Source organism: Eumetopias jubatus, unplaced genomic scaffold (genome assembly GCF_037043125.1).
Source record: "Eumetopias jubatus isolate StellerSeaLion01/CBP00866 unplaced genomic scaffold, mEumJub1_p1.0 scaffold_4, whole genome shotgun sequence".
Lineage (NCBI taxonomy): Eukaryota > Metazoa > Chordata > Mammalia > Carnivora > Otariidae > Eumetopias > Eumetopias jubatus.
In genome coordinates this window covers 89,895,072-89,967,160 of record NW_028274810.1, presented here as the reverse complement: position 1 = coordinate 89,967,160, position 72,089 = coordinate 89,895,072, and the positions used below count along the sequence as shown (strand labels likewise).

Here is a 72,089-nt window from a genome sequence, read left to right as displayed (position 1 = left end):
CTGAGTGCCAGGGAGGGCAGTGAAAGTATTGGTTTCTATTTCCTTGAGAGTATTGGTCATACCTGATTAAATAAGCATCATTCTCAAATATGACAAACCAATGTTTCCAATTATAGAATGGTAAAAACGAGGATATATTCTTTAAAAATCCATGCAAATAACTACCATGCCATGAAAAATAAGGACACTCAAGAGGAGTTTTATGGGAGGGGGAGAAAGGGGTGGGCCGGTGAGAATAGGATATCATTCTTAAAGATTTTGTTGTTGTTGTTTTGTTTTTTAAAGTATTTTAACACTTTTTTAAAGATATTATTTATTTGACACAAAGAGAGAGAGAGAGAGATCACAAGTAGGCAGACCGATAGAACATTAAAAAACATCAATAATGGGGCGCCTGGGTGGCTCAGTCGTTAAGCGTCTGCCTTCGGCTCGGGTCATGATCCCGGGGTCCTGGGATCGAGCCCCGCATCGGGCTCCCTGCTCGGCGGGAAGCCTGCTTCTCCCTCTCCCACTCCCCCTGCTTGTGTTCCCTCTCTCACTGTGTCTCTGTCAAATAAATAAATAAAATCTTTTAAAAAAATCAATAATATTTCAAATGATAATCATCTCCCATCAGTTCATTCAGTCCTATGTCATCTAGATCTCAGGTTAGCGGTCTCATGAAGCTGTCTGCTTCTTATCTCAAGAGTTCTAGAAACCCTAACTTGGCCCACTGGTATAGTGTGAAGGTTGTTTAAGTGGGGACGCCAGAAGCTTGTACCGAAGAGACTATTATCTAAAGTGTCAACAGTCTGAAGTGCCCTAGTACCATTCTTTTCCACTGGGTGGAAAGAGGAGACTCTGAGACACATGATCCTTCTTTGCTGAAGACATAAACTCTTGGCTGGTACCTGACTGTTGAGCCTTCAGAGAAGCATCAGAGTAAAATAAAATCTCTCTGTAGAGGACCTCATGGTGAAACAGATCATACTTCTATGTGTTCTAAGAATGGGAAAATCACACTCTTCTTTGATTACAAGGTTATGGGGGGAAAATGGAGTTGAGTAGACCTCAGATCCATGGATAAGTTTCTGGACCCTTGGAATTTTTCCCTAATATTGTAAGTGCATTTTGAAGAGTAATGGTTCACAGCTTTCATCAGACCCTCACAGGTGGCTGGCTATGTCCTCAAAGAGGGTAAGAACAGCTGAACCAGATGGGTTTTAAGGTTCTTGCCAGCGCAGCTTCTGATTTAATGAGTGGCCATCACTCCTCCTGCGGCATCTGCGCATTGCCTCCACAGCTCCAGGGCTGGAGTCTCCCACTCAAGCACCACTTTTGCCTCTCTTCTCTCTAACGGGGACACACCCATCCTCACCCCCTAGACTACGAATGCTCTGAACAGTGTTGAGTGGCTAGGCTATTTTTCTTTAAAACACTCCAGCATAGCGGGTGTTTTTGTGGCTCTGAATTGCCCAAGGTGATTTTAGCTTACCCAATTATTTCTACCTTCCAGTAACCTAAATTCTACCTTTTCTATTTGGACTACCACTTCCTCTTTAAAAATCCTAACTAGAGACTATGGTTTATGTAAAATTGTTTTCAAGGCAAATGGCTGGCCAGAAATCTGGGACCATTTGAACAATAAAATAATTAATGATAGTAATGGATTATAAACCATCAAATAAAGTAAGAATCAGAGTCCACACTAACATAAATGAATAGAGAAGGGAAAGTTCTTCCTTATAGTAGATTAATAAGTAATAAACACAAAAGGAATATGCTAAAACCAGTGGATGAAAGTTTGATGAGGAACATACTCTCAAAGGATATTCCCACAAATTACTTATTAGTAACTCTACAATAGACAAATCTGCAGACACCATCTTAACCAAATGATTAAAGCTAACATCAGCAATATTGGCACAAACCAGCAAATGTGCTTCCTGATATGATGCACAGAGGATATGAGATCACTCATGTGGTATTTCTGCTAAATATGCATGAATAACCTAAATCTAATTGTAAGGAAACATCAAGACCATCCCAAATTGAGAGATAATCTATAAAATAACTGGCTTTGGGGCGCCCAGGTGGTGCAGTCAGTTAACCACCTGACTCTTGATTTCAGCTCGGGTCGTGATCTCAGGGTCATGAGATAGAGCCCCACACCAGGCTCCCCGCTCAGCGAGAAGTCTGCTTAAGACTTTCTCTCCCTCTCCCTTTGCCCCTCCCCTCCCCGTGCCCATACTCTCTCTCTCTCTCTCAAATAAAAATATATTTTTTAAAGATTTTATTTATTTATTTGACAGAGAGAGACACAGCGAGAGGGAACACAAGCAGGGGGAGTGGGAGAGGGAGAAGCTGGCTTCCCGCGGAGCAGGGAGCCCAATGTGGGGCTCGATCCCAGGACCCTGGGATCATGACCTGAGCCGAAGGCAGACGCTTAACCGACTGAGCCACCCAGGCGCCCCTCAAATAAAAATCTTAAAAAACAAACAAACAAAAACAACAACAAAATAGCTGGCTTGGACCCTTCAAAAACACCACACAAAAAAGGCTAAAGGACATTTTCAAATTAAAGGGGACTAATAACTAAATGTAATGTGTGATCCTGGCTCAGATTCAAGACTGGGGGGGGGGGGAGGATAGCTGTAATGGGCATTTTGGAGACTGTTGATGAAATCTGAAAATGTGCTGTGGGTTAGACAATAGTATTCTATCTACGTTCAATTTCCTGATTTCAATAACTGTGCTGTGGTTAAGTTAAGCAAGATGTCTTTGCTCTTGAAAGATGCACATGAGATATTTATGAGTATAGGGACACAAGTGTCTCCAATTAACTCTCAGGTTGCGGAAACACACACAGAGGGAATGGTAAAGCCAATAGGGCAAAAGCAATTGATGAATGTGGATGAATGTTATAGGGAGTTCCTTGTACTATTTTTGCAACTTTTTGATGTTAGAAATTATGTAAAAGTAAATAATAGGGGCACCTGGGTGGCTCAGTCAGTTAAGCGTCTGCCTTTGGCTCAGGTCATGATCCCAGGGTCCTGGGATCGAGCCCCACATCAAGCTCTCTGCTCAGCAGGAAGTCTGCTTCTCCCTCTCCCTCTGCCACTCCCCCTGCTTGTGATCTCTCTTTCTCTGTCAAATAAATAAAATCTTTTTTTTAAAGTAAATAATAAAAAGTTAGCCCCAAGTCTTTTATTTCACCCTACAGCACTAAAAATATCCCTAAAACAGAAGTGTACCTTCTTGGTGTGGTAAACACCTTTATAGAACATAACTGAATCTCTCTGAAATAATTCAGAGGTTCTTCACTGTCCTAAATGTTCAATCACCAGTCATTGTTGATGAGGGGGAAAAAAAATAAATTTAGCTAAATTTCCCACATAATCAAAACTTACTCCTTTAAGTCATTCTTTCAGCAAATAAATGGGAGCCTCCTTATGTGCCAGACACATTCTAGGTGTTTGGCGAACCAAAGAGACAAAACTCCCTGCCCTTAGGGAGTTCATGTTCCAGCAGAGGGACACAGACAATGAACAGTGGACATAACTCCTAAGTAAACCATGTGTTATGGGTTAAAAGGTGATAAAGTGCTGGAGCAGGGGTAGGGCAGCGTAAGGGGGATCAGACATGCAGGTGCAGGGGAAGGTAGGCCAGGCTGCCGTTTTAAATGGGGCAGTCAGGAAAGGCTTATTGTGGAGAAGCACAGACTTGAAAGAGGTGAGTAGTGAGCTTTCCAGATCTCTGTGGAGCGGGTGATCCAGACAGAAGGCACAGCCACTGTAAAGGCTCGAAGGTAGAAGCCCCCCCGTTTCAAGGAGCAGCATGGAAGCCACTGCGGCTGCAGCGAACCAAGGAACTCTGATTTCTGTTCAAAATCCTCTAATGGCTTCCCATTTCTCTCAAAAACCCTCGCAGCAGCCTCAAAGACCTTATCCTTGTTCGCTTCTTGATTTCATCTCCTACCTGTACCTTTAAGTTCAGGAACATTTTTAACTACACTGGAACAAATATATCTTCCGAAAAATGCATTATCTTCTCAAATGCAAGCATCACATTTTTCGGACTGCAGGTTATTAGTAATCACACCATAGTGTAATGGCATTAGTCACAGGCTATCCTGAGTACTGCATATAGATTAAGATGTTAAGGACCGCCGAAGTGTAGTATGTGAATGTGTGAGCTGTATGAAAGGAAGGCACGGTAAAGTCCAGGATTGTGTGTACAGACTTTCCCCCTCACTGCTGAGTTCTCATTTATAGGGTTTTCCCCACCAAAATGTGCAGGCATCGTCTGTTTCAGAGAATCACACATCAGATTATCTCCAAGGTCCTTTTCAGCTCTAGACTGACACCCCATTTTCCAGAACAGACCATTGCTGCTCAGTAAGAATAAATGACTTGTATAAGGGACACAATCCAGGCACAACTAGGTATCTATCTTAGCCACCAGAAGCCACATTCTCCCAACCCCCAGCTTTCCTACTCAGCAACTCATCTTAGTCTCCCAGAAGCTCCCGAGAGGACAAAAGTATAGAAGTTCCCTCACCTAAGAATAAAACATTTTACCCTATTATTCTCCAGGGACAATTATGGAGTGTTTCAGGTTGTGTCACTGATTACTCGCCATCATTTTGCAACTCCAAATAACTTTTATGTTCCCATAGCAACACTCTCTCTTCTGGAAACCGACATTGTTCTCTAATCCACGTGGGAAGAAATAAGTTCTCCCAGAAAACTCACAGCAGGTGGGAGAAGACACATCCTGGAGTGTTAAGGGTGGGGATGGTTATTAAGGACTTTGTCCTGCCAAAGACAATGAGCCTAACAGCAGTCACCACTGAATGACTAACCAATCCTTGACCATCTTGAATAGGCTCCAAGGAGAGATCTCTGCCAAGGAAGAGTCTTCAAGTTGCAAGAAGCATTATGATGGTCGCCAAACCAAGGCAAGAAATTAAGATCTTAAGCTCCATCAAGTGAAAGAAACTTCCACTAAACTTCACGAAAAGCACAGAGTACATTGCAAACCCATAAAATTTATGTTGGCAGATGGACTGGAAGGCCTATCCTATGCCGAATTATTTGGGAGGTCGTGTACGGACGTCTGCAACTTACTTTGAAAGGGATCACAGAAATAAAATTGACTGATGGCAGGATGCATAGACATGGATAAAACAAGTATAGTCAAATAATTGTAGAATCCAGGTAGTTGGTCTAGGGGCAGTCACTGTAAATTCTCTCTTTTCCCAAAGCTTGAAATTTTCATAATATGATGTTGGGAATAAACTTATAGGCATATCTATCACATTATGAGAGAACAGGGAAGGAAACAATTGAGAAAAAAGGTGGCAGGAAAAAGGATAAAAAGGGAGAAGAAAGAAGAGAGACAGATCTTTAGTGTCGTCCTGAAGTTGATTCCTTTTCTTTCTCACCTCTGTCCTTGAGAACGGTTTAAAGCAGATGATTTTGACTGAACTCGGTTGAAATTATTGAAATATATCTTGTTGTCAAAAGGAACCCAAAGGAACTTTTTAAAAAAAAACACCTGTTACTGATGCCACTTGATATTCTGGAATTGGCTACGGTTGTCCTAACAGATGCGTGGTTAAATTAGCATCTATAAAGGACAGGGTAGAATTAAACAAGGGTCTTTTCGCCAGGAAGTCCAAAATGGAAGCTAGACTGGAGAGATTTTGAACGTTAGTGCCTCTCATTCCCGTCTTGGCACTAGTGGAATACATAGTTGTAAAACTTCGAGGCTGATGCTCATTCTTTTACGCACAAAGTTCAAAACGGTGTCAAGGTAAAAACAAAATAACACAAATCTTTGAAATCTGAAGGCAAGAATTTTCTGTGAGCCACTGACAGTTTCAAAGCATACCCTACACACACCGGGAAGTAGCTCTAATCTAGAAAGCAACCAAGACCTGGTAGCTGTGACAACAGTGCCACCAGGTGGCCAGAGCCTGGAACAGCCTGGCAATGCCTTCGAATGTCTACCAGCCCTTTATTTTTTCGTTTTTAGTTATTCGACAAAAATGTATAAGGAACCTCTGGAATACTAGAAAGCAGGACTTGCAGACAGAAGAACTTGTCTCCATATCCCTTGTGTTCCTAGTAGTATTTTTGAACATAAGTTCTCACAGGGACTTGCTCATTATAAGAAGGCCCACAGAATGTTAATTATGTGATGTGATGGAGGTGTTCGCTAACCCTATGTTATGGTAACCATTTTGCAATATATGTGTGTATCAATTCAACACATTGTATACCTTAAATCTACACATTATATGTTAATTATATCTCAATAAAGCCAATGGTTGGGGGTGAGGGGGGAGAGGGTCAGAGACCCAACTACCTTCCATTCATGCCTTCATAGATGATTGTAGTTGACTCTTGGACCAACATGGGTTTGAACTTCATGGGCCCCCTTCTATGTGGATTTTTTTCCGATAAATATAGTACAGGGCGCCTGGGTGGCTCAGTTGGTTAGGCGACTGCCTTCGGCTCAGGTCATGATCCTGGAGTCCCGGGATCGAGTCCCGCATCGGGCTCCCTGCTCAGCGAGGAGACTGCTTCTCCCTCTAACCCTCCCCCCCTCATGTACTCTCTCTCTGTCTCTCTCTCAAAATAAATAAATCTTAAAAAAAAAAATATATATATATATATATATATATAGTACAGGGCTGCCTGGCTGGCTCCGTCAGGAGAGCATGCGACTCATTCTCAGGTTGTGAATTCGAGCCCCACGTTGGACGCAGAACTTGCTTGCTTGCTTGAATAAATGTATTTCAAGGGGCGCCTGGGTGGCTCAGTTGGTTAAGCGACTGCCTTCGGCTCAGGTCATGATCCCAGGGTCCTGGGATTGAGCCCCGCATCGGGCTCCCTGCTCCAAGGGAGGCCTGCTTCTCCCTCTCCCACTCCCCCTGCTTGTGTTCCCTCTCTTGCTGTCTCTGTCAATTATTTTAAAAAATAAATGTATTTTAAAAATAAAGTATTGCAAATGTATTTTCTTTATGATTTTAGTAACTTTTTTTCTCTAGCTTACTTTATGGCAAAGATATAGTATATAATATACAAAATGTGTTTTTTATATTTTCAATAAGGCTTCTGGTCAACAGGAGGCTATTAGTTGTTCAGTTTTCGGTGAGTCAAACATTATACACAGATTTTCAACTGTGCCAGGGTCAGCACCGCTAACCCCCCATTGTTCAAGCTTCAACTGTAGTCCTCTTGGTTAGGTCATGGGAAATCCCACCTTTAAACAATTCCTTTCTTAGGGTAAGATTCTGCATTCTCACAGTTTTCTGATTAAAATAGGAATGCCCAGAGAGGAGTGGTATCTGAAATGAAAAGACCTGGGTTCTTAAACCTGTCCGTTTACTAAGTGAGTGATTGGGAAATCAGTCCCTTTGAGTTAGCTTTGTTTAGAGGTCACCTGCCCATCCTACTTCATAGAGTTGTTGATCCTAAATCTTTCATGTCTTCTAGTTAACACCCATCTGTGGGGTCAGCAGCCTTGGCCTAGCTTGACTCTCCTCCTTTCTTCCCTGGGCAGAGGAGTCTCTGCTTCAGTTCCCTTCGGGGTACAGCAGCAGGAGAACAGCAGGGAGTTAGGGAAGAAACACATGGAACACGCCTTCAAAAGCTATTTGAATAAAGATAAAAATGAAGGCAGTTCAAGTAAAACTCGTCAAAGTTATTAAAACTGTTGAATTCAAGTGAGTTATAAATTTTATAAAGAAAAATGGGGGGGGAAAAGTAAATTTGGTGAGTTGGCCAGTAAGTGAATAGGCCTGTTTGCTGAAAATCTCTCTGAGCCTTTTATTTCTTTATAAAAAAAAATAGAAAAATAATAGCATCAATTTCAGAGGGATGTTTAAGGATTAAGTTCAATTATTTAAAGTGCTTAGCACAATGCCTGGTACATGAAAAGATGCTGCTATCCTACTATTATTAGCACTGTTAGGCACTAGGATAGGTTGGCTCAATAACCCAGTACTGCAAGGACATTAATTAGTTTGCTCAAGATCACATAGGAAGTTTAGACACAGATCTGGCTCCAAAACCCTTATGTGTATTTTTTAAATCCATACATTTTTCGAAAAAAACTTCGTAAAATATAACACCAGTACAAACAAGTACATTAAAAATAGATTAATAATTATAAAGCAAACCACCATGAACGCACCACAGACCAAGAAACAGAATCTTCTGTAACACTGTTGTACCTGTATTCTGATATGTATGTGCGTGAGCCTCTCTAGGCTGTAAATTTAAGGAGTGGCAATACTGGAAAATGGGGTATATGCGTATGTGTCTTCAAATTTACGGTAAAGCAAACTTTAAAAAAAATTCAATTAACATAGTGTATTCTTAGTTTCAGAGGTAGTTTAGTGATTCATCAGTTGCATAGAACACCCAGTGCTCATTCCATCACGTGCCCTCTTTCATGCTCATCCCCCATCCACCTCCCCTCCAGCCACCCTCCGTGTGTTCCCTACAGTTCAGTGTCTCCTATTGTCTCCCTGTTTTCGATAGACAAACTGTTTTATAATGTGGTTGTTCTAATTTGCTCTGCCACGAGCTGGGTGAGTTCACGTTGCTCCATCACCAATACTTGCCATCATCAGACTTCTCTCCCCAGCAGGGTGGCATTTCATTGTGGTTTTGATATGTATTTCCCTGATTAAATGAAATTGATTTGAGCCCTTTCCTACGTTCAGTAATCACTGCAACAGCTTCTTTTATGATGTGCTGACTCATGATTCAAGTCTTTTACCCAGTTTTCTATTGAGTTACCCCGTTCTACTCTGCGCCTGCGAGGTGCTCTAGATACGGTCTAAACAGCACAGAGGAGAGGGAGGCCAGGTACCAAGGCTTACTCTGTTTATAATACTCACAGTACTAGACAGAGCTGGCCACAGAGTAGGGCTTAACCTGTCGATTGATTGGCGCAGGTCCATAATCCTCATTGGCAATCCCCAAACCCAAAAGGTTAAGAAAGCCAAGAGAACTTTTTTAAGTTTGGTATACAATTCACTTGTAGGCAAAACCTAAACTAACCTGAGGCTACTCATAGTTTTTATCATATGTTTCCCTGCAGAAATAGTAATGTGTTCGACTATGGGATGCTATGGTTTAGGACTATGGCCTGGTATGCTGCCCAGACCCAAATGGGAGATAACACACAATATGAAGTACCTATGCCCCAGGGTAGCTTCCTAAAATCAGAAAATTCCTAAACTGCTGGAACACATCTGGCCACAAGGATACTGAATATGGGATTCTGGACCTATTGTTTATTGAATTCTTGCAGTGTTTCTAGCACTAGGAGGGTTTTACATATACAATAGACCTGTGGTCAAAATTAAATAAGGTAGGTATCAGCCCTTTCACATTTTACGTATGAGACACCAGAGGCTCAGACAAGTTAAATAACTTGCCTAGTCACAACAGCACTGCTGAGATTCATATTTCTGGAAGAGTCTGTCTTGCAAATCACAAACATGGCACATTAGAGCATGTGTGACCCTGCAGAGTAATCTAAAGGTTATCACTGAAACACACTTACGAGCAGTTAAGTGAGCCAAGCTGGATGTCTGCACCATATTCACAGAAAAAGGCGATCAAGCTGCATTAGTCACAGTAACAAGGAGCACAGAGTGCACTCTTGTTTCTAGGGACGGACAGCACGGAGGTCCAGAGAGGGCAAGGGGCATGCCCCAGGCCTCACAGCCAGTCTGACGAGCTTGCAGACATTAATTTTAATTGTAACAGGGCTTTCTGACACAAAATCCCAACAATCAATAGTGCGTTCCTCTTTCTATGGACTTGTAAAACAAGGTGGAATCCTTATTTCTGAAAATTTCATTATTTAAAGCAAACAAGTTTCAAATAAGGCAGTCTCAAATCTCCCCTTATCTTGCAAACTTACATATTCTTACCTCCAGTGTCAGAGGATGTGAGGTCTTTTTGTCCAAGGTCCACGGTTTCACAAGGGCCTCCCATTCCATGCACTCCTGTCGTCTCTGGGGCCTTGGTGCAGTAGTCATCACCCCCTCCCACACCTAACCCTTCCTATTCTCAACAGGCCCTTCTCATCTTAGAAACAAAAACCCCAAAACCAAACCCACACAAAACCACATCCCTCCATCCCTTTCTAGCTACCCTGTTTCCTCTCTTCCCTTTTTCAACAAGCTTAAGAATACCCCTCACTACTCCACTCCCTCACCTCCCACTTCCCAACGCACCACTTGCCCTTCCCCACTGTCCTGGCATCCTATTGCCCATTTCCATGGATGCATTTCATTCATCTTTCCCACACTCCCTGCTGTGTTGGGCCCTGTCAGCCTTCTTCTCCCTTTGAAACTCCTCTTGGGCTGAGTGTTGCTCCTGTTTCCTAATTCTCCTGGAGGTTTATTTGAAGCCTTCAACTCTCACTTGAGCTTCAGATTACATGTAGACAAATTTTCAGATTTGTTTCTGGTATCTCCAAACACCCATCAGACTAACTGTGATCAAAGTCCTAAGTCACTCCCTCTTGAGCCTAGGCATGCTCCTGCATTTCCTATCTCAGTAGAGCTATGACCTATCAGATCAGATCACTAGACACCTAGTAGTCACACCTGAGCCCCCCTCACCTCAAATTCCTGCCTTTACCTAATCAAATAAGCCCAAAGGGGAAAGAAAATTCTCATTCTTCTTGTCAGTTCAGATGAGCAAACTTAAGAGGGCCTGAGGTACACTTAGAACGCATCTCAGTGTAGATATTAAGCAGCCTCTAGATCTTAGAAAAATGTCTGCCAACCCAGTTGGTCAAAAATGTTATACACATATTAAACATTTACCTTTAGGTCAAAATACTTTTGGAGAACTCACTGTAGAATATAAAGATGTACTGGGGGCATCATTAACAGACATTTCTAAATTTGCATGTCAAGGGCCAACTTTAGAAACTTGTTTTAATAGAACAGCAAATATCCTCAAATGCATCTCAAGTTGTGGCAACCAGCCCCCAAGATGGCCCCAGTGATTCTCACCTCCTGGTACTCTTGCCTTTCTGTAGTCCCTTCCCACACTGAATGGGGTTGACCTGTGCGATCAATGGGATATTATGAAAGTGAAGGAGGCTTGCTTGGTACATTCTTCACTCCAGCAGGGGTGGGGGGTGGGGTGCTAGCTCTGCAGGTCATGAGAACACTCAATCAGTCCAGTGAAGAGGTCCACTTGACTGGGAACTGAGATCTTATGCCAATAACCAGCACTAACTGCCAGGCATGTGTGAGCAAGCCACACTGGAAGCAAAATCTTCAACCCATCAAGCCTTCAGGTGATTGCAACCTCCTGAGACCCAGAGCCAGATCACTCAGCTAAGCCACTCTTGGATTCTTGACCCAGTGTAACTGTATGAAATAGTAAAGTTTGTTTTGAACTAAGTTTGGCACTTATATAAGGAATGGAGAAAACCCTACAGCACAAGCGTTATTACTTGAGCAAATGATGGTAAAATACTCTGAATGTAATAACTGTGGGAAAGTCTTGAATGTTTTCTCAATTTTTAAGAAACATGAGAATTCATTCTGGAGAGCCAGTCCTACTGAATGTCATCAGTATTAGAAAGTCTTCCATTTTCCCACATCCCTTAAACTTGTCAGAGCTCCTGCTGCAAGTTAACTTATGAATATAAAGAATGAGGAAATGCTTTTAATGGTGTCTCTTACATTAGGAAAATTCTCCCTGGATGCAAAACCAACGAGGACACTAATTCTGAAAAATTTTTCAGTGATTCCTGTCTTTACTGACGAGCAGGAACTCATACTGGAGGGAAATCCTAGGAATGTAATAAATAGGAGGATGCGTCAGCTTCAGCTCTGCACTGCATGGCCACAAAATCATTTATATACTGGCATCAAAAAGCATAAATGTTAGGAATATGGGATTACCTTTATCAATACCTCTTCCTTAGGTCAGGCCACTAGCTCGTTAATTTTAGGTTTAAGTATAAACAAACATTGATGTCTATGGCTATTCCCTAAAACTAACCTGAAATTACATTTCAAGAAACAAACAAGCTGCTAAATTTTGGGGGTAGTCTGCAATGCAGCAATACACAAAGAGCCCCCAAGACATAAGAAAACCTATTCAATATAATTCATGATCTACTGGAACGGAGAGAGCAATCAGACTCTTGGTTGTGAACAGCCAAGAGGTTGAAGTATCTGCCAAAGGAACTTTTTTAAGGACCCCATTAATCAATCTTTGTGGGACAATCTCCAACTATGGGGTGTAGAAGTTGGACCCTAGGTAATTTATTTATTTTTTCTTAAAAAGTGAGGACCAGACCAAGTTACCCTGCATCTCCACTGAAGCCATCAATTTATGATCATAGTTGAGAGCCACACAGCCACTAAAGGAAAAGAACCCCAGACCCAGACTGCTACTGTCTCCCCTTACTACTAGCCACATACTCAAACTTTTAGACCACTTCTTCAAAGCAGAAGGCAGTAAATAATGTTTTTTTTTTTTTTTTACATCTGTATTTCCTACTCCTTCCACTTCGGGCACCAAGAGTCAAGCTAAACAGAACTAGTGGCCAATCTCAAGAATTATACCTTTTCTACAACTACTACTGAAATCTTAACATGATATTTTTATACAGATCACATTGCATTACACCTGAAACCTCCTACTTGATCAATAATTATGAGAGCAGAGGTGTTGTTTTGTCCCTTTATAGTATACCCAAGGCTTAGCACAGCACATGGTTGGGCACATGGCAGATGTTCAGTAAGACAGCTGGGACACGGGCCACTACTGATGACCTCAATAGTTTAGTACCTTCTGCTGTAGCATCTTAGGACACACCTTTCTCACACACCTCTTTCTAAAATCCTGGCTTACTTCAAGTGTCATCTCCAAGAAATCTTTTCTAATTTCTACCATCTCCAGCATCACTCTACTCCATCTGCACTCCTACAGATCTTCAAACTATCCGTGCCTCCCTTTCTGGCATTGTACTTGCCTTTTTTTCCCATCTAGTCCTACCTATCAAAGTGCAAACCGAAGCCCAGAATCCAGATTTCCCACAATATGTCAAATCTTAGTTGTGTGAATAAAGGTACTGCATTTGGGGAGCTCAACTGGAAGGGAATGTACACACCCTCGCATTCTGTTCATTCATCTCTTTTCCCCCAAATGAAGAGCCACCCAGAAATTTTGTAGATCATCATCAAAGATCTTTATAAATATTCTGGCAACTGTATGGCCATTTTCAACTTAGAGCTGTCTTTAAACTAAAAATGAATATTCTCTTCCCTCTTAAGAGATCAGATGTACCAATTTACATGAAGAGTTCAAAGGCTAGACGAGTAAGCCCAGGTGCAGTGAGACTGATGTCCGAAGAAACGAGGCAGTGAGGCACCAAGGCGTCGTGAAAGCCAAAACGCCTTCTTTGCTGCTGGCCAGACATTACCATTACAACTGAGTTCATGTCCCTAACTGTTTACTTGATAATAGATGCCCAAACGTGACCTAGAGCTTGCAATTCAGCATCACCTGGAAGCTTACCAGAAATAGACTCTCCAATGGTACAGTCACTTTAGAAAACAGTTTAGCACTTCCTCAAAATTTTAAAGTTAACTTATGACTGAGATCTGTACAACACCGTGCTGAAGTTAACAATACTGCAGTGTGCACTTAAAAATGAAGAGAGTTGGAGCACCTGGTTAGCTGGGTCAGTAAAGTATGCGACTCTTGATCTCAGGCTTGTGAGTTAAGCCCCATGCTGGGAGTGGAGATTACTTGAAAAAAAAAAAAAAATCTTAAAAAAATTTAAGAGGGTAAATCTCGTAAGTGTCCTTACCATAATTCTTTTTTAAGTTACCATATGACCCAACAATTCCACTCCTAAGGTCTATTCCTTATAGAAACAAAAACACATGTCCACACAAAATCTTACACACAAATGTTCACAGCAGCAGGGTTCATGATAGCCAAAAGGTAGGAACAACCCAAATGTCCATCAACTGATGAATACACAAAATGTGGTATGCCCATGCAATGGAAAATTATTCAGCCATAAAAGGAATTAAAGACCTGATACGTTGTTACTGGGATGAACCCTAAACATATACTCAACGAAAGAAGCCAGTTACAGAAGTCCACGTTAACATATGATTCCTTTTATGTGAAATGTAAATAGAGACAGAAAGTAGATCAGTGGTTGCCAGAGATTTTGGCAGCAGATGTGGTGAACGGGGGTAGCTGCTAATGGGTATAGGATCTCTATTTTGGCATGAAGAAAATGTCCTGAAATTAAGACAGTGGTGATGGTTTGCATAACTGCATGCTTTAAGAAAAACAGAAACAAAAAACCCCACCAAATTGTACATTTTTTAAGGAGTGAATTTTGTATGAATTTTATTTCAATAAAACTGGTTTTTGAAAAAAGAAATGCACATTCTCAGGCCGACCCCAGACCTACCGAATCAAAATCTGCATATTAACAGTATTTACAGGTGATTCACAAACACATTGGGATCGAGAAGCACTGATTTAGAATACGATCAAATTTGTTTCTCCGACTAATCATGGAATAGTTAACTTGATTTCACCAGGATAGATTTTTCTTGTCAAATTGCTTCAGATATTCAACCACTGTTCACATTCATTTTATAACATCTGGTTTCTCCTCTATAAATTTGCCAAGTTTAAGTACTGGGTGGCACTTGCATTGAGCTAAGAGCAAAACCTTGGCATATAGATTTCTTAACTCTCATCAGGACTGGGTATATAGTAGCTCTTACTTTAATTAAACCACCGATTTTGAAATGGGTGGCAATAACATACAGCAGGTGACCAAAGGAGATACACAGCCAAATGGGAAATGAGACCAAAAAAACACTCACTTCAGAAAACACTTTATTCAAGGTCAAATCAGGTTTACAGGAGTATAAAAACAACAGGGGGTAGAGGTGCAGAAGCTTCAAATAAACTGTGCATACAACAGGACGTAAATTACCTACCTGGGGTTCTCAGAGCAGTTTTCTACTTCTGCACTGGAGCCTAATCTCTTTTTTAAAGAATCCTAGGAAAAGTCTCAGCAGTCGTATTTTCTCATGATTTAGCAGCTAGAGAAAATGTCCACATTCCAAAAAGAAAGGGGTAAACCCGAGGGACAACAGGTATTGAATATAAAATAAAACTGAGATAAGCTCTGCTTCTCTGTTCCAGTTCTTTCAATTTTGTGTGTGCACACACTCTGTTGAGGGAGGGGGAAATGCTATTAGAACTTTCCTTTTCAAAAGTTTCATGAAGAATTTGGAATGTCTTGGGGTACCTGCCTGCCTCAGTTGGTAGAGCATGCGACTTTTGATCTCAAGGTCATGAGTCTGAGCCCCATGTTGGGTGTAGAGATTACTTAAAAAACAAACAAAAAACAACAAAAACCCTGGAATGTTCTATGGGTACTCACAGCCAGCTACTGCATATAAATATCACACCCCAATTAAGAGTGCAAGTTCTGCAATCTGCCAGTATGGGTTCAAATATTGGGTCCTAGATCATAGTTGTGCCAACTTAGACAAGTTAATTAACTTCTCTGCCTTAATGATTTAGAAAATGGGCTTTAGCAGCATTTATCTCATAGGATAGTTGTGAGGATTTAAAAAAATGTATGTGAAGAGCTTAAGAGCAGTCCTTAACACATATGAAGTGTTTTTGCAAATCTCTCTCATACATACATACACACACACACACACACACACACACACACACTCAAGTGCAGGCATGCATAGGATCTTTCAAATACAATCTGTCATATCCAGATTCACAAGCTAGAGTGGACTGTTGATGGGGAAATGAAATTAGCCTCATTCTGTTAGATTTTTATTTCCTAAACTAGAATTCCATCTCTATCGTATCAGTAAAAAATGAGCTTCTAAAGACATGAACTGTGTAGTCCCTTTTGTATGAACTAGTCCCTTTTGTATTCCAGGGTCTGGCACAATGCCAGACACATAGGTGTGTAATGAATGTGAAATAATTTAATCCTAGTAATTTAAAAAATTACCTACAAAACCAATATAGGCGAATGTTAATGGAGACCTATAAAAACCCATAATTTCACTCTTACTTCACTGCATACGATGCAAATGTAGTTCTCGTAGTAACTCTGAAGTACTTAAAATGTTTTCTATAGATACAGTGAGGGATAAAATTAAAACTATGGTACAACAATTCAAGAAGGAATGTGAGCACAGAACAACAAAAAGCACTCTGTACATTTCAATGCCAAGTTCCAGCTTCACTGCTGAGAAGCAGGGGAAAAGCTCCATGTTGGCTGAACAACCCCTCCATCTCCACAATACTGAGAACCAAACCAAGCGGGAGCAAGACTTTCTGAAGCTCGGAATTAAGAAGCTGTCTGTGTTCACTAATATGAAACAATTAGTTTAATACCTAAAGGAGTCTTTCTTCAAAACAGACATCTCACTTACCTTTTCAGAATATTTCCTAAAAACATTAAAGGAGATGTAAGGCTTAGCTGGTAATTTCCATGAACTCAGTTCTTTCCTCTGACTGCAGTGGCGTTGACACGACAAAGCAGGTTTGGGAATGCTAGAAATGAATTCCTACTTCCCTTTGCATTCTTCAGGTTCATTTTCCCCCACATTTCTGCACTGGTTGGCTTCCATTTCAGCATCAGCCACGAAATCTTGAAGGTCAGACACAGTAAACAGGGAAGGACATAAAATTAAGTGATTCGGGCGTAGTTTTGAGTCTCACAACTTCAACAGGGATGAGTCATACCTTATAGTATGTAGAAATGAATTACATGTTCTATTTCTTAATGAAATTCAGCTTAGTCAAGCTAAAAGGAATTAGTTTTCAACAGCCTAAAATTTTGTTTGTTCCTTTAATAAATGTTGAGTGAAAAAAGATGTAACTCCCAAGAAGGGGTGCCTGGCTGGCTCAGTCAGTAAAGCATGTGAGTCTTGATCTCGGGGTCATGGGTTCAAGTACATGTTGGGCACAGAGCATACTTCAAAAACATGAATAAAAAAACCCTAATTCCCATGCAGACCAAATACAAGTTGATCATTTTAGTACGAGTCCGTGTCCTTGATTTATTTTGTAGTATAAATGTAAAGGAAAAACAGTTCTAACAATAGGAATAAAACATAATGCCAAATTGTTCTAAGTGATTTTCTAATTTGCCAGTCAAATTTGAAATTGATATTTACATGCCACTTAAATCAGAAAAAAGGTGAACTTTTTCTATCATTAGTACAAGCTTTAAATTAAAAGGCTTATTCCATTCAATTGCTTTCTTAGTTATAGGAAATTAGCATTAAAATCAACTAGGTAAGAGGAGAAGTTCTGAATAATTCATGTGGAATTAACTAACAACCAAGAAATATCTTTATGCTTTGCAAATCATAAACTGAAAATTAAAACTTTCTACGCAAGTAGTTCGCAATCAATTTTATTTGCTTCCTATAAATCATTAAATATGTTTGCTTTACTCACACACTGACACTTCAACCCCAGAATGACAGAACTAGGTCACTACTTTGGAAATGGAAACGAGAATAGCTAGATTAGGGGAACTCAGGCCAACAAAACTTGCTTTTAGGGGAATGGAAGAGAAAGCCATCAATATGCCATAGGAGTTTGAGCATTCTGACCATATATCAGGCAGTTATTCTTGCTGAATGGTCCTGGATTCCATATGACACATTCTTCCTCAATGTACTCATTCCATCACTGGCTCAGCAGTCGACACTGGAGACCATTTAAAAATGTGCACTTTGCAATAACCATTATCTATCTTAGCAGCTAGAAAGGTAAAACAAAAGTTAGCATATAAAACTACCTTTGGGGACTAGGGCAGAATACTAATTCACGAATGATAAATATAATAAGCAATTTTTTAAAAAAGAAGTATAATGAACACATCTGGTCCTGAAGAGTCAGGTTTGTTTTTAAGGAAACAAACCTCAAAATGTCTGTTTATCAGACATGATCAAAGTGCCCTCCTTTCCTGACCACAACTTCCACTTTTGGACTGGCATTCCAGAAGCGTAAGGAATATAAAATGGTTAGGGGTTCACTAGACAGGAAGGAAAGCCAGTGAATTTGCTCATGCTGTCCTATTAAACATTGGATTTGATAGGCTTTCCATCCCAGAAAAATCCATGCATGAAAATCAGACATGGCAACAGGTGCTCCTGATGTCAGATTCTGGTAGAAAAGCACAAGAGGGACTCATGTTTTCACTTTATAAAGAGAAACAAAAAGCAAAAATTAGTTTCAGAAAAAAAAAAAAGGAATCACCATTTCAAATAACCTGAGAAATTAAGTAAAAACAGTTTGAGAACAAGCTATGTTAATGCTTGGCTTAATGCTCCTTAGTTTGCAGTTAAAAAAATAAAAGGGAAGACATTCACATGTTAAAAGTTTCTGAAGCAAGACTGTTCAAAGCTATTCAACAGTGGCAAAGCACCAGTGTTAAACTCCTCTCTGGAAATAAGAAAAAATAAAATACTGCTGTTTGCTATAGGGCTAATAAGATGCACACTGGATTAGATCAGCTAAACCAACAGACGGGAGTCAACAATAGACCTCTGCTCTTAGATATCCTGGTTTCTAGTATTTTGTTATTGTTGTAATAGCCAACCATTCTTAAGTTTCAAGGTTTGTATTTTGAAATTGATCATTCTTCAGTCTTTACGAATTTTCATGGTAAATCTTACCTTCAAGGTCAGTCGTAAATCCTACCCTACTAAACACTTCTGTATTTAAAATCCTCTACTATAACCTAATATACTTAATCAGAGCCTGACTGACCTCTCAACTGTCCCTACAGACTCAAAAGGTGGTTGGGGGTGGGGAGGGAAGACTCTTGAGAAATTTAATTATACCTGTACCTGTTTCATTCTACTGGTTTTACAGAATAAACCTCGTGATCTGCAGGAGTATTTTTTATTTCTCTTCATGCCTGGTTTATAGAAGTTGACACTGGATAGGAGAAAAAACATAAGTCCTCGTGCCAAGTTTTCACAGGTATTATCATCATTCATTTGAAGTTAAGTGCAAGAATATCAGCTAGCCCTCATAAAAAGGTGCATATAATGTCACTCCAAATTACCTTGAGCTATTCGTATTTGTGTTGTCCTCTATCATGTAAATAATCAAGAATCACGTAACAGCCTTATTTCTCTGGCCTGCCACAAATCTAGCTACACTTTTAAAGTGTTTGCTTTGAATGGTTCTTTGAAATATTAATTTCAAAATATAAAATGAATAACATTATTTATTTAAACCCAACATTCAGTGTCCCTACCTGAGGTGGGCTCAATAACCTTTCAAAAAAATAAATAAATAACACTTGACTTACATGTATTTTAAGTACAGCTGCTGGCTTTGTCCCAACACTTCCACTTATTTCTCTTGACTTGGTTCTCAATTCAGGCTCACCGCCAAAGAGAAAAATGTAATCTGCAGGCTAAGTTTTGTTGACACTGAGGCAAAACAGCCACCCAGTCTAAAAGAGCCAATCTCTCCCAGTTTGGGGATGCTCTGACCTTAACAGTAAACAAAGTATCACGTAAAACTGTGCCCACAAAATGGGAGATCTCTGTAGCCTTAGCTCATGAAAATGCATTTTAAAAGATTATGCTCAAGTGTTAAGATTATTTTAGTTGTGAGATGTTAACTGTATCAGGAGAATAAGGAGCCAGAAAAAAGGAATCTTGAGCATAATTTCTTTTTCTGTATATACTTTCCTGACAATCTAAAAACCATCAGAATATCCTTCATGAAGCCTTATCCGATCTGTTAGCGGATGATGGTGAAGGTGATCAGACTCATTATGGATGTTTTCCTTTGGAGAGGCTGTTGCCCTTGGACTGAATGCCACTAGAAGCATTTCTGCTACCTGGGTACAGATTATCTGCTGCAAATCTGTGCCTCCAGGCTGGCTTCCCATTCTTCCCCAACTGCACACTTAGGGAAGGAAACACTCATTTCATGTTAGTTCTAAGTAAACCATACAGAAAGCAAAATCAGACTACAAATTATTTGATACTTATTTGCATCACCCCCTACCTCCCTAATGCTGACCTCACTCCATTCCCTGCAACCTCTTTGGTTGTTTTTTTTTTGAGAAAAATATTTTCCTTGCATAATTATCTTCTAACATCTGTGGGCTTTTCCCCTCCACTTTCTTTGAAAGACATTGAGCTAAGCTCCTGGAAATTTCAGGGAAAAAAAATCAGTGTTGGAACTAGAGGCCTATCTATAGTAAAAGCAAACATTGCTTTTCACGTACATCATCCAAAGAGTTAAATTAGAGGCTGCAGTTTATGGGATTAGCACTCTTCCCTTTCTTCTTGCCTTTGGTTCTGAGAATCTTAGAAATCAAGGTCACTGGCAGATTGTAAGGGACAAGGTGAATAGAGGCTACTTTTGGGAGTGACCCTTCCCCCTAAGGTGGAAATGTAGAAGCAGGGACAGAAGCTGCTGCAGTTTCATGAGCCAAAGGCTATAGACTTCTAGCCCAAACTTCAAAGGAAAAGAAATCCTAAATGTATGACTATCTTAATCGTTGACAAGTCAGTTATTGCACTGCCTCTTTCATGGAAACACTAATATACTAACACATAGCTCCATTTTTCAAGCCCTCATTTTCCAATTAAATTGAATCTTCAGGTAACTTCAAAAAACAGTGCTAAAGCAAAGATGCAGTTAGAAAATCTGGATTCGAATGAATTTTGCCAACAATTGTTATGTAACCTGGAATGTCACTTTTAGAAATAAAAGGACATAATATTTCCAAATGTCAATAGCCACACTTGCATTATGAACACTGTTTCTCCTTGCTTTATGAAATAGGCTAATTCTGAAAAATCCACTGAACATAAAATTTTTACATACCAGGTGGATTTCATACTGATGACAAACTACCTTCAAAGATGCCTTAACAATCTTTGATTGCTCTCCACTAGTTTTTGTCTTGTTTTGAAGTAAATTCTTCAATGGACTAATGGTTCTACCAGATACTATCAGGTGAATTTCCCAATTTGACTTCGCTAAATCAGATTACTATAAATGAGATGTAGAACATGGTGTATTTTTTATGCATAGTCTTATTCTAAATTTTTTCTAGATTGCCATCAGCCTTGTTCCTAAAAGATTTGATTATCAAGACAAAGTAGGAAAAGAGAGAATATATATTATGCATACGCGGAAACTCATTTTCTCTCTGACTCTGCAGAAGAACCTAGTCCTTTTCAGTCATTCACTACAAAGTTCTACAAATAAACGGAGTTTAAGCAAACCTCAGGTAACTCCAAGTGAAAAAAACACTGCAGGTATCTAGTTTTCAAAGAACATCTGACAGAAAAATTAGTGTGTTAAAATTTTTGGTGTCACTAAATTAACTTTAAAATTTTTAAATGTGGCATATCTTGGTATTAAAACAAAGGATGCTTTAAAACAACTTTATGAAGCCACTTCCAAGGCTTTTTTGGTCTTCTACAACTTCTAGTCCTAGAAAAGAACTTACAAGGATATGCAGGACTCACCTTGGCATAGCTGGCTCAGAAATGTGAGATACGGTATGGGATTTATAATCCAATGAGGGTTCTGGGGATGTAAGAGAGCATTTGGGACAAAGCAGCAGTAAGGCCTGATTCCGATAAATCTAAAATGTGTTTTAATGTTTGCTATTCATTTTGTAAGTAACTGAAGTCCTGCAAAAAATTTCACACAAAGGGGAAATACTTCCAAGTGGTAACTATTTCCTAATGTAACACGAGACCACCTTTCTTGACCTTAAGGATTAAGAAAATTGATGTTATGTTTATAAAAACGAATCAAAATACCCATAATCATTTTGGCAAAATCTATACCATTTAAATTGTTTTGTAAATAATTTTCATATTGAATATGGCAGGTATGCAACTAAAGGAGATTTCAAAACCCTAATTTGTAGAAAATGTTCCATATTATACTTTTTACCTATGTCCTTCTTCAAGTCTGAGTGCTCCAATACATGCTAGTGAAAAAAAAGATCAAAATTAGCATTAGCACAAGGATTTTCAGGTAACACTACAAATAGAATCACCAGGGGAAAAAAGGCCAAAATAATGGAAACTCAAGTATGTGACTAAATGAGAAATCCTTGAGACATACAAAATCAAACTGTATTACTTACCAAACCTCTACACCATCTCCTGATAAATATCCAGGAAAAAATGTGGGAGATCTAAAATGTATCATACACGGGCAAAGAGAACACTTTAATAGCCCTCCCCCTAAATAACATAATTCAAAATGAAAAACTTTAAGACAAGACCAAGTCAATTAAGCATAATTACTTTGAAGTCTTTTATAAAATCTCTAAACTTATAAATTCCCAGTTTTCTGAGGATGCTAAAATCCTTTGAAAAAGAATAAAAGCAAAACAAAACAAAAATCACTTAAATAATGGGGGGGGGAATCCAACACAGAACATGGGGTAGAGGGAAGTTGAGGTGAAGAAAGAGAGAAACACCAAACTTAAAATAGAAATAAAACAAAACAGGAGCTCTCTACAATACTCTGGCATTCTAGTTTTGAACAAACCAGTTACTGGGTATCTGAATCATGGCTCTACTACAAAATGTTCAGGCATCCCGGTGTCCTCATCTCTGAAGTTGTGAAGATTAAAGCAGACCACCCAAAAACACTTGGCACAAGTACTTGACATGCAGTAGACACTCAATAAATGCTATTAGCACTAAGCACATATTCATACCTAAGTATTTTTTATTGGCTATTATTTTTAATTTTGCAAGAGCAAAAGCAGGGATCTCCCTGACTGGCTGGAATTTGAGTCCAGATTTTAAGAATTTATCTAATGATACCTAACTTTCAGAACTGCTTTAGGTAAATTCTTTAAAATGCTGTCTTGACATAGAAGTAACAGACCTACATAGACGGTATCACTCCTCTTCTTGCTTGACACCAATTACTGCTATTGATATCAGAAGAAGATGGTAGACAGTGTGCCCTTACATATACAGTGTGTCTGCATGCTAAATGATGAACTGAATGTTCAAGATTGCTCTAGGGATAATCAAAGCGACCAGGCTATACTTGCAAGTACAGAATCAACTTCTTTCCTCTGAAGCTTCTGTATATATACAGAAGCATACATGAATCAATCACAAAATGTGGAAAAGGAAATATTCTATGATGCTGAGGGCAGGGTAAGAGAAGCACACAACAGCAAATTAATTTCTACAAATTTAAACCTTATATTCTAGAATAAACCTTTTGCTCTTTTAAGCCTGTCATTCAACCTCCCCCCACAATAAATCTAACATAAGAAAAGCTTTTGTCTCTAGCTCTAAAAAGCTAAATAAATATGTAGAGAAAGATAAAAATGAAAGGAAGTGTAATTCTCCTACTTGCTTTATCACAAACTAGCTGCACAACCCTGGCTAAGCCTGTTTTCCCATTGGTAAAATAGGGATACTACTGATACTAACTTAGGAGTTACTGCAAATATTAAATGGAAAGCACCTAGGTTCGTGTGTCTGGTACACAGGAACTCAATGAATGGGAGCTATTCCTTGACTAATGTGAGGGGTGTTGGATTAGGTATCAAGTTGTTGGAATATCAAGAAGCCTTTCTTTTGCACTTTCCCCAGGAAGAGACAGCTGGAGCACAGATGTCATAAGGAGGCAAGTCTAACGGATTTTATCTAAAGTAGTTTATCACCATGACTAGAGAAAAAAACTCTTATAAAAACAATCTCACCTGTAGTTTGGATGACTACTGCAATAACATCACAGTACGTTTACTTTCAGAAAACACAAAAACATGTGAAAATCTGCGTACTCACCTGTGCAATTTTTAGGCCAGGACTGGCCAACTAGGTTGTTTTTCTGTTTGGTCTATGTACTCTACCAGAGCAGGCAATCCCCTTTGACTCACTAGGGTCACTTCAAAACCTGACAGCAAACTCTCATATCCAAATGATTAATTCTGACCCTTCTGCATTTTCTTGCATATTGTTACCCACAGCACCTAGATAACAAGGTTCAATACAATGTTGTCAAACTGTCATTTAATTAATTCTTAAATGCTCCTTGGAGTTCTGGTTGGAGTCTAGAAATCATTTAGTATATGGCAATTTTGATAGTTCTACCATGTATTCCTGTTATTTCATGAATGATACCCATTTCAATCCAAGTCTCTTAAAATGGAATAATCTCCAAAATGATTGCTAGGACTAAATTTAAGTGAGGTGGACAAAGGCAGCATAACTTTCCTTAAGCTAACAGTAAAGGTTTAAGTAGAATCACAGTCAGATTAGGAAAGGAATAAAAGGTCTGAAAGGGAAGACAAGAAGTATATGAAAGGCCTCAAATTTCAAGATTTTAGATTTGTTACCATGATGTAATGGGGATGCTGGCATTTGTGAAAATTATGGCAATTGTACAGGACAAAGAGAGAAGTGGGAGAGACTGAGTAGGACAATTAGAAAGACGTGAAACAATATAGGCCCTGACTTTTAAATCACAGAGCAATGCTTCCTCACCTTTACGTCTTGGACTTGGGGGTCTGTCAAGCAGACTCAACATGAATTTTTCTTCCCTTAATAGAACAGTAGCTCCAAAAGGGGAGAAGACTATCTTACACCCACTGCTATATTTTTAGAACCTAGAATATTATCTAACATAAAGGTGGCTCTCCCAAATTACCATCTAGATCTGAATGTAAATGCTGTTGTAATTAGTAAAACATAATTCATTTATGAGGTACTGCTGAATTCCTAGAATGTTTTAACTCAAGTTTTCCAATTACCTGAAATATTACAGTATAACTGTTAGTTGTTAGTATTGGTCTGACACCTTTTCCTACATTGGTTCCAAGTCATTCTCTTAGAAGATTAAGAACTGCCACCCTAGGATAGTAGATTAATGACTAGAGAAATTAAGGAAAAAACATCATAGAAGAATAAGCATGACTTGATTAACAGAAAATCTAATATAAGGAACCATTATGATTGCAACCTGTAAGATCAAGAGGTGCTGCCCGAACACATTAATTCTTCTATGGCTAGGTCTATAAAGCTTTGCTCCCTATGCCGATGCTCCACCTTTATCCCCAGTGCCAGTACAGGGCAGGAACATATGTACTCATTAAGCATCTATTGAATGAACACAAACTGGTAATTATTTTTCAACATTATCAAGTTCCATGTGATTTGGAGGGACATATGAGAGTGAAAGATTGGGGTGAGAGATATAAAAATCCAGTAGTCCTAACAGTGGTTCAAGTTCCTAAAGATGGACAAAAGACACAGGAAGGGGACATTACAGGGGACAAGGAAATTCACGGAAGTGTGGATCCAAACCAAGCCAGCAAAAGCCAGAGAAGTTTTGAGGTCTGTCACAAAAATAACAAGATCAAGGACAGTGATGGCAAGAAAAAAGGCAACTGAAATGACATGAAGGTCACTACTGCCATCCTGGTTTGTACTGAAAAGCAACGAAAATGATCTGTGATTACAAATCTTCTAGGCAGAACATAGGTGGATGGAGCCCCAAAGCAACCAAGGGCGCTTTAGTTCATTAGATGTCTATTTGGAAAGAAGTTGGTCTTGGTGCTAAGTTTAACTAGAGCCAGCATGACTTTGATGACTACCTTCCATGTCATTAAATAAATCCCAGTTCTGAGATATTGCTACACATACATACTACACATATATACTACACATACATATGTAGGCTGTTACTATTAGAGAACAGATTTTTCCAAAGTTAACAGGCAATCAATCAGGATGCCACTGAACTTTGCTTAGGTATACTAACAGGCTTCTTTCTCCAGGAATCAAAGTGAGAGGAAAACTATCAGGACATAAGTTCTGGTTCTGCTCTAGCTTTATTCTATAACCCTAGCGTAGGCAAATCCTGTGAGTTATGAAGTGAAATGGAAACAACAATGCCCCAGTTCTAAAACATACACACACAAATGGAAGGAGAACAACTGCAAGTAATCAGAAAGGTGTTAAAAAAAAAAAAAGGATAATCAACACTACACAAAGCCATGGTTATGTATGCACCCAGCATACTTCATGACCTTCTGGTAGCCACTTCAAAGACATAAAAGAAAGCCAGGGAAGGTACAAAACAGGGCAACTAAGAAGTGTTTACAAAAATAAAGTGGCTTTTACCTTCAAAGAGTAAGAACTCCAATCTGGAAAGAAAGTTAAGACAATAAAATTGAATTCCATGTAAAATCATAATGATTGCAGATAAAAAAACCAACAAGACTGGCTCCATTTTATTAAAAGTAATTTAAAACAAATCCTGAACACTCTAACTAGGAGATGTTTAAAACTGGTAAAAGGAAATTTCAAATCACAAGATGTTTGTGGCTTTTGTCACAAGAAAAAAGAGCAGTTTGAAAAATCATACACAGGTTTAAGAAGCATTGTTCGATTAACGGATGCTACACAGTTAGCATTTATTTCCAAAGGGAAGTTTCACAGCTATTCAGTGGCAATCAGTAGTTTTACTATCACAATACAAAGTAGTTCTTATGCTCTTATTCCTAAAACTAGTTTTTGGCCCCATCTTTAGTTCTGAGCTGGGGAAACCACCAGTCTAACAAACTAGTTAGCAGTATCCCATTTATTCTATATTCCAAAGAAGCCTAATGACATTTACCTGTAAGACAACAAACAGCAAGTAAAATCCAGAAGGTAGTACAGAGTGGTGGTTAAAATATAAGCTCTGCTATCAGCCCCATCTGGGTCCAATACCAGATTGACTACTTCTGCTTAGGCGGTCTTAGACCGAACTATCTCTGGACCTCCGTTTCCACACTTACACTTTAAGTTCAAATAACTTAAAACAATGACAGCCCACTGGAAATATTCAGTATTAGCTCTTCTGTCAAGTTTCTTTTTGACTGAAATTATGAAACATGTTAACTTCAGTTCTCTTTTGCTGAAGTTCCAGCTGGCAGCTACAGGTCTTAGAGAACTGTGTGAAAAGGAAAAGGTTCATGAGTGAAAAATAAGAGGCTGAAAGCTATAAAGGCTGGTAAGCCGGTGGGTTAAACCATATAGTCTTACGAGACATGGAGTCCGGAGTCTTTTTTGAAAAGGAGCCATCATATCTTTTCTCAAGCACCTCAGCAGTCGCTCCTGTCAAGTGTATTGAAGTATAATACTGTGACAAAAATGTATTATCAGACACTAGATTAATCAGTTTCAAAAGACAATAATGAAGTATGAAAACAGCTTGACCTCCTAAGGAACTTTATGAGTTACAGGAAATGGAGAAAAGTTATTTTTAGTAAATCTATTCCATTTGCACGAAGCAGTATCTGTATGTCTGTTTATCTTCAGGGAGGGAAGAAATGTTTCAAAGAACTGCTCATTAGTTCAACCGTGAGATTTCTCATTTAAAGGTTTAAAGTTTTCAGTGATGGAAAAATAAAAATATAAGGAAACCTACCTTCACATTTGTTCTTTCAAATTCAGAAACAGTCACCTCATCTTTATATATTTATATGTTCTTTAATTAAAAATTGACTGTATAGGTTAAAATTCTTAAAATCAAGTTACTTTGACCATATCCAGTGGGCACTGTATTTTTAGTTAGCTAAACAAACAAACAAAAAAAATGATGACACAATTTACAAACTTTTCTGCTCTCCAGGAGTAACAAATCATACACACTATTCACGTATTCCAGTTATGAGCTGAAATAGGAGCACAAAATAGCTTTTAAGTTTCCAGTGGTGTTTCTGGAAGATTTGTTTTGATGACTGTCACTACGATTTATAAATCTACTATTGCCTTCTGTAATCTAATCTGAATTCTTGGAAGATAATGATCACGGATTACTAATACTATAGTCCTAACTCTGAACACACAGAACACTCAATGGTTGTGAAATGAATGGATCATGAATCAACTATCAATGTATAAACTAAACATTTTTAATAAATGGCTGACTTTTAGCCAATTGTCTAGATCTGGTCAATGATGTACAAGATTGATCCATTTACTATCCCTTCTTAAGCATTAACAGCTTGATGGAGATGTTACTGTATATTCTGAAAAGAAAAACAAGTTAATTACTTTTATATCATCTTTCAAGGGCAAAATCCAGAATGGAAAATTCTGGTAGTTCCCACTATTATTGAGAGCTCACACTATGGAGAAATAAACTAGCAGCTATTGTACAAATTTTTGCAATCTTCCTTTTAAGGTGAAAAACATATTACATTAGTAAGATTAAAGTTAATTTTCAACACCAGAAGACATAATGACGCCTTAATTTGGGTTTGCTATCTCATTAGAATTATTTTAAGTTTTTTTCAAATGTTTATTGATTGAACAAGATCACATAAATTATATACTGAGAATTTATGTTCCGTGTTCATCTGGTAGACTACAGTTACTCAAACTTCTTTCTTCAAGGCTACTACATCCATCTACAGACACTTAAATATATTCTGCCCTAGACAAAATCTTTGGGTAAATTTTAAGAAGCACATAATTATCGTTGCTTTGACCTATTGTCCAGATTAAAATAAAAACACTAAAATTAATACATAAATGTTTTTAAAAAGCAATTAACACTGACTTTTCAGACATTGGTCAGATTATTAACGTAATATAAGGAAACCTACCTTCACATTTGTTCTTTCAAATTCAGAAAGTCACCTCATCTTATATATTTATATGTTCTTTAATTAAAAATTGACTGTATAGGTTAAAATTCTTTCCTTTAAATTTTTTATTATGTTAATCACCATACATTAGTTTTTGATGTGTATAGGTTAAAATTCTTAAAATCAAGTTACTTTGACCATATCCAGTGGGCACTATATTTTTAGTTAGCTAAACAAACAAAAAAACGATGACACAATTTACAAACTTTTCTGCTCTCCAGGAATAACTGAAATCATACACACTATTCATGTATTCCAGTTATGAGCTGAAATAGGAGACAAAATAGCTTTTAACTTTCCAGTGGTGTTTCTGGAAGATTTGTTTTGATGACTGTCACTACGATTTATAAATCTATTATTGCCTCCTGTAATCTAATCTGAATTCTTGGAAGATAATGATCACGGATTACTAATATTACTAATATTACTAATAACCTCCCTCTGGCAGACATTTAGTCTACACCAAACAAAACTAACCTTGTAAAAATTTTGAGAACTAGTTTTCTTAGAACCAGGCCAACTGATCAGTTATAAACTCAAAGAAATGACTTGAGAACTTAGGCATAGTAAATGAGCTTTTAGGCTCCCCCCCAATATAGTGTCACATGACTATCATGGTGACCCTTAAATTCAGGACTGATGAATAGAGAATCCCTGATTCTATTCTGAAATACCCATTACTTTAAGCAATGGCTCAAATTACACAGAATTCTACAAGCAAGATATTAAAGATTAAGAATTAATAGGCTTAACAAAACTACCAGTATCTACGGACCTATGTATTTTCTATATGGCTCAGATTTTCATGAAAGAGAACAGCAGAAAAGAAAATACCTGGAATAATCTAAAGCCATTATTAATTTACCGAGAAAAATGTTCTAAGGCCACTTTTCTTTCTGTATCCAGGGAGAGAACATTTTCGTTAAAGAGTGTACAAGTAGATTCTTCATACCACCATACTATTTTTATGCATAATTTTGTATTCTTGTGCATGCATGCACACACACACAGGTCAGGTAAGTGAAGTTGTTTAACCAACTCTTTCACTAAGTCCTTGAAAAATGGAGAAGGGCTGAAATCAAATATTAGATGATGGCTTAATATACCAATACTTTAAAAATGCTTAAATGCTAGTACAGATATGGGGGCGTCTGGCTGGCTCAGTCAGTAGAGCATGTGACTCTTGATCTCAGGGTCGTGAGTTCAAGCCCCACACTGGGCGTGGAGCCTATGAAAGAAAGGAAAAGGGAAAAGGAAAGGAAAGGAAAGGAAAGGAAGGAAAAAGAAAGGAAGAAAGAAGGAAAGAAATAGTGCAGACAGAACTCAAGAATAAAACTAAATTTGGATTTTGTGAATAAAATATGTTGAAGTGAAATTTAAAAATTTTAAGTCATTTGGAAAGTGGCACCCCTTTCTAAATCAAGTATAATCTTGCCTACTGAAAACTGGCTTTCTCAGGGAGCAACATTCAATGATATTTTGGCCTAAATTTTTATATATGAATGAAGGATGAGAAAACAAATGATGACTGAACTATCAACGTAACACATACATAAAAAGACACTTCAACAATCCACTTTAATCTAGGACAAAATCATTTTAAATTCAAACCAGGGTGCCTTTATTTTAGGCTTAAAGGGCTTTAAACATAAACTTTCTTGTAAAAGTAAAAAGTTTAAAGTAAACATAAAATTTAACATTTAATTCTGAACTCACATTATCAGGCCTATTTCTAACCCAGTAGTTAAGTGTACACTTGGAGTCAGGAAGAAAAGGGTTTGAATCCTGGCTTTGCCACTTCACAGATAGGTGAACCACCTGCTATATATAAGAAATTATATAATCTCGATCTCTGAATTCCTCATAAGTAAAGCAGGGACAATACCACCTACCTTAAAGGGCTGTTGCTTACATAATAATACACAATGTAAGGCAATTCTTTAGCACACTGCCTGGTACATAATACACCATAGTATTACTAACCTACCATTAAAAAAAGCTTGGCTAAGGAAAGGAAACAGCAGAGTATTTGTTTTCCATACTTCATCTGTTTTTATTTTTCAAAATAAAGTTTTAGAGTTGAAAATCAGATATTCTGCTACATTTATCAGGGACTACCTATATCCTCTAGCCCCTCTATATAAAAATTTATACATATACCTGCCACTTCTATTCTCCATGGAGCATTTCCCATTTGTTGATCTTAATCCATAGAAGTTGTTTTTAAAGTCACCTTTAGTGATTTTCTTCCTTAATCTGCTTTAGCTTTTCACCACCCACTCAAGGTTTACTTTGATCTAATTAGTGAATGTTAACCATGGTTTTTCTTTCAGAGTTCGAGATTTCAAGAAAAATAAAACCACACAGGTATTTTTTAGTAACCTATCAACTTTCCTTTTCTGAGCTTTCAGAAGTTATTTTATCTTCCATGACTCTTGTAACCTGCTTTCTGATCTAATTCTTAAATAAACATGCCATGACATTTCCTCAGCAACTTGATCTTTTTTGCTTTTTCCTTCCTGTTGCTATTTTCCACCGATTTCCTAAAACTTTAATATTAAAGCCTCTTTTTCTAAACTCATTTCATTTTCTTGAAGATGATACTCCTAACCTTTCTTTTGGATCCTGAAAACTATTAGTATTTGTGGTTGCCTTTGCCTAAGTTTTTAATCTCCAACTAGACCAACCAGATCCCGCAAACCACTGCACACATCTATTGCTGATACCTTTTCTACTAAGGTCTACTCTGAATTCCCCAGGGAGTGTGAGACAATCTATCACTCAAAGTATAGTCAGGGACACTGGCATCACCTAGAAGCATATTAGAAATGCAAATTTTTGCCCCACCTCAAATCCACTGAATTATAATCTGCATTTTTAAAAAATCCCCAAGGATTTCTACCAACACTGAAGTTTGAAAAATACTGTCAAATGATGAATTATGACCTAAACAGGTTTTAACTAGAAAATTAAAATAATCATCAGAAGTTCTTTCAAAATTATTTTGACAAATGCAACTAATGGTCTCATTTACCTTTTTTTTCACATTTTGGAAAGTCAAACAGAAATGACATTACAACTAACAAACTTGTATTACTCTTCATTATTTAAAAAGAATTTTTAATAACAATATTAATTACTGGTTGTATTTAGACAGATCAAATTTCTCCACACCAACTCTACATAAATACAATTACTCTGGTAAGGTTCTACTTCTTAACAGGAAGCACGGAAAGTTTCAATATGACCAGCCAATGCTAAACATGGACCACCTAACCAAAAATATTTATTGCCAAAAGTATACCGAAGTTGCTCTGACCATACCAATTCAGCAAAAATTATAAACCTCTTTATAATAGGTTCAAATGAAAACAATATTTTGATCAATATAAAGCACAAAAATTTCAATAGTGATTTAGCGGCTAAAAACAGTAATGGCTTTTTTAAAACATATGAACTGCTGTTTGATCTACTTAAAAACCTAGACAACCGATACTTGAGTTTTAAAGGATTCTTAGCTGAAGTACTGAAAGTATAGGCATGCCTTTGTCTCCAAATTCTATTAAAAAGTGCTTGATACAGTATATAAGTTCTTCAATAATGTAGTATTTTCATATTTAAGGAAATATTTTCCCTTTTACATTATCTGAAAACGGAGGTTGAGCTCCTGCCCCCACTCCCAATGTTACTATCCTTGCCAATACTGATCCTCACCCTTTACCCTTGTGGAAAATAATTTTGAAGTGATCAAACCTCATGTTATTTTAAAGGCATGACTTGAGATGTACAATTTTATGACTAATTTAACCTCCTGCTCTCTTAATAAATGGATAGCTGGGCCTAAAAATCACCCTTTGGGAATTTTAAGTAAATAGCTGAATAAAACACTACTCTTGCTTATTAATCTTTTTTGCATATTAGTTTTTGAGGAAATGCCTATACATGATCTTGAGTTCAGCCTCAAATTTCAAGTCTCAGTAAAAAGAAATGTGATTTTTTTTCATAGCTATAGGCAGAAAATATTCTATGTGAATATAATACACTCCACTGAAAATATCTAATAAAATCTAATTGTTTCTAAAAACAAACTAAATAAATTCAGAGCTTCAGGTAGAGCCAAAAGATACCAACAGAGCCTAAGCTTAAAACGATCATCAAAAGCAACCTTCTCTTATTTTCGGAAAAAACACACCATAAATCAGTAAGCTGCCCCACCCCATCCCCAGCTCTGTCAACACCTAAGGGGCCCAAGTTCAGATATTTTTTCGGTTAGAACATTCCTTCTTGTCTCTGTGAATGATCTGTTGATTTTGGACAAAAGGAAAACAACAAATAAAAATCTTTCTGGAAAATACTAACCCAGAGGAATTATTTTGTCTACTCCTTATCTTAAAACAGTAGGGGAAAAAAAACCCCAAAATAGTAGGGTAATCCCTTTTTCTTCCCAATAAGCTCACATTTATTTAATAGTCTTCATTCAAAAGAGACAAGGCAGACTATATTGCTATTCCTTCTGAAGAGTTTCTTACTCAATTTGTTTATAGATCATTAGGTCCCTATCACGTTCCTCCTAGATCTTTTTTGCTATTAATGGTACAGTTTACAGACAAATGAGCAAATTTCCTCAGGTAAATTTCCATTCTGAGTTGCAGAACTTCTACCTCTTTGATAAAGAACTAAGTACACCCTCAAGGGAAAGAACTCACAAGAGAAAGTATTGTATTAGGGCTCTCCTCAGGAGAATGGGATCAATAATGAAAACAGAAACGCTTACAGTTTTAAGAAATCACTCTCAATATGGTACTTCTTGTATACTGGAGACATTTCCCAATGATACATCTAAACCCTCCAACACAGCCTTCCTCAAATATTCCCCTCACCACTTCTTCACTTGCTGGCATTTATGTCAAGGAGTCAAGAACACGGGGAATAAAATGCCTACTGAAAGCACTGTACAAGTGTTTCCCTTTGCCCACCTCTGCATGTTTTCTAGCATCATTTCCAAATGGATATGCCACAATTTCATCAGAAAAACTTTACTGGCAACCTTTTATGCCAAAAGCCAACATTCCCATCTTAAACCTGAAGACCCAGCTTTAACCCCCAGTAAAGCTACTTCCTGACACTTTAATAAACCCCCTCAAGTTCAGCTATTTTTACTCCTTCCCACTCCTTCACTGTCTTCCTTCAAATCGGTACCCGATACCTAGTACTGAATTTGAAGACAGGAACTCCATTTGACCACAAAAGTCTCAATTACAGAACTACTGAATCTGTTTTGCACAATCGAAACCATCACACCCCACCCAAAATCACCAACACAACATTTTGAACATGTTAGATTTTATTAAAAATATTTAACATTGTACAAATATTCCAATACAGTTATGGTACCTGAACACTGTACCAAAAGCACGATTTTTATTAAACTGCCGATTAAGTGGTCTTGCAAATGTACCTACTTTAATATTCTCATATTACTGTATGCATATAGCAATGTTAATGTTCACAGGAGCTTTCAGCTCAATTATAGAAATAGTCTTACAACATAGTACTAAAAATCTAGGTAGGATTTGTTAAAGTACAATTCTACCTATGTTCCTGAACAGGCTAGAGAAGTTCCTTTTGTCCAACCATTATAAATGAGAAATCAAGAAAAGCAATGTTCATGGGATCCTGACAAAATTACCACACAAAATGAAAGCCCCTGTTTGTATTTGAGGAATTTAAGCTGTCCCCCCACCCCGCAATGTCTCCCTTCCTGATCCCATGAAATGCATTTTGTTGTTAGTATATCAAAGCCAGTAACTAGACTTCGTGCTGCAAAGATGAACCCGTAAGAATTACTTGAGTGTTCCTACTGCTTACTATCAAGCTTTCCAAAGAGCACATTATTAGTGCAATCTTTATAATCTTTTCTATCACTGGTACAGCATAAAATGTGTCAGAAGAGAAACAAGTACCTCAACAAAATGATGCAATCACTGCAATTCTTAAAGTATAATTTCATTGTAACGACTTACAAGTAGTCTACAACAAGCTTACAGACAAGATTTCAGGATACTATGACTAGCACGTTTAACACCTAAGAGATTCTTCCTAGACTGATACGTTCAACCAACAAAGGAGGTATAAGAATATTTAGGAGGTTCTTCAGGCATGAATACTCACAATTACTTTTAATCAGTGATTAGATCATATTACAATTATTTTTTTATATGTTATGGTCAGAAATGCTTAGTTATTAAATTTAATTTCCTTGATTTATACTTTACTATTACGGAATCCTCTACTGTGAGAGATTTTCTTTTAAAATATCATCTAAAAATTGACTGATTCAACCAATACCCACTAATCCCAACAGCTGTCCTGGGTTTCAAACAAAACACAAGTTGTTGATAGATTTATGGTTTTGCTATGTTCAAGGTTCTAATATCAAACGTATTTTTAAAACAAGCCCTGTTTGTGAAATTGCTCTTTTAAGTTCCATTTTACAATGTTAAAATTTTTTGGAAGATTTAAAAAATAATTTCTCCTAGTGTTTAAATCCTCCATCCTATCAACACCTTCTAGTTTTACTATCAGCGTGCAATAAACATCTCTTAAGATGCATTATGTGCTAATCTACCCAATAAAAATGCAAACATAAAGATGTTAGAGGGATTGAAACCACAGTAAAATAAAGCAAATTTATTGTCTAAAAGACTTTAGAATCTATCTTGTAAAGTGTCTTCGATCACCTAAAATATACCGAGTATTTTATTACTTCATACTTGCAGACCTTTCCTGCTAAACTATAATTTGAGAATAAAAAGTATGAAGTAGTTATTATATGTTCCTATTAAGAACTAAGTTATTTAATATTAAAGTTTTGTCTACAAGGCCAACATAAATGCCCACTTATAAAATATGGGCATTCTCCCACACTTAATGCCCCACTACTGATAAAAAAAAAAATAGGAAAAAAAAATTTCTTACCAACAATTCCACTGGTTATCGTCCCCAGCGAACCCCACCTAGCAAGTCGACATCATGACATGTCAGGTCAGGGCAGCCTCAACCTCGCTTCCCTGATAGTCAGGTGATAAAAGGAAGGAGTTAAAACAGGAAAAGTACACTTGCAGATTTCTGGATAACATCTGAAAATGGTTAAAAAACAAAAACAAAACAAAACAAAAAACCCAGAGCTTCTGGTAACCTCTAAATAAAAAATACGTAAGTATATATATTTAAAAAGAAAAAAACTATTCTAGAAAGATTAACAGTAACTATTTCCAATTAAGTATTTATTATTAATTACTGACCAATACATTAAATATGCAGTATTTTTAAGGCTTGGTGTTTGCATTTCAAAATTCAGAACTAATTCACAAACTTCTAGTGCAAAAGTAAACATGCTTGGTTAGTGGATTTGTCATTCTGAATTCTCTAATCAGTCACCCAATCCACGGGCTTACTGAGAACTAAGTTAACAGAAGCTCCCATTCTTAGAGAAACATAAACACACTTATAAATCCAGTGCACTCTTTCTATAAGGCTTTTTCTTAGCTGCTCACTTAAGAGATGCTACACAATAAGGGACAACACTAACATTATCATTTCTTCCACATACTTCGCTGGTTTTAAGAATACCAGATAATTCAGTGTAACAAAATTCTCTTTGGAAAAATCGAAACTGCAAATTTTAACATATGTAGAAGTCTTTGTAACTGACAAATAAATAGCCTTATAGCAAGTATTTACTGGAAGGGTTTTGGATTTTACAAATAATACACAATTAATAAAACGTAGGTATGATTATCCAAATGGGCAGGAGGCAAATGATGTAATGAGTTTCCAGAATATTATGTGGCTTTATGCTAGGAATGGAATTTTATGTCCCTTCTTTTGGAATTTAAAATAGAATTTATTTTGATGCATGCTGATCTTTTTAAAAAGAGGGTTCACCTCCTAAGTCAGATTCCAAATGAGAGAAAAATTGTCTACTAACAGAAAGCATTGGGCTTTCTTATGCAGAATAACCCTAGTAACTAAGAAAACTGAAAAACAATTACGCTGAACTCTGCTTAAAAAAACTAACTACAGAACCATAGTAACTCAATTTCCATATCAATTGATCAAATAAACTTGATTTATTAGAAATCTGGCAACTTATTAGAAGTTTTTTGCTTTTAAAAAATTAAAACACCGTCATTTAAATACATACATTTAAGCAACTGCTATAAATGAGTGATCAAATAAAAATTAGCATTCCATTATGGGAAAGGGGTGTACTTAGGTCAGTCTTAGGAGGGTACCTACAAAGAAGAGGTTGGCCTCAATATAATGTAAATATATTTCCCAACACACATTACTGTAGCAGGCTCATAAGTAAAAGCAAATGAATTAGGTTGGGGAACAAAAAAGATGGCACAAGAGCAGGAAATGAAATTTCCCAGAACTCATTAAAAAAAATTCATTAAAATAAAACAGCTAATGAAAATCTAAAATAAAGACATCCTGAATGCACATTTTTCAGGTTTATGTATTAGACTGTTAGATTTATTTCTGTGAAAAGTTAAGCTCTGAATCTCTTTTCTCTGAATGCTGCTACAGCAAGAGTTTACAAGCTATCAACAAGGGAGAAAGCTCTAAAGTGAGACTTAATGTTCAAAAAGTTGTGTTTTTCTGTGAAATAAAATAGCTACAAAAAAACCTATAAAGCAATATTAGAGGGCCATCTCTTAGACATATTTTAATAGGTGAGAGTAAAATATTATTTGCAATTAAAGGAAAGGATTTTGACGTGGAACCAAAGTTTTAGTCTTATGTTTTTGCTAGGGTTTATATTTTAGGATGGGTAGGGGAAGCACAATCAGTTACTTTTTCAGAATCACTTCTTTATCCATTCCTAATTTTCTCCATTAACTTTGTATCTGGTAACATCTAATTTTAAGAAATACAAATAAATCAAATTTTACTTGTAGATGCTTTCTTCTTTCCAAGAAAAATCAGGATTTTATTTAAGTCTAATTAAGGCTTATAGTTATAGTAACTACAAATTGTATTTTCAAAGTTTAAAAGCAGCATTTAAAGAATGTTTGGTGTCTCTACTTACATACATGGGCATAAGAAAAACAACTGGATCTAAGCTTTACCAAATAGATACCCATGTTAATTTGGAACTACTATACAACAGACTATATAATTCCTTTTTGAGTTTCCAAAAACACAAGAGGAATATTAATAAGGCCTGTTAACTTACTGAACTATATAATAAAGTGTACTTTTAAAGAGAAATGAAATATAGACTTTCATCAGTAAATATTAATTTTCTTACTTGAAATCAAAAGACAAGCCATGAAACCCAAAATATGATCTAAGCACGCTCATAAGGAATTAACTGGCTTATGATCCTGAGATCTCCTACTGCTGTCATAAAAGACACCAAACAGGAACAAAACACAAAATAATGGTGTGCCCATTTTAATTATTCCCTAAGTGGCTTATTTTTATAATTTAAAAACATTTTAGACCCACCTAGGAGTAAAACGGAAGGGAAAATTTTATGGTAATTTGAATGTGATCCAGACTTTTCTGCATTGTAAAGTTTGGATTCTTTTGTTCCTCTTATTCGCAAGCAAAACTGTCATTACAATAATTCAGAATTTCTAAAGGAAACAGGGAAATAGACGTTATAACTCGGCCAACAAAAACTTTAGCCAGGAGGGTAGTAAAAAAATAAAAGGTATTAACAGAAAGTTAGAAGTATAACTAGTGGACATTTTTAAGCCTCTCTTAGAAGGCATGAGTGCTTCTCAAAGCAAATTTACGTAGCAATAGGAAATTATATTCCTAAACCAGTAACTGAAGTGGTAGTCATGATCACGTATACTACAACGGAAGTTTAGTCCGCAGTGCAATTGACGCCACAGTATTAACGTTTTTTCCTGTTATACATTCACTTATCCAGCAAATAAGGTCTTCAGTCAACAAATTATCCTTTATAGAAAGAATGTGGGTCAAAAATAAATTGCAGTCTGCTTCCCCAACCCCATTTTATTTAACGCAAATTATCCAATGCCTGCAAGAATGTTCAAAAGCGTTTGAACCTGTTTTTATAAAAATAAAGGACAAATTTTCAAAATCAGAAGAGACTATGAGAAAACACCAATCAATAAAGTGCTATTTGGAATAAATACTAGAATTTAGACTAATCCTCAGTCTGATAGCCACAATACATATTGGAATAGACAAGAAATTTTGCATGAATTTGATCACTCACATAGGCAGTTATAATTTGAAAACAATATTCCTTGCAAAGGATTACGAATAAAATAATGTTTTAGGACACAATTGAATTTGAAATAGGTAATGTTTTGAATAGATTTTTTAGTTTTATTGAAATCTTACATGAACAAGAAATTGGAAATACAATCACATCAAAGAACAAATTGTCACGGCTTTGACGTTTAAGCCAAACAAATTTTGTAGGGCAGATTTCAAAAAGGTGTGAAGTTATAACAATTTAAAAACACAGTTAACCTACTTCTAGGAATGCAAAACATACAATCATAGGTTATTTTCAATACAAGAAAACTTAAATTTGTTTGCTTTAATTTCTTAAAACTACTAAGACAAAGCACTAGCTTGTATTTTTATTTACAGCATACTCCATACTCCTGTGTAATCTATCCCAAATCCAAAAAAATGAAACTGTCCAAAACCAAAGGTTCTGCAAAATCATGATTTAACAGTGTGCTCAGCTTGTTTTTGAAGCTAAAATGAAGCCTGAAACGATAAAAGCATTGTAACCCCCAGAATAAGGGAACTCTGCAAGCCCAATAATGTCCAAGAGCATTTATGAAAAGAGGAAAAAAAAAAATAAAAAGACTTGAGTATATATACAATAGTGATTTCTTCAGCCCAATACAAATGGCAGCAAATTGCTACTTAAAGATGAAACAGTTAAGCCAATTTTTTTTTTTGAAGAATGTAGATCTAGAGCCAATCGGATCTTGCCAATATCATTTTCAAGCCCTCACTTGTCTATTTCCACTGTTGCCCATAAGTATCCTGATAAAATTCCTGGTTGTCATTATTGTAACCATAGTTACCAGAATAGTCACCACCTTGCTGAAGCGGCTGCTGAGCGATGGGTTGGGAACCCCAGTTCTGTTGGTTGTTGGTCTGACGGCGCTTGGAATCAGGCTGGTTGTACCCATCTGCCTTTCTCTTGCCTCCTACATTGCCCCCACGATTGCCCCGAGATCCACGGGAACCACGGCCTCTCTGCTGTTGTGCAGGACCCCCTCTGCCACCCCTAGAGCCTCTTGGTGGTCCCAAAGGTGCCCCCCTCTGTGAATAGCCAGCTCTACCTCTTGGAGGTGGTGCTCCCCGCCCCCTTGGTGGTGGTGGAGCACCTCGCCCTCCCCTTCCTCCTCCTCTTCCTCTTACTGCATAGCCATCATCATAGCCGTAGTAGGGATCTTCATAGCCTCCACGATAGTCGTGATAATCATAACCATAGTAATCATCATAGTAATCTTCATAGCCATAGTAATCTGGAGGGTAGCCATATCCACCTCTCCCCCCACCACGACCCCGACCTCTAATTGGAGGTGGCATACGAGGAGGAGGGTGATAGTAATAATCTTCATACCTAGCGATGGAGGGAACGGAGAAAAGAAAAAACAAATTAGCTTACTTCAAGACTATTAAGTTGATCTCTATTTCCAACTTATTCTTTGTTCAGAGATGTATTTACTAAAATGTAGACTCACGCAGTGCTTCTGGAAGCCTGTCTAGCAGCTTGGCGCTCTTTCCTTTTCTTGTCTGGTGGCTTGGCTAAGACTATTTCAATTTCTTCCCCTTCTATTTCCTTGCCATTCATTTCATCCATGGCCTATACAAAATTACAAAAATAAATTTATTTTGCAAGTAAAAATAATACTTTAAAACATAATTACATAGACATACCTGTGCCAATTAATAAAAAATTTACTTCACAACTATTTTAATTGGCAAAAGAATCTAGCCACGAAGAAAAAAATACAAAGTACTTATTTCCCTCAATCTTACCTTCTTACATGTAAATTATATTGAAAACAAAACTGATGTCCTATTCTTATATTTAAAAAAATAAATGGGCTTCCAGAGCTGCCTATCACTGCTCCTTAATCCCGAATAACTAACCTCTCAAGGTTGAGCCATACCAAAGAAGCAAATCCCCATCTGGGAAAAGTGCCGTAATTAACACAAACTTTTCAGGACTCAAATTTTAAAATAAAAACATGACATTCAACATGTGAATCTGAAACTGCTCTTCCATAAAAATCTTAAAGATCTGAAAGACAAATGAGGTTACTGAATGAGGTTATCAGTTAAACTGAACAAGAACCAAAAAATGCCTAGGTTTCCTCCACAACACTTCACCTAAACATACTTCACCTGAACAGTTAAGAGCAGAGCCCGGAACTGGCGTGGACTGATGGAAGACTTGAGTATTCACCTGGAAAGCAGTAATCAAAAGCATCCTATGCTCTAGTCCTTTATCTATGTTGTTCCACCTAACAGCCTCTGCCATACATCCAAGTTCAAGTAACTCAGTAACAAAATACCTCACCTCCTTGCCACAGCCTTTCTGCTTCCCTACCCAAACGCTTTTCTATCTGGACAAACAGAATAAAATGCTCTATACATAAAGAACATTCAGAGATTTACAAGCATCTAGACAAAGATTAAATCAGTCCTCCTCTACATACTAACTGCTCCCCTTTACCACATTAGCTTTTGGCTGCTTCACCTAAAGCAACTAAGTAAGTCCACAGAAGTTCCCCAGTTGCTGATATATTTTGTAATTTCAGAGACTTCTTTGGCAAACCACCCTACCAGTTTTTACACTTCTTTTCAATTAGAGACAACCAGTTATTTAATAACAACTGAATGAAAAGTATTTAGAAGGTATCAATTAGTAATAACAACTGAATGAAAAGTATTTAGAAGGTATCAATCAGTTATCCGTGTTTCATACCACTGGCAATTTCAGAAACCAAGCATTAAATTCTGCACTAAGCTGTGAATTTTGTAAGCAATGCTGTCTCACTAATTAGCTTTCATCAAAAAGCAAACCAAAAAATTCTAACTAGTCCAAAGATTCTATGAGGCACACTTTAAAGCAAATATCCTGGGCAGGAAACAGAAACTGCTCGAATTAGAGGGGGCGCCACTCCAACAGACCAATGCAGAAAAAGGACCAGGCCTGAGTCATTGAGGATCTTGAACCTACCTCCCCAAATAAAAAACTTTTGTTAGTATTTTGTCTTCTCTCCCCCACTGGGAAAGGTAAGAGGAACAAGAAACTACAAATTTTACCCATGAAAGATGCTGCTGATCCATTATCAGCAGAAAACAGCACAGGTATTCAGGTTTTACCCTCTAGCCACCACATGAAAATACTTTTTTCACACCTTTCATTACTATCATCAAATCGACTATTATATGCAAGAAATAGACCTCTAACAACTACTGAAACCAGCAACACAGTTAGTACTATTGGAATTCTCCAATGACTGAAGAAAGGCAAATCTATGAAGGACTAACCACTCTCTCAGAACCCATCTGCTGAATTCGATATGCTGTACTGTGTGTGAAGTCAGGTACACTACTCTGGGTCTTTCACAGGTCTACCAACTAAGGTAAACAAAGTAGTTACAATACAATTCATTACCTCTTTACCATTTACAGCAGCTAATTACTATACCTTGTAATATTTCCAGGGCATCATGCTATCAAATCTTAGGCTTACAAAAAATACAGAGATTAAAAATAACTTGCCTGAAATCACAAACCCAGTTAGTAATAATCAGGCTTTGAAATATGAAATCTTACCTGTTACACTACTACCACTTCACAGATTATTAAAAGAAAGTTCCAGAGTTCGGGAAAAGCTGAAAACCAATTTTATTTCAGTTTTTAAAGTCATCTTACGTGTTTAGTGAGTTTCAACAACAAAATTCAAATATCACGAAGCAAAATTTCAAAATCTCTACCTTAACAGCTGCTCCTCTGTCTTCAAAATGAACAAATGCATAATCTTTCAACTTCTTCACTCGCTCGAGTTTTCCAAATTCAGAAAATGACTTTTCCAGTATTTCTTCTGTCACTGTAGTAGCCAAGTTTCTCACAAATAAAACTTTCACCTAATACAACAAATACACAAAATTGGCAATGGCTACTTAATTTTAGCTGAAGTCTTATGTTAAGGTATTTCTTCCTATCCTCACAGCAGGCTTTCCTTCTCAAAAACATTAAATAATAAAGGTGCATCACAGAAAGTATAAAAATTGACAAGAAAATTATTCTGTCAGTTACCAATTTATATAGATTATTGGTTCCTTCTCCTGCCCTGTCATTAAAGTAACTAACACTGGGGTGGCCTGGGTGGCTCAGTTGGTTAAGTATCTGCTTTCGGCTCAGGTCATGATCCCAAGGTGCTGGGACTGAGCCCCACATATGGGTCTCTGCACAGTGGGGAGCCCGCTTCTCCCTCTCTCTCTGCTGCTTTCCCTGCCTGTGCTCTCTGTCAAATAAATAAATAAAATCTTTAAAAATAAATTCTAAAAAAAAATAAATAAGAAAGTACCTAACACTGAATAGAACCTTCAAGGAACCAACAGGAAATTACTAAGTTAATTCACAAATTTAACAGGTCCCTAAGTACCAACTGAAACAACATGTTTTGGGGTTTTGCTCCCCCGCCGAACTAAGTTAATTCTAAAGTTCGAATGAAAAAAATAAACAAGAATAGTCAGGAAAAAAATTAACAAAATTCAGAGACTAGCCCTACCAGATATAACAAACTATAATGCTTAAATCACTGAAACAGTATAGTGTTCACTTGGATAAAAATAAGAGTTGGGGGGGGGTGCCTGGCTGGCTTAGTCAGAGGGGCATGTGACTCTTGATCTCAGGGTTGTGAGTGCGAGCCCCACATTGGGTGTAAAGATTACTTAAAAATAAGATCTTAAAAAAAAAAGTTGGATTCATACCTCAGACTATATACCAGGATAAATTCCAAATAGATCAAAAATTTTAAAAGGGGTGGACAGGGGTAGAGATTGGGGAGAGACAGAAAAATATTAAAAGAAAATAAAGGTGGGGCGCCTAGATGGCTCAGTTGGTTAAGCATCTGCCTTTGGCACAGGCCCTGATTGGGATTGAGCCCACGTCCGGCTCTCTGCTCTGCTTCTCCCTCTCCCTCTGCCTGCTGCTCTCCCTCCTTGTGCTCTTTTTCTGTCAAACAAATAAATAAAATCTTAAAAAAAAAAGAAAGAAAATAAAGATAATTCCTTTACATAACACTGCTCCAAGGAAGGCTTTGTGATTTAAAATCTATTATATAAAAGAGTGATAAAATTCAACTACTAAAAATAAATGGCTTTCACATGGCAAAAAGTGCCAGAAGTGGAGCCAAAAGACAAATGACTTCTATCACAAAGAGTTAATCTCTATTTTTTTAATATCAGAGCTCCAGAAAATAAGAAAAAGCTTAATGGAAAACTGAAAAGAAAGATATGCAAAATTCAAGAATACCAGGCTCATACAAAGAAACACAAATGGTCCTTCAACATATTAAAAACTTAAACCCAAATCATTATGGCTTTGAGATATATCATTTACCTAACTGGCAAAATCCAAAAATATGATCATACACTACTTTGACAAGGATGAGGAAAGTAGGCCTCTTGTATTTTGCTGGTGGGAGGGTAAATCGGTACAGGGGGAATATGGCAATATCTTAATAATTACAGATGCATGTACTCTGTGGCCCACAATTCTATCTCTGAGAATCTATCCTACAGATATATCTGCACTTTTATCAACTGACAAGATACAAGCTAATTCACCACAGTATTGTAGTAATAAAAGATCAGAAACAACCCAGTGCCCCGCCAGTTGAATATAGTATAGTAGATCTACACAAGGGAATATTATATGGCCATAAAAATGAGGAAGTGCTCTAAGCGGATATGAAGAGACTGCCAAGATAAACTGTTGGTAAGACATTTCCCCCTTTTTTACATCTCTGAAATAGGGATCCAACTTACAGTCAATGTGACATGCAAGCACTGTGTCATAATTGAATTGGCAACATTAAATAATTTCTTAGTGGTACACATAATAATGGTATACTACCTTAGAGCTAATAAACTAGGACAGTGGATAAAGAAAATATAAATTAGTGAATGCAGTAGGTTACCTGTAACCGTCAGGTAAAAAGTCGGGAAAGTAAGAATAAATACTCATATTTGCCTGTATCTGGTCTACTAAAACTGGGTGTGTACTGGGTCCAAGGGAATGCAGTAGATGGAGCTAGGTACAAGTGGGACTTCTTTGTCTATACCTTTCTACATATTTTTGATTTTTGAACTAAGGAACTGTATTACCTATTCAAAGAAAAAAAATTAACACATCCACTGAATAAATTGTTACCTCAGATAAAGGGGTGTATTTGGGGGAAGGTATTGATTCAAGAGGGGGAAATCTAACACTGTCCACCCCCACCTTCTTTATTTTTCCAGTATTGTCAGAGAGGTCAAACTCTGTTATACAGGCCTCAGTTGGTTTACTGTTTTTTTAAACTCAACACAGATCTTTTTTTCTTTTTTGAGATGAAACCAAAACACACTACATAAAAATTACTCAACAGGAAAAAGTCCCTTTAAGAAAAGATAACATGTATGCTCTTAGATTTTGGCTGATTATAAAACTGACCCAACTTGGCAAAAAATCTTCAATGGATTACAACACTGATAATGTTAACAGCAGAAGGGTAGAACACCCACCCTCCAATTCAGAAAATAATAAAGGAATCAGTATTAGTCAATCAAATTTATTCAATCAGTATTAAGTTTACAGAGGCCTCCTTTTCATTCTGAAAGTTGCTTATGATCTAGGTATAGTTCTTAGAATAAAATGTTGAGGTTTTCTAATCCTATAAAAGTTTAGGATGCAGGGGCGCCTGGGTGGCTCAGCTGGTTAGGCAGCTGCCTTCAGCTCAGGTCATGATTCTGGAGTCCCGGGATCAAGTCCCACATCGGGCTCCCCCGCTCAGTGGGGAGTCTGCTTCTCCCTCTGACCCTCCCCCTCTCATGCTCTCTCTGTCTCCCATTCTCTCTCTCAGATAAATAAAATCTTAAAAAAAAAAAAAAAAAGTTTAGGATGCATTTCAATCTGAAAGGTTACAAGAGGTATGTGAAAAGTGTCGAAACAAATCACCAGGGCGCCTGGGTGGCTCAGTTGGTTAAGCAACTGCCTTCGGCTCAGGTCATGATCCCAGGGTCCTGGGATCAAGTCCCACATCGGGCTCCCTGCTCAGTGGGGAGCCTGCTTCTCCCTCTGACCCTCTCCCCTCTCATGCTGTTTCTCTCTCTCTCAAATAAATAAAATCTTTAAAAAAAAAAAAAACAAATCACCAGCTATACTACACTTTAGATTTTCTGGGAATTTTATTTGCCACTTATAATGTGTAATATATTTATACTGCTATTTTAAACATGTTTTTACAGAAAAAGCAATACAAACTTTATTCAGTTTCCACAAGGTGGTTCGAAATTTTAAGGGTTCTTAACAGATTTACCCAACTCCAACAGAGGACATTAAAGTTCAATAGGTTTGCCCAAAGTCACAATTGTATTAGAAGAAACAAATGGAATTAAAATCAAGTTAGTAAAAAATAAAAATAAAAAAAATCAGAGCTATTTAAATTCCCAGTCCCTTTCCTTAACACAAATCTACTCAAGGAATATGAGAAAAAGACACTAAGCAGCACATCTGAGAACCTCTCTGGTTCATTCTCAGTGATCTTCTCTAAACCGAAGATGTCTCTGCCTACAAAACTTGATCACACTGGTATAAACTGGGGCTCTCCTCCAAACTAATTAGAGTGAAGACTACCTGCTCAGAACCTGGAATAAAAAGCTTCAGAGAAAGACTTCTCAGTCTAGGAGAATCCAACCACCAATTTATGGTCATCACAGAGTTGCTGCCTCACCAAGAAGAGAAGAGACATACCAAAATACTCAAAAATTCACTAAAAACAGCAGAGATGCAACTCTGATCAGTCCCTTCAATTCCGGGAATCACCCAAAGGAAAGCCTAACAATCAGGACTCATGGCACCATTATTTACCAGGCAGAGATCAAGGCATTGCAAACATAAGGCTTAGGAGGAAAGTGAGGGCCTGCCACAGGACCTGCCACGCATATTTTGCCAATATCACATAACAGCAAACATGATAACCCTTTGCCTTTTTTCATGGAGACGATAGTCTAAGGGAACTTAATAATGAATTTAAAAAAGAAACAAAAAAGAAAAATCAGCTATAAATCTAAATAAATTATCAATGGCTATGTAATAAAAGTCGTAGTATGGTCAATGAAGATTACAATTCATAATCTCCAAAAAACATTACTTCTGTCTTTATTCAACAAGACCCTGTCTTTTTTTTAAACCTCTGTATCCCTCCTACTGCCTAGCACTAAACAAATTCTCAGTGTATGTGGAAATACTTAAGGAATTTCATTTCAGTTCCTTTTGCACATTTAATCTCCAGGAAAAGGGATGATTAATAGAAATTTCTAGATACCAAGACAGACTACTAAGTTTGGTATTAAAGCAGATCCTAGAATTAAGATCAAGAGCTATAATCTGTATTTATCATAAAACTTTTAAAAGTTGAGCTTTACTCTGAGTATGAAATTTAAATAATAATCTCACCCCCATCCCAAGCAACTGCATTTACCTTAGCCATGACTTCTGGATCTGGTTCTTCCACAGGGTCAGCCCATTCAACTGTAACTACATTTCCCCATACTTTTACTTTTCCACTCATCAGCCGGCGTCTGGCTTGTGCTGCTGACTTGTGATCCTCATATTCAAGGAAGCAGAACCCCCGATTCTTCTTTTTGTCATCGGGTTGATGATAGAGAATAACGTCCACCAAACCCTCTGTTAAACCAACAGCCAGATATATAAGCCAAAAGCATCCACCACACATCTAGCGATTAGGCAGACCTAAATCCATTTGCCAAAGAGCAAAAAATATTGAAGAAGCCTCAAAATGATTCCCTAATTACCTAGTAGACAATTAAATCAGCATTGTTAGATATGGATTGTGAAACAATATTTTATGTTTCTTTTTAATTTTTTCGGGGTCCTGAGGGTACAGCCATAAACAACAGGTCCAGTTACTGTATTCTGATGTATAACATTCTACCATGTTTTAGAGTGTTTGACACAACATGACCTTGTAATTTATAAAAACACTACCAAGGAATTTAAAAATCAAATCATTAATATAAATTGAAAAGAACTTACATTCAACCAAGTAATCATGACCAAAAATCATCCTTGGATCTAACTTAAAAGTTACTGTTTTTACCAAGAATGAAAATGATTGCTGGGGCATCTGGTGGCTCAGTTGGTTAAGCGTCTGCCTTCAGCTCAGGCCATGGTCCCGAGGTCCTGGGATCAAGCTCCACGTCAGCAGAGTCTGCTTCTCTCTCTCCCCCTTCCTCTGCCCCCACCCCCAGCTCATGCTGAATCTCTCATGCTCTCGCTCTCAAATAAATAAATAAATAAATAAATAAAATCTTTAAAAAAAAGAAAATGATTGCTAAATATTGGTGTCCCCCTGTTTTTGGTCCTGTGTTCTCATCTTCCCACATATGTCCTTTCTAGGTAGTATCAGCTAGGTTGTATTTTTAAAAGCTATCTATATCCTTAAGAATGCTTACATTTTATTTCTAGTCCAGACTTAAAGACATTTCAAATTTAGCACGTCCAAAATTGCAGTTACCGCTCCCCAAATCTGTCTTATCTACTTCCCTATCTAATAAATAGTACCATCTCCTGGTTCTCAAGCCAGAAACTGAAGACTCATTCTTTATTTCTTCCTTTACTTTCTTTCCTTTATTCCCCTACCCAATTCAGAGCCCATCTACTTCCTTCCACCTTCACAGCTATTACCCTAGTCCAATCTTCCATCCAAACTACTGTGATAGCCTCAACTGACTGATTAGCTTCTACTCTGAAGCCCTTCTAAACCATTATCCATATGGCAGTAGAGATAATATTCTGTAAACATGAAACAGATGTTACTCCCTGCTTGAGATCTCTAAATACTGTCTCATTCTACAAAAATTAAATCTAAACTCCTTACAAGTCACAAAAGCCTTGCCTACTTCATCTAATTTTACAGTGTTTTAACAATACTGGCCTTTTCTCAGTTCCTGTAATACACCAAGTTCTTTCTTGCCTCAGAGACTTAGCATGTGTTGCTCTCTTGGAATGCACATCCCTCTGCTCTTTGTTATGCTACATCCTCCTCATTCTTCAGGTCTTGCTTGAAATGTCATCTTATCAGAAAAGCCTTCCATAACCATCAAAAGCGGGATAATAGCTATTTCTCTAGCTAGTATCCTTTATTTCCCTCTTCTCAGTGCTCACCACAATGTGTAAATATTTCTTTAATTTTTTTGTCTTATCTCCTTTTCCAGAATGTAAGCCCTACAAGGGCAGAAAATAGATCTTATTCACCACTGTATCCCAGCACATAACACAATGCCACCACTTTAATAGGCACTGGATAAACACCTGCTGAAGGAATGAATAAATGGGTAAGAAGCGAGAAAGGAGCTGACAGGTAATAAAGTGATGAGGTCAAAGAACTGCACCATCTGGAGCCTGTGACCAACACAACTGTGATGGACAGTGGCAGTGGTTACAAAGTAGAACGCTAGAAATCAAGATTTTGGAGTGGGTAGAATTTCTGGCAGCAAGATCCAGAATGTGATCTGGATGTGGGGGAGCTGAAGTAAAGAACTGGAGATGAGGTGGTCATAAAACTAGGAGGCTAGGGGACTGGACAGTCATCCATGTACATACATGTTAAAAGTACGACAAATAAGTCAATTTAGGGCAGAAGAGAAAGACTATGAGCCAAAAGCAATCTTCAATTAATGAAAGACTGAATCCAGAAGAGCAACAGATGACAGCATCAAGGAAGGAGAAAGGACAGTTTATCTGGAGGACAAAAACATGGCTTTTATGAGGGGAAGTAATGGTCTAAATCAGTGTTTTTTAGACCATAGCTAGAATGAGTGTTTCTCTACCCACATTTAAAAAAAATGAAATGGTACAGGAAAGATCACACTAAATCATGTAAAATAAGTCAAAGTACAGTTCTGTTCATTTTGTTTCAGTTATAAATGTATATAGACCTGTGATGTAAAATGTACTTCTCAATCAACTCCATGGATTTAGAATTGGAAATTTTGAAAAATTTGATTTAGACAAGGCAACACGGAGGAGGAGGAGAAAAATGCTCATCCTCTTGGCCCGAAAGCACACTGAATGCTGGCGAGCCTTCACTGGAGGGCTACAAGGCAAAGACTCCGGCAAAAGCTAAGGATCAATTAAGGCACAAATGTAAGGGGACATTCCAAGAAATTAAGGATATAAGGGAACATGCTTAGACCAAACCACAGTAAAGCAGAAAGGAGGCAATTTACACACTGAAGATTTAAATTTTTAGATTAATATACACTTCCTTTTGTACTTATAAATAGTACCACATTATTTCCCAAAACTAACTTCTACTAAATACATTTTTGTTTTACCTGTGACTTTACTGAATTCTTCCAGAATGTTTTCCTTGGTCTTATTCTTCGGAATTGATCCAACAAAAAGCCTGTTGTTTGCCACAGAAATGCACACTCCAAGGTGTTTACCAGGGCGAATTTCATAGCTGTCACACTGCAAGGAAGAAAAGAACCAGATACCCCACAACCATCCCAAACTCAGGACAACTGATCTCAACCTAAAAAATTCAACAATATAAGGTCAAACACTTCCTGCTTCACAAACTCACCAAGTTCCCTCATGCTTACCATTATAAAAATGTGTATTTTAAAACTTGTTACAGTCTCTCATCTTAGTTTCGTTTTGTTAACTTTCACTGCTCTTCTGGATATAAATGACTCAGTTATTCACTTTATTTTTAAAAATACCTTATGCCATATTTCAATGTTATGTATCTGAAAAATTTTCCAGAGAATTTCAGAAAAAGTACCCAAGACTGATCATTCAGGATTCTTGGAAATAAAATTAGATACACATAAGCCAAAAGCAAAATAACAATAAAGAGTTAACAACTATGTATAATCAATAAAAAGAAATTCAGAAGAATTTCACATTCTACACAAAACACAGTATTCTGAATGTATACATGAAAAGTTTTAAACTGCACAAACACAATACCTTCAAAATTATAGGAAATGATAGGAAATAAAAAAGGCTTTATTTAAATCACTATGGTGATAGTTTCCTTGATAAACTTTAGCTTGCTAGACTTTCACATTACTTACCCATTACCTTACTAAAAGATACGTGATTATTAAACAATAAAAATCTCCATACATTGCCAAAAATGAGAAAATAAAGCTTTGAAAATTTCTCCGTAAAAACAAGTTGGAAGGAAAAGTTCTTAATAAAAACTAAAATCTGGGTCAAGCTAGAAGTGGAACTAATTTAGAAGTGATTCATGAAACCCAAAGCCCTGGTGAAAGAGATACACATTCTAGAAGGACTGGAACTAGACAAAGTGAGGCTTTTAAATGTCTGGAAAGAGTACGCAAAAACGACGACATGGTTATCTTAAGTTACTGAGATGGCTGTACCAACACAGGCATGAAAATATTTCTCATTTGCAGGACTCTGTTACAACTGCTGCTACTAGTAGTAGCAGTACTACTGTACTACTAAGTACAAAGGGTAAAAGGAAATTACTAGATTACAGAAGATGGGCTATAAAATAGTAAAAAAGGAGAGAAAGACTGAAGGCAGAGAAGATTGAAGGGCCTGAAAACAAAATACAGAAAAGAACAGGCATATACTTAGAAAATAAACTGTATGATTAGGTGGTGACAAAAATAAGAGAGTCTCAATCATTTCCTGAATTGTGTCCTAAAAGTCACTGTCACCCCGTTATGTTCCCCAGAATCCATCCCAGCCTTCATTACACTTTTAAGAATCTTGTCCTAAAGTTTAACAGTAACAATTCATATCTTTTTTGCCTAAAATCCAGAGAACTGCAGAAGGCAAATATTCAAATGAAACTTTAGCCACTAACCAAATAGTTCTTGGGTATTTTCATTCTTTTTTACTTGTATAATCAGAAAAAATAGAGCAAAGGTCACATATCAACTTTACCAACATCTAACCATGCAAAGAAAAAAACTAAAGAAAATGAAACAATGTTAACTGCAAACATTTTTAATTGAGGTGATTTGCCACTAGACAGTGGCATTTGTTTATCACATACCAGTTTAACAGCCTCCTGTGCAGCTTCCTTTCCACAAAAGGTGATAAATGCATACCCTCTGTTCTGACCAGACAGTGGATCCATCATAAGACGTAGATCCCAAATGGGACCAGCCTTTTCAAAAAGGGGTACCAACTCATCCTCATATAAATCTCTTGGTATTTTACCTACAAAGACCTGAAATAAAATCTCTGTATTAGAACCACAATGTAAGCATTTTAGAGCCATAAAGCCTAACAATCTTTCTTCTAAGGGGCTAGGGGCACAAAGATAAGGAGGAATGAGGACAATTTGAATCTTTAGGAGTTAACCCTAATGTTTATTATAATGACCTTAGGGTCATTAACATAGAACAATATTCTATACTGAAAAATGGACAATGATTAATAAGAGTGTGCAAAATCTGTACAAACAACTCTAAATTTTTATTTTTATAGTTTCACAAAAACAGAATAAAGGATACATGTATGTATCTTTGGGAAATATGATATCTGCATTTTTATAAAAACAATAATTAAATAAAGACTGTAGTGGTCTTCCTCAAGTTTTCTCGATTCTAGGGGTGCCTGGGTGGCACAATCAGTTAAGTGTCTGACTCCTGCTTTTGGCTCAGGTCATGATCTCAGGGTCGTGAGACTGAACCCTGTGGCGGGCTCCACGCTCAGCATGGAGCATGCTTAAGTTTCTCTCGCCCTCTGTCCCTCTGCCCCGCATGGTTCTCACTCTCTTCCTCAAATATATAAATCTTAAAAAAAGTAATTACTAAAAAAAATTATGTAATAAGGATTAAATTATAATATACAATAAATTAAAATTAAACAATCAAAAACCTTCTCAGTAGTTAGTATCAGACCACAATTTCTTCAAGCTTCCACCACCTCGGCAACATTAAAGACAATCTTTTACGTTAAAACATTTGCAATCCACATGCAGTCTTTTATTTAAAGATTTATTTGAGAGGGAGAGAATCTCAAGCAGACTCCCCACTGAGTAGGGAGCCAGACACAGGGCTCGATCTCACGACCCTCAGATTATGACCTGAGCCAAAACCAAGAATCAGACACTTAACTGACCGAGCCACCCAGGCGCCCCCACAGGCAGCCTTAAAGATTAAGTCAGTGTCTGCATTTGAGATGAATTTTCTTTTTTTTTTTAAATTTTATTTATTTGTCAGAGAGAGAGAGAGAGAGAGAGAGAGAGAGAGAGAGAGAGCGTGCTAAAGCAGGAGCAGCAGCAGGCAGAGGGAGAAGCAGGCTCCCCGCCGAGCAAGGAGCCCAATGCAGGGCTCGATCCCAGGACCTTGGGATCATGACCTGAGCTGAAGGCAGATGCTTAACGACTGAGCCACCCAGGCGTCCCTAGAGATAATTTTTCTAGTGAAACTCATCTACATCATTTCATATTCTGAAAAATGACCTGATTAGTGAAACACCAATCCAAAAGATGCCCAAATTATTACTGGATATTGCTTCTGACGTTAAATTAAGCTCTATAACTGCTAAGACAATCCTTTTCAAAATAATTAGATTTACCTTCACTGCTGTCTGGTAAAACTCCTTTTGAATCCCTAGCATAATTTTCACATAACAGCTATTCAATCCTTCTGTCTCTAGTCTCCAATCCTCATTCACTAAGTCATTCCAAGGAGACCATGTATGAAAGTCAGTGGTTTCCTCATATTCTTTCCTCTCAGCCTTAAAAACATTCTCAGAATCTATTTCTATTTCTTTATACCGCAGAAAAAGAGATTTATTTCCTTTCCAGGGTTAACTCCTTAACCGTAATAACAAAGCCCATTTCTTCACACCACCTTCTCCTGGAAATAACTGCAAACTTTTATTTCTTCAACTCTATTTTGCTAAGTACATCCTTCCAAACATGCCACATCTCCCATAACAAAACAAAACGCAAACAAGAAATATTTACCCATTTATCTTTCCTTTCACTTTCAAATGCTTTGAACACATGGCCATGTCTTTTATTTCACTCATGCAGTCATCTACCATATCCTTAGTACCATACAGCTACAAAGTATAAGACATCTAAGGCATCATCTGTGCAATATCCCCACAGAACCATATTTCTAACAAAAACTCATTCTGGAGAGCCCTTGGCCATCTATGCTCTCTCTTTAACTACAACACTGGCTTCTTCCTCTAACACTAAGCTGCATACCCAAATGTCACTAATGGACTTCAAATGACTAAATTCGTCTTTTTTCCCTCAGTCTCATCTTGCCTTCTCGGTAAGCAATAACATTGGTGATGCTGCCTCCTAAAAATTCTCTTCCCTTCAATTTTTACAATCCTCCACTAGCCTGGTCTTTTTACCTTTAATTATATCCCTATCCTTTCCATGGTGATTCTCCTACTCACCTAATAACAGCCTGCATGTTTCCCAAAGTTATGGCTCTATCTCATCTTCCCTGTATTTCCTTCATTTCCAAAGATCATATCCATTCCCCAAGTCTATATCTATTTAGTCATCTCTCACATCTCCATCCTAAAACCTAATTTTATAATTCCAACTTCATTTGGAAGCATTTCCTCTTGGCTGTCCTAATTTTACTTCAAATCATCAATAAATAGCAATGTCATTTATTTGTTTTTTCACTATAGATGTATATATAGATATGAATGACTGTATATGTGAATAGTACTAATAGTGATTTATCAATGCATGAAAAAACTGTTATAATTTTATTCTTTTTCTTTAATTATATTTCCTAAATATTCTACCATAGATATAACAGATTTGTAACAAATGTTTTTTTCCAAAAATCAAAATAAGTAAAACCCACCCGTCAACCACTTCCTTTGATTTTCCTCATTTCGCTCCTCCCTCCACCCCCCAAGATTATCAAGGAAATAATACTTTCATAAACTTAAATCTCAGCTATTCTGAATCCCTCCCATTCCTATCCATACCCAACTAATCTTCTAAGTACCAGCGTGAAGTTGTTCCAATAAATAATACCTAGCCCACATAGCAACTGACTTCCAACCTACTCATAGAACTTGTCCAAACTTTTCATGAGACATGGAATTCCATATACCTTGAACTCATATGCCATGTATTTTTCTAAGTTCTAGAGATAACAGTGAATACCACAAACCAAGGTCTAAGGATTCATGAGGCTTATATACTATTGATAGAGACAAAAGTTAAAAAAAAATAAATACAATTTCAAGAGGTATTAAAGGCTAAGAAAAATAAAAGGAAAGGGAATAAATGATGAGGAAGAGGTTGTATTTTAATTAGAAGGGTCTCCCTAAAGAGGTAAATTTGAACTGAGACCTAAGGTAGAAAATTAAGTAAAAATCTAGAGCATTCCAAGGTAAAGAACTACGAAAAGATGGGAGTACACTTGAGGTATCTGATGAACAGCAAACAGGACAGTGACTGGAAGAAAGACCCACATAGGAGACAGTGTTGGGAAAGAGAGAACAGGGGCCAGATTAAGTTAAACCATGTTAGGAGTTCGCATTTTATTCCAAATGTGTTGGGAAAATATCAGAGGGTTCTGAGCAGACAAGTGACTAGGTATGACATGTTCTAAAGGGCTGGCAACTAGGTAGACGATGGACTGTATGGAGAAACAGGCTGCCCAGTCAGGTTCACAAGACAAACTAGGCAAGGGAAGATGGCGGCATGGAGTAATGGGTTGATAGCTTGAAGGTAGGGAGAATGTGAAAAATAGTTAAGTTTTAAGTTATATTGGGTTCAGATCTACATTTTAGTTACTTTGAGCAACTGAATTAGTGAGTTTCAGTATCTTCATCTGGGAATAACATCATCCAAAGGGTTCAATGTCCATGTGAGCAAAGAGCCCAAATCTTGTTCCTCATTTTATTCCCAACTTGAACACACTGCCTAAAACATAACAGCTGCTCATCTTTGATGAATGTTCAAAAGATCACCTACCTCATGCTGTTAACGTATACATGAGATCCCATCCCTTCTCTTCCACTCAAGGACACATGGTCCAGCAACAATTTGATCATCAGCACACAAGTGATTATAATTTCTCACTTAAAAAAATGTTTTTAAGGGATCCCTGGATGGCTCTGTCGGTTGGGCACTGGACTTAAAATTTATTTAAGATCTTATTTATTTATTTATATGACAGAAAGACACAGAGAGAGAGGGAACACAAGCAGAGGGAGTGGGAGAGGGAGAAGCAGGCTTCCCGCTGAGCAGAAACCCAGATGCAGGGCTGGATCCCAGGACCCTGGGATCATGACCTAAGCCGAAGACAGAGCTTAATGACTGAGCCACCCAGGCACCCCTGGACTTAAAATTTAAATGAAAACAAAAATATATCTTGACTATGACACACCTTCCAGTTATTACCCCATTTCTCTACTCTTTTTAGCAAAATTGCTCAAAAGAGCTGTATGTACTTGCTATCTCAAATCCCTTGCCTCCCACTCTCTTGAATCCTCTCCAAATATGGCTTTCACCACCATTCTTGTCAAAGTCACTGATGACATCCATGTTGCCAGAATCAAATGTCAATTCACGGTCCTCGTCGTATTGGAAAGTTTGTTGTAACCGACCACCTTCCTTCTGTGAAAACTCTGTATTCACTGGACTTCTAGGATACCACATCCCTGATTTTTCTCTTACCTCACTGGTTCTTTCTGCTCAGTTCCCTTTGCTAGTTCCTTCTCATCTCCCCAATCTGTAAATGTAGAGGGCTGCAGGGATCAGATTTTAGACCTTTAGTCTATCTACACACACTTCCTTGGTGATCGATCACATCCAAAACTCATGGTTTTTAAATACCAAGTAGATGCTTATGCCTCCCACATTTATAATCTCCAGCCAAAACTCTTCCCTGAACTCCAGGCTTATAGAAGTAACTGCTCATTCAACAGCTCCACTTAGAGGTCTAAGAGACATCTAACTCTTAACATGTCCAGAACTGAATTACGATCTTTCAATCCTGCTAATCTGCTCTTCTCTACAGCATTCTTCATTTCAATAAATGGCAACTCCATCCTTCTAGCTGCTCTGGTCATAAGCCTCGAAGTCATCCTTGGCTCCTTCCTCTCATACCCCCATATCCAACTCATCAATAAATCCTGTTAGATGTGCCTTCAAAATATCCAGAATCTGACCACTTCTCACCAGCCTCAGCTTATCAATCCTATAAATGTACATTCATAACAGGGCACAGCGCTAAAAAAAACTATGAATAAAAGATGTCCTGAGACAATATACAAGGATAATTGGTATTCATTTTGAAATGTATTTTTTGGTGTGGCTAAGCTCTCTGGCCCAGTCGGACAGCGTTTTTGTATTTGAGGGTATTTGTATTTGAACATTTAAAAAACTGTTCTGGGAAGCAAATTCTGCTTCATACTACTTCCATTAACATAATGCAATGGTACTTCATAATTACATTATTCACTATCCCTATTTCTTTCATACCCATTACAAAAACACATTAAGCAAAGAGCACATAAAGTGGCACTGTGAAAATACATCTGACACACAGCTAAGTGAGGAAGCTAAGTGCCAGGTTATTACACTACTTATGTAACACTTGTGCCCATATTTTTAGAACAGACAGGTTTGCCTCATTAAGCAAACCTAACGTGAAAAACCTGTATTTTCAGAAAAAGTAATTTAATGATTGATTAATCACTTCACATACAGGATTCGTAAGAGCCAAGTTCCTTGTGTACTCCAAAGTATCATCTGAATGTTAGAAGTCCAACTACAGATTTTCCATAAGAATACTGTTTTACTTTAGAAGAAACATCAACAAATCTGTGGTCAACAAAGTCCCCAATATGATAATCACTGGGATCCAAGAAGAAACAGGCTAAAAATACTGATTTACTGAGAAGCAGGAGATGGCTTCATTTCAAGATCAGTTTAACACAGGACACAAAAGTAACTTAAAAAGGCTAAAAATAAACAGGATTCAAAACTAAGCACAATTCCTTTAAAAGTTTCTAAGCTCAATTTTTAATTAACTAAAATGAAATAAAAATGTTTTCCTTTTAGTAACTTGTTGGTCGCTGAGCCATTCTTGCTCCATATGAACTGTTTAGAGTAAGCACGCAGGCATATATGCAGGTAAGCCTCCCCACCCCCGCCCCTATTAGAACGAACAGAATCTAATGAATACCGTAACAACCAGTTCTTTCTTTACTCACTAAGCATCAAGGCTTGAAAAAAGTTTTGGCTGTCTACTATCTAACCATCAAATACTTCAACAGTAATAGAGAAAGTCCTCTGAGGCTCTGGAAGGAAGAGAGTTAACAGGCAGTGCAATGTAGTTTTTTGAGTATCTACTAGGGCTCTTCCATTATCCAGCTCCTATTTGCTACTTTGCAAACACAGCAGCTTTTCCTCATACATAATTCCATTCAGGTACTACTAAGTCATATACTTTTACATCTCTGTTAAATACACCGGTTCTCCAACACTTCCATTAGTTAAAATACCAAAGAATTAAATTTCACTCTACCATTTCCTTTGAATTCCTCTACAAAACATCAATGCTATGCTCTTTAAAAAGATAAGTGCTTATTATAATGGAAACAGATAAAAACAGAGGCTGCTTCCCCAAACAGTTTTACAATGCTAGCTGATGAATACAAAGACACTATAACCAGACTAAAAGTGAGGGCCCAGACACACTAAAAAATACACTTCAAAATTAATACCTAGCTTTTTTTTTTTTTTAAGCTTTCTTATATATTTCTTATCTCAGGACAATGCTTAGAAACAATGCAAAGGAGTGCTCCTTTATAGGATTAATTTACAGTAGATTTTGCCAAGATGAAACCTCGATCTTCTCATAACTTTAATATTGTCAGACTCAGGCACGGACCCTAATTTCTACGTCCTCAATCAAGACCTAAAATCTTTTAATGATTGTAGTGAAATATAAAAGAACAAAAACTTAAACCTCACAGCATCAAAAATGACACCAACTAAAACCAATTTATTTATTAAATCAGCAACCCAATATATTAAAAACCTATTTTTCTGATTTTTTAAAAACTAATCTTAGGGGCACCTAGGCGGCTCAGTTGGTCAAGTGTCCCACTCTTGGTTTGGGCTCAGGTCATGATCTCATGGGTCGTGGAGTCGGCTTGAAGATTCTCTCCCTCTGCCCCTCCCCCACATGCTCTCGCTCTAAAATAAATAAATCTTTAAAAAAACAAAACAATACTTTAATTTTTAACAAATAGGCCAAATCTCATGGAATTTAACTTTATGGAAAGAATCCAAACCTTTACACTAAGATTCTGTTGTAACAAACTGCTTGACAGGAGTGGCTTAGGCTCATATAGGGATTTCACGGCAAAGTTATTTGCTGTATGCGATGATATGTAATATATAGGAAAATGCATCTTTCTCCTAAAGACACAATGCAATGTAAGAGAATATGCATATTTTATAATTAGGATACCAACTTTGTTTCTAATTGGATACTCAAAATAGTTTATCCTATTAAATTGTTTAAATGCTTTCAGCGAAACGTTAAGAGTACTAACAAACTCCTTTCTTACCTATATAAAACAAGTCTCCATTAATGAGCTCAATAAAACCAATCTAACGGGCTAAAAAAGTTCATTTTTATAATTATGAAATAGATACAACCAACTAATTTGATACCAGGCTATATTGGGCATTGGAAAGAACATTAACAATATTATACAGACTTAATTTTTACTCCTGAGGATTTTATAACTAAAGAAACAAGACTAAGATAAATGTGGTAACTGATAAATACTAATGAGGATATCACAGGCTGAATGGTATTACTACAGATAACTTTTTCAAACATACATATTTCCCTCTTGAATGTGTTTTAGGCTGCCTCTAAATAAGGAAGAAGCAAAAGAGTAATTACATTTATTTATTTTATATGAGGGTTTTAGGTAAGAAAATTTAAAATCATTCAGAAAAAAAATACCTATGACGTAGCAGTTCAAGTAATAATGTTGAACTATATTTCTATATTGTTTAAAAGTTAGTAAAACGTAAATGTAGATTTGAAAGGTTCACAATCTAAGCAGAACATTAAAAATGAAGGACGGCTTGAGGCACCTGGCTGGCTCAGTCAGTACAGTGCAACTCCTGATCTCAGGGTTGGTATAGAGATTACTTAAAAATAAAAAATCTTTTTTTTTTTAACTATTTTATTTATTTATTTGGGAGAAAATGAGCAAGTGCACAAGCAGGGGGAGCAGCAGGGAGAGGAAGAGGGAGAAGCAGGCTCCCCGCTGAGCAGGGAGCCCGAAGTGGGGCTCAATCCTAGGACCCTGGGACCATGACCTGAGCTGAAGGCAGATGCTTAACCGACTGAACCACCCAGGCACCCCATTAATAAATAATCTTAAAAAAAAAAAGATCAAAATACTACTCACTTGTATACTATGTTTCAATGACATTTGCTCCTATAAAAAACTTAGATGGCTCACAGTCCAATTCCAACTCTACAATAATTATGGAACATGAAATAATTTATAGTTTTTTTAAGAGACTCAAAACAATAATATGTAGCTGATTTAGGTTATCATGAAAAATAGAAATGCTTAGAGTCCCTTTTAATACCACTAAATATTAAGAAATAGAATATTAACTGTAATAATGCTTGAAGGAAGTTCAGGGAACAAAGACCAATGAATGTAAACTCTATTCTATACAGAGAATACACTGGAATTACTTCTGATATAAATCTAAAAAGTTAGTTAACTGGTGAAGTCTTATTTCACAAACTAGAAATAATAATCTTTTCTTTTGGCTACCTGAAAGACACCAGAAAGAAAAGACCTTGCTGTACACTTATATTTTGGCACACAGTTTTTACCATTTAAAGGATCAGAACTGGTGGGGCACCTGGGTGGTGCAGTGGGTTAAGAGCCCAACTCTTGGTTTCAGCTCAGGTCATAATCTCAGGGTTGTGACATCAAGCCCTCCATCAGGCTCTGCACTAGCATAGGGGTCTGCTTGGGACTTTCCCTCTCTCTACCTACCCTCTCCCATGCGTGCATGTGAGCGTGCACTCTCTCTCTCTAAAATAAATAAATCTTAAAAATAAATAAAGGATTAGAATTGTCTAACACAAAAGTATATGAAGAAACCTTTATGAAGGCACCGATGGAGCAGAAATTGCTTCTTTGTTCAATGACAGACCAATGTGCTCAACCTTTTATCTGATTCTACATCCTTTCCCTGTGTGACCCACTCCCATCAATAAATCTCAGCAAATATTGAGTACCCTTTATGTGGTGGGGGGAAGGTCAAGAAGGGAGGAGGGTCAAGGAGGGAGGACAAGAGCTGTTCAGAATTACTGACATAAAACAAAAACAGAATAATAAAGCAACTGTTTCTTTTTAGGAACCTCAACCCAAGCATCTAAAATGGTGTGTTGCTGGCTGCATGGTTTTAGCAACCAGTTCCAAGAACTCTACGTTCCTTTACAGAGTGTTTGGATATCTACTAGTCACATGGTTCTCCTTGCTTAGGACTATAGTAAAATACAAACGGATATCCAAAGGAAATAATTATAGCTACACTTTAAAAAGAATCAACTACTCTTCCCCATCATAAATAGACAGAATAATTTACAAACCGGAAAGATTTCAGCAAACAGCTGAATAACACTTACTTCTGTTCCAATTCCAGGTTGTACACCAGAGTACACACTGTCTGGTGGAGGACCACCATACTTCCTCTGTCCTGTGGTTACATCCAGAGTATAGCCAGTCCTTTCAAGCAATGCCTAAAGAAAATTATATATCTGTTTATACTTGAATATTATACCACACATCAGTATATTATCTTTTCCAAAAGATACCCCAACATCCTAGGCTATGTATCTTAGGTAAAATAATGTCAAAATTCCCACTGGTATCACTCACACGTGTTGCTCCCACTTCATTTTACTGCTCCTTTCCATACATTTAATGGAAAGAATTGTAGACAAATTAAATCTCTAAGCACACAATTTTTTGATATGAATGAGAACAGAAAAATGGGGCAGATTATTACAAATGTGACATAAGCTGATCCCAGGCTACATATTCATACTTCTATACTGCAGTAGTCCTCGTTTTGCATTCTCCTCTACTTCAATGAGAGCTTTCCTTAACAGCAGCTACCTACCTGTGATTCTTTTCAAATAAAATGTTCTCTAATCAGAAGTCCTACCTCCTTCATGCAGCTTCTCTCATTCACTATTCCTCACATCTTCCTGTGACTTTCTATTATAGTCAAGCAATTTAACCTTTACTTTGTTTAATCCTTTTGTTTTGTACTTCTGCTAGATCATAAGCTCTATAAGAACCAGACCATTTCTCATAACAACACAAACTCAAAATACTTGGCAATTACCAAATGAGTATACTCAGGTTTCAAAAAACAAAACCTTACGTTTCCTGACTACCAACCTTCTTCACAACGTTGTATTAGGCATTAAAGAGGGATTGTAGAAAAGAAGGAAATGTTCTTGCCCTTAAGGGTTTGTATTTATATGACAGAACAACAGCGCAGACACAATGGAAAAAAAGAAATGTGATCTCCCTAGAAAGGGGAGAATTTTACACTTCATGTTTTAAAAATTAGATGGTCCCCAACTTGCGATGACTCAACTTACGATTTTTTGACTTCAGGATGGCATGATAGTGGTACGCATTCAGTAGAAACCACACTTCAAATATTGATTTTTGATCTTTTCCAGAGCTAGCAATATACAGGACAATACTCTTGTGATGCTGGGCTGCATCAGGGAGGCTCAGCTCCCAGCCAACCACTCCCATCACAAGGGTAAACAACCAATACACTCAGAACCATTCTGCATCCATACCAATCACTGTTTCTCACTGTCAGTACAGAACTCTATAAATTACACGAGACATCCAACACTTCTCTATAAAACGTGCTTTGTGTTAGAGGTGATTTTACCCATCTATAGGCTAATATACGTCTTCTAAGCACATTTAAGGTAGACTAGGCTATAATGTTTGGCAGGTTAAGTGTCATTAGGTATACTTTCGACTAAGGATATTTTCATCCATGTCCAGATAAACCCATCCTAAGCTGATGAAGATCTATACACAATGTCAAAACAACAAGAGATTTTAGACATCAAGTTTAGTGGCTTTCAAAAGTATCACTGGAGGAACCCTGGGATTCCAGAGTTACCTTAGGGTCTCTATTTTTCTACCTTTGACTCAAAAAGAGCTGCTCTAATTTTAAGCACAGAAATACATATAATATATAATATACATACAAAAAATGTATTTATTACATATTTAAACATTACTCGTCTAATATGTAAAATACACGTATCACATATACAATATATACCTTATCAAAAGCAAATATCCACTTTTGGGGAAATAACACAGGCCTATTCAATACATACTAGTAAGTTTACGTCAAAGGGAATTTTCATGTATGTATTTTAAAAATGTAAGACTAGGTTATGCCACTTTACAGATGAGGGAAAAAGGTACAAAAAGGAGCTCTATGTAAACTATTATATGACAGAAACTACAAGTTCTATTTCCTGTCTAAAACAAAACTGTACAAACAACTTCATTAAGTATTTCAATTTGAGAAATCTATCACTGTGGCAAAACGTCAATATCCCCTTAACTAAGGAATGAGGTTCACTAGTCTTTCACCAAAAGCCCTATATTTATCTTGCAGAGTACTTTATCTAAACAATAATACTAGTAATTGGTGCTAGTTACATAGTTCTTGCCACATTCCAGGCATTATTCTAAGCACTTAACATATCTTAATTCCTTTAATCCTCGTAACTCTATGGGAATAGGTACTATTACTACGCCCAGTTTACAAATAATGAAACTGAGATAAACAAAAATTCAGGAGTAAAGCAGTTATAAAACACCTCTTCACCAAAAAAAAAAGAGAGAGAAAGTGCTTATTTAGAAAGAAACCAAACCAAGAGACATGACTGAGTCAATCTGAAAAGCTATTACCAGAAGTATCAATAAACATGTATCATTCACAGCCGGAGCAAGTAACGAGGCAAGGGTCTGAATTAGGGTTTTTCACCAAACATAAAACTGTTTGCCCCCCAAATTCCTGTGTTATTTACCTTAAATTATCTCATTTCTAAACACTAGCTAAAAAAAAAGTAGAACAATGAAAACTGTTTCTAGGAAATATGAAAAGAAACATTCAATCTCGTCATTAAACTTATTACCATTACAAAGACCCTTGTCAAGTTTTACCTTGATCTTTGCTTCATCAGGCCCCTTTGTGGACTCTTGCACCTTGCTCCCTTGTTTCTCCCTTTGCCTGTAGGTCTTCATAACTCCACATAAAAATGCACTCTTGTTCTAGAACAGACAAGTAATTCAATGAAAAGGAATCACCAGGAATCATTGAAGGGTCAAATACGTAATTAATTTACAATTTCAAAAGACCAGAATTTTAACAAAATATTTACTCATTTATTCACTCAACAAATATTTGCTGAGTGGTTACTATGTGCCAGAGACTGGAGCAGACCGCAATAAGACAGCCAAGACCTCAGGGATCTTACCTTCCACATTGGCAAAACAGTCTTCCATTTGTTGATACTCAAATGCATCTGGACTATCTTTGCCAGACATTCCAAAACTATTCCTCCTACCTACATTATTTTCCTCCAAGATAATAAAACAGGATCAGATAACCCAAAAATGTTTAAAATCTGAGTAACTTAAACCCATAAAAGCCTAGTAATAACAATCAGCAAACTCTGACTTTGATTTTAAATTTTTAAAGTAACTTACTGCAAAGAAGTGGGGAGAGATTTTACTTTACGTTTGTGTTTCTGAGAACTCTGCCATAAAAGGTCCTTTTTTTTTTTTTTTTTTTTAACAGAAGCAGAGGTAGTCACAAAAAAATACCACTTCTCTTCAGGAAAAAAAGCAATGGTAAAGTAATTTCTGATCATCAGTTGTTCAAAGGCATTTCTAGTAAATGGCCTTACCTGAACATGTGATAAGTCACTTTCCTTGAACTGCTGTAGTACAGACAGAGCTCCTTCTTCATTAAATTCCCTGAGAGCATCAATTGCTCTTTCATCAAGATCGACATAAGCTACCAATCCTAAAAATTAAATTGAGAAGGGGTAATGTTATTGCAACAAAAGGGATAACCTAAACTGTGCTATCAATGTTTAATCAAGAATTGTTATATTCAGTACTACCACTAACAAACTACATTTTCATTTAATATGCATATAGGCAGCTATACAAATACTACACAAAAAGGTCAAGAGTACAAATATGAAAATAAAAGATAAAATGTCAAACATGAATTTCAATCCCTATAAACATGAATTGCAATCCCCACATCCCACAAAAACCCCACAAAAATCCTAGCCCCACTTCCCCTCCCCTCCTTAAGGCTTGGAAATTAAATCTGATGTACACAGTGTACTACAGATTAAGCATTAATATAACAAATTCTGATTTACATTAGAGTGGTAAGCATACACTGTATTCCCCAAGGATCAATCTTCAAATTATATGGACTGTTGTAGTTGTTGCTAACCACAAAAGAGGTGGGAGAAAAAATAAAGAGAAACCATTTTTACTAAATAATTCTTTCCACTCTCCAAAAGGTATCAAAGGCTTTTCCTCCTTAGCACCAAAGAGAAAATGAAATGCATTTGTTTATCTGAGCATCTACTTTGCTGCAATCAGAATGTGGAAAGGCATAATTTTAAACTCTTCTACGAATGCAAGTGCAGCTTGATTAATCAATTCTGAAAGTCATATTTTAAGGCATTTTTTTTGTTCTTCTGATGTGTCAAGCTGAGGTTTAAAAGATGCTGTGGCATTCACAACACTGTCAATAATGACTATTTTTTTCAAATGGCATTAAGGCCTTTATTTTGGACTTACAAGTAAACTATACAGAAAATATTTGCACTGCATTTTATCCATACAGTATATTAACTGCACACAGAACATCTACTCAGTTTGAAATGTAATTTCTTAAGTCTGTTAAGTTGGTGTTGTATTTCTCACTCTATAAGGAATATATTTCAGAATTGATCCAATGTAAAATGGAAATATTTGGCAGATTAAAACCCCAAGTCCATATGAACTAACATCAAAAGTGACTCCATTTTGATAAAGCAAAAAAGAACTTTATTCCATACAGTAAATATATTTACGTAATGCCATTTGTAAAGTTACTTTAAGAAAATGTTGCCATGTTTATTTTAAAAGCTCAAAATGAGCATGACTAAATATTTGGAGTTTCCTTACTTCAAAATTCCATTACCACCACCCAAAGCCACAACTCAGGACACCCATCGATCCATTCTGTCAATCCAACCCTACACCCAAACCATCAGCCTCTTATCAATAACAAAACACTCTACAAGAGAGCATCTCTGAGCAAATCACTGCCAATTCTCTATGGCAGAATGTCACAGAAAGTTCCCGAGGACTGATTTTCAAATGGAACCATCACCCAGGAGTCATTTTTAGGAAGTCATTTTAACGTCTAAAATTATCCTAAGCGTCTCAGGTTTGGAAAAAAAAAAAAATTTAAGGACAAAAAAACAGATATTTGTTACTACAGTACTTAAGACACATTTGTGAGACAATTCAATTCTCTCTCCCAGAATCTGGATAGGCACACAAAACACAGAGGAAGAAAGTTTCCATCTATGGCCCCAAAGGGGGAGGACACATTTATTTATGAACAACACTCCCTAAGGGTAAATATTTCTCTCCCTCTTTAAAACTTCAAACCGCTTACAACCAACCATATTAAGATATTCAAATTTGCTTAAGCACTTATCCATGGGACTTATAGATTTTTTAAAAAAGCAGCTGTTACAAACCGAACACTTCCAGATTACTGAGAGATGTGGATTTTTGTCTATTAGAAACTAGACACGCCACAAACTCTCAAGGAGTCTGACATTTATTATCGTTTCAGACAATACAGTCTAACCAGTCCTCTTATTATGCCACCTAATCAGACCTAAGCTAATTTAACAATCACTTTAAGAAGCTAAAAGTAGAAAAGTAAAAGCAAAATGATGACTGATTTAGATTAAGAAAAAAAACGTAAAATTTGGTATGCTGAAACATACATTTTAATTGGTGGTAAATCTAAGACAAATTGATGTACTGTTCTGAAACAACTAAGACTGCATATTCAACACTAAGAAGGCTTCAAAATAATGAAATAAGAATATCAAAGTCAAACCCAATATGCCCTCAATGAAGGGAAAGTAACAAACATTCAGCTCTACATAGATCAGAAACAATAAGTATTATTTAACCTTAAAAAAATCTATAAAATTCAAAGTGGTTTGCCCTCACTTTCATAACCAGTCAGAAACAAGAAATGCATATTATACCTGTCTGAAATATTTCATCAAGTCTTTCTGCCACCTTCTGTGGGAGGCCTGCCTCTATCAGTGTCTTGTAGTGTTCTGTGTGAGTTACACTGGAAGTATCCATTGGTTCTTCCTCTTCTTTTAACTGTACCGCATTACCATTCACCTGATTAGCCATTTTATTATGCTGCTGGAAAAAATTCAGGAGCTATATTACATTAAGCCAGAAATAACTAGTTTGTAGGACAATGCATGATTTATCTAAACTAATTTGTATACATGCTGCTAATAAACTCTATCAAAATAATATTATATGCCTTTTGTGATGTATCTGACCTAAATTTGCAACAATAATCCTGTAAAACCATAGGAAATGTACATGGAAGCATTAGATCTTTAAGGAACTTCATGTACACAGGGTTAAAAAAAGGCTTGAATTTACTGAAGGTAGAACTGCTGATTAACAAAAGCAGCTGTTGTGTCCTGACAAGCATATCAACAAATCACCACAAAATCCTAAAAAGCCCATCAGCTCTCAATTCTTACACAGTTTTTAAAAGTTTGATTTAGAAACAGAATGAACACCCACAGACCACTTGAAATCAAGGTTTAAGGACTTTCAAATTTTCCTAGTTCTGCTTCAAATCTAGGATAGGTGTGAGATAAATGCACTGCTGTCTCTAGTTCAACATGCTGGTGGTTTGGGTTTTCTCCGCCTCACTTAAAAAAAAACAAAAACACAACTTGACATTAATTTTTGTTCTAAAATTAATTTGCTATTCCCATTCACAGATTTAAAAGAAAAAATGACCAAGTTTAAAAGCTAAACGATTGTTTTAAGTCCACGTAAAATAAGTGAGCTACAATTGAGGGTGCGTCTTTAAAAAAAAAAAAATCATGAGTACATATTGAATTTTTCATATCAGTAAAATAAAGCTGCAAAAACATATCGAAGAATAGACAGCTAACTTCTTCCAAATAATTTCAACAAACATTACCTAATGAGGGTAAACTTAGGTCAGATGTCCCAGATTAACCTACCCAAATTATTTTGTATGTTCAACCTTTATTGTAACACTGAAATGGACCAACTCCCTGAAGAGAGAGATTAGATAATAAAACCATACAAGGCCAGTCTCTATACTGCCTCAAAAGACAGGGAATTAAAGTGCACTTGTCTGTGGTGAATGTGATGAAGATAATAAGAATAAAGACACTGCAACAAATACTGAAATAGAGGACATGAAGGTGGATCTCAAGAAGAAGCCTACTTTTCTTGATGAACCTCAAGGTACCTAGTTAGCTATGAAGAAAATACAAGCTTCCGAAAAAGCACTAAAACCCGCAAGATAACCACACTTCCAGATTGCTTACAACCACTGTGCAAATGCACCAGGTGCAGTTTTCTGACCTAAAACAACTTCTTTTCATTTCAAAATCCACTGATATTTGGTTGAAGTTAATGAAAAAGGGAGGAAGACCAAGGGGAACGAGGTAAGAGAGTAGGAAGAGAGGAAAATGCAGAAAGGGTTATTCTGAAAATAAGATAAGTATCAGGACTTCTTATGATTACAAAACATTAAGACTTGATAGCCCACCAAGGTCTACACAGACGCAGACTCTCAAACTTTGGGTGGAGAAATGTTTCTCAAGGCAAGCCTCAAATTCTGATGAATTGGCAAAAACGAAAACATTCAAAACTGGCACACTTTTCATCAAGAAACTACTTACAGTGTAAGATGAATACGTTTACTGATTAATACAACCTATTTCTATAAAGATGCACTCTAAAGTCCAAAATCTCTATAGTTCTGTTTTCCCACACTCCCCCACCCCCAAATACAACCATAAGATCATCAGAACTCAAAAGTTCTCAGTATCACAAGACCCTTGACAGTATTGCACCTGGGAATACTATTAGTCACAGAAAGAAAGCAAATTTTTAACAGGAAAGTTCAATGAACATCTGCTAAGGTGGTATTTTTTTTTTAAGTATGTGTAAAGCAAAAAGACAAGTTGTGTATTAAGCACAAGATAGAAATATTTATGACTACCATTTCATTGCAAAGGCTCTCCTACAAGTTGATTCTGAAATTGGTTGATATTGTCAAAAAGTTTGTAAACTTTAACAAAAAAAAAAGTAAAATAATTAGATTCCAGAAAATAAAACCTTTCAGATCAAGGAAAACCTCTCTCTTAGAGACAAATACAATGTGCTCATTTTAAAAACAGTCTTTTATGTCATATGAGACCGTTTAAAACTTGTGTCAATTCAACACAATGCCACACAGCCAAACCATATTTCTGGATGCAGCAAATATACTGTGACTGGAGTCATTTGATCTAAGCATTTTTGCAAAAAGTAGACATTTAAATAAGATTTTAAAGGGCTGCTGGGAGACTTCGGAAGTCACCACTAGCCCCTCCCTGACTTTTTCTGAACATCCCTGTGCAAATTCTTCATATTAAGAGACGGGCTTTAAAAGAACCAACGAAACGAAAACTAACGGGTATCTCATGAGTTAGGAGTGTCAAAGCCCTTATCCTACGACTGACTCATGAGACATAAATTCGGCCTCTTGAGGACAGCAAAAATCTCAAACAGGTCAGTGTGAAAGGACTGAACCTTTCAAGAACCCCTTGGCCTTAAGTTTTTACATTTTGGCAACACGGTTACTACCGTATAAGAAAAAGAATCGCCTTTCCAATTTAGTGCGCCTAAGACATTCTTAGAATTATGTATCTCAGGCGCCGCTTGAAGCCTAAGTTTCACGGCCTCTAGTAGTCATTTTTTCCTTCAAATCTCGGCTCACAGCATGCAGAGTGGGGGAGGGGAGGGAGGCTTCCTACACAAATCGGCCCTCGGGCTCCAGCTCGCACAAAAGTTTTCTCCCGGCTCAGGTAACCCCGGGTTTGCATCCCGCCCTCTGCCCACCCCACCCCCTCATGCCCGTCCCGTTCAGCAACACATCCCACTCGTGGCTAGGCCGGCCGAGACAAGAGCGAAGCGGCTCCAGAGGAGAGAAGCGAAGGGGGCCGCGGGCGTCTGAGGCCGCGGGCTAGGCCGGCCGCGTGGATCAGCGGGCGGAGGCGGGAAAAACACGGCAGTCCCCGGCAGGCCGTGGGGACAGTGCCCCGCGGGCAGGACCGCGGACCGAGGGCTGGAGGGGCGGGGGGAGGATGAGCAAGGGCGAGGAGGCGCCTCGGCGGGGCTAGGCCCTCCGCTGCGCGGCCGGACGAGGCCGAAGCCGCCCCCAGCCCATCCCCACCCCCACCCTGGGGCCTCGGAGCGAAAACGAAACTGGGGCCAAGGCGCCGAGCCCGGGCTGGGTCCGGTCGGGTCGGATCGGGGCTCCCGGCCCCTCCCCCCACGGGCCGGCGCGAGACTCACCAGGGCAGAGCTGGGGCCGCCGGCCGGGCCCGTGAGAATCAGCGCGAGGCGCTTTGAAAACGACTAGAAATGGCGCGCGCGCCACCCCCTCCCCCCCTCATGGACAGAGACGCGATCCCGGCAGCACGCGGGGTTTCCCGGAACTGCTTCCAGGGACTCCGAGCGGCCGGGCAATCACCTCGCGCGGCGGCCTGAAAGGCGGCTCGGGCATCCAATAGTAGCGAAAAGAAGCGGCTCACGCTGGACGACAAGGGAGCCAATCGATGAAGCCGTCGGCTGAGCCAATGAGGGAACTCAGCGCCGCCGGCTAGGGTGCCTCCGGGGCGGGGGCAGGAACACAAAGGGGTCTGTGGTGGAGCCCCGCGTAGACGCGAGGCTGCGGGGCACCAGGCCTTGAGTGACCGAGGCTCTTCGCTCCTCGTCCGCCGCCCATACGAGACCGAAAAGCTAGGCCTCACGCCGCGTGGCCGCCTCCAGAACCCCGCCCCCCACGATCCGCACCGGCCTCGCTCCTGTGCGGCCCTCCCGCCCCTTCGCCGGCGCCGCGGCGTCCCTAATCCCCTCTCGCGCCGGCGCCTCCGCCGTCGCCGCCGCCGCCGCAGGCGCTCGCCCCAGACACGCCCACCGCCACGCGGTCGGGCCTCCTTCTGGATCATCTTTTGGGTTCGGGTTAGAACACGATTGAAGAATGATTTGGCTGGCCGTCTGGATGGAGCATTTCACGGAGAAAGTCATCTCTCGGAGAGATCGGAAAACTGCCCCCTGGCTCCCTGCTACACATCACTGGGGCAGCTCAGAACGTGAGGGAAATCGCTAAAGTTGGCACCACTCAAGACCACTGTTAACTCAAATGCTAGAGCAGGGACCTTTTCCCACAGAGTTTGAAGCTACTTTTTATGAAGAAGTAAGGCAGATCTATGCATCTGCGAAGCCAAAAGAGCCGTGCAGGGAAAAGGGCTAAGTCCCAAAGGAGGCGAATTCCTGTTACTCCTAAACCCATTTTTCACCCTCCACCCTTATTGGTTTGTTTCCTGTCCTTGCCTTAGTCCAGACTTCTCTCCTCCCACAATCTTCCCAACTCACTTCTGTAGAGCCAGCTCTTCCCTACCCCAACATCCAATGCCCTACCCCTCTTAGGGAATGGAGAAAGTGAAGCAGTGGTCTACAGGAGTTCCAGATAACACTGGAGGATCATTTAAGTTTCCCAGAACCTATCAGCCCAAAATTAATTA

General features: G+C 37.7%; 1 protein-coding gene across 3 annotated transcripts; it reads right to left on the bottom strand.

The window, feature by feature from the left end:
• Positions 1 to 39,094: 39,094 nt before the first annotated feature.
• On the bottom strand, positions 39,095 to 70,984 carry HNRNPR (heterogeneous nuclear ribonucleoprotein R). 3 transcript variants are annotated; one of them, XM_028090808.2, is made up of 11 exons: positions 70,858 to 70,984; positions 67,488 to 67,656; positions 65,091 to 65,209; positions 64,345 to 64,452; positions 61,749 to 61,862; positions 52,109 to 52,285; positions 50,406 to 50,541; positions 47,528 to 47,733; positions 42,774 to 42,923; positions 40,506 to 40,627; positions 39,095 to 40,384 (listed from the first exon to the last, which is right to left on the bottom strand). In XM_028090808.2, the coding sequence occupies exons 2-11, from the start codon at positions 67,642 to 67,644 to the stop codon at positions 39,772 to 39,774; spliced, it is 1,902 nt and encodes a 633-aa protein (XP_027946609.1). In that variant the 5' UTR covers positions 67,645 to 67,656; positions 70,858 to 70,984; the 3' UTR covers positions 39,095 to 39,771. The 3 variants fall into 3 exon arrangements, with proteins under 3 accessions (XP_027946609.1, XP_087878697.1, XP_027946612.1); XM_088022571.1 differs by having other exon boundaries at positions 67,488 to 67,653; XM_028090811.2 differs by lacking the exon at positions 67,488 to 67,656 and having other exon boundaries at positions 70,858 to 70,950.
• Positions 70,985 to 72,089: the final 1,105 nt, after the last annotated feature.

What these genes read in the sequence shown, in the direction of transcription:
- HNRNPR (XM_028090808.2), bottom strand. Translation starts at nt 67,644, where the DNA reads ATGGCTAATCAGGTGAATGGTAATGCGGTACAGTTAAAAGAAGAGGAA. An exon ending in CACAGGAGGCTGTTAAACTG is followed by an intron (nt 50,542 to 52,108) that starts GTATGTGATAAA and finishes TCTTCCTTGCAG; the next exon opens with TGTGACAGCTATGAAATTCG. An exon ending in ACAGAGGAGCAGCTGTTAAG is followed by an intron (nt 40,628 to 42,773) that starts GTAGAGATTTTG and finishes AATTTTGTATAG; the next exon opens with GCCATGGATGAAATGAATGG.